This window comes from Ornithorhynchus anatinus, chromosome 7 (genome assembly GCF_004115215.2).
Source record: "Ornithorhynchus anatinus isolate Pmale09 chromosome 7, mOrnAna1.pri.v4, whole genome shotgun sequence".
In the NCBI taxonomy this organism is placed as follows: domain Eukaryota; kingdom Metazoa; phylum Chordata; class Mammalia; order Monotremata; family Ornithorhynchidae; genus Ornithorhynchus; species Ornithorhynchus anatinus.
The window spans coordinates 62,112,901-62,184,044 of record NC_041734.1 but is presented as its reverse complement, the minus strand read 5'-3'; the positions used below and the strand labels follow the sequence as shown (position 1 = coordinate 62,184,044).

General features: G+C 50.0%; 1 protein-coding gene across 1 annotated transcript; it reads left to right on the top strand.

Moving 5' to 3' along the window:
• The first annotated feature begins 35,186 nt into the window (after positions 1-35,186).
• SLC26A9 (solute carrier family 26 member 9) lies at positions 35,187-66,667 on the top strand. Its single transcript, XM_029069514.2, has 20 exons — positions 35,187-35,313; positions 40,094-40,233; positions 40,696-40,806; positions 41,481-41,656; positions 42,465-42,629; positions 44,054-44,206; positions 45,016-45,098; positions 45,520-45,667; positions 46,817-46,930; positions 47,132-47,209; positions 48,028-48,123; positions 49,471-49,577; positions 51,686-51,755; positions 53,340-53,432; positions 53,608-53,721; positions 55,645-55,926; positions 56,906-56,960; positions 62,468-62,613; positions 64,163-64,237; positions 66,018-66,667. The coding sequence occupies exons 1-20, from the start codon at positions 35,189-35,191 to the stop codon at positions 66,063-66,065; spliced, it is 2,379 nt and encodes a 792-aa protein (XP_028925347.1). The 5' UTR covers positions 35,187-35,188; the 3' UTR covers positions 66,066-66,667.
• Positions 66,668-71,144: the final 4,477 nt, after the last annotated feature.

Below are 71,144 nucleotides of genomic sequence, written 5' to 3'. Positions count from 1 at the left end.
CATCTGTAAAATGGGGATGAAGACTGTGAGCCCCACGTGGGACAACCTGATTCCCCTGTGTCTACCCCAGCGCTTAGAACAGTGCTCTGCACATAGTAAGCGCTTAACAAATACCAACATTATTATTATTATTGTGGACTGTCTAATCTTCAAAGTGAGATCATTGACTTCCTACCCTTGGCCCAGTCCTGACCCAATCTCTCTAGCCCTCTTGGTTTCCTGGTGACACAGACCTAGGGACCAGAGAACTGTATAAATGAGGAGCATTACTCGAAGTTTGTTTGGCCAAGGGAAGTGGCCAAGTCAGAGATTACTTGAATTGCTTATTAATGGGACTATTACTTAATTGGTTAGCTCTGGATCATATTAATCGTCCATTGGCATCACTATAGATACATTTCTGCTGGGTTCTCAGTGCAGTGGTGACACCAACACAGCTGTTTGTCTTCGGCTATAAATCTGTCCCTTTATCTGAGGCTGGAGTAGAAAAATCTCTGGCAATGGGGCGAAAACACCCTGTTCCCTCTGGAAATCCGAGCTCCAGCTGTGTTAGTCCCGACTTTGCCTCGGAATCTTTTCTCAGACCATGTTAAAAAAAAATATGGTTGCCAGCTCTGTTCTGGTGACTGGAAATTTTTCTTGAGTGACTAGCAGTGACTGGCTAGCAGATTACTATATTGGTCTCCAGTCTTTTTTTCCTGCCTCCTGTGCCTCTCCACTCTGGTCCATACTTCCCTCTGCTGCCTGCCTCGTTTTTCAAAATATCAATCTGTATCCATACCTCCACTCCTATCAACCTCCGCACGAAACAAAAACTTCTCACTCTAGGCTTCTAGGCTCTCCATCACCTTGCCCCCTCCTACCTCTTCTCCTGTCTCTCTTTCTACCGCCCACCCCGCACGCTCCGCTCCTCTGCCGCTCACCTCCTCACCGTTCCCCGTTCACGCCTATCCCGCCGTCGACCCCTGGCCCACGTCCTCCAGCGGTCCTGGAACGCCCTCCCTCCTCACCTCCGCCAAACTCACTCTCTTCCCTTCTTCAAGGCCCTGCTGAGAGCTCACCTCCTCCAAGAGGCCTTCCCAGACTGAGCTTCCCCTTTTCCCTCTGCTCCCTCTGCTGCCTCTCTGCCCCCCGTGCACCTCCCCTCAGCTAAGCTCCCTTTCTCCCCTTTCCCTCTGCTCCTCCTCCTCTCCCTTCCCCTCCCCTCAGCACTGTGCTCATTTGTATATATTTTTCATACCCTATTTATTTTGTTAATGAGGTGTACATCCCCTTGATTCTATTTATTGTAATTAAGTTGTCTTGTTTTTGTCCGTCTGTCTCCCCCGATTAGGCTGTAAGCCCGTCAGTGGGCAGGGATTGTCTCTATCTGTTGCCGAATTGTACATTCCAAGTGCTTAGTACAGTGATCTGCACAGGGTAAGTACTCAATAAATACTATTGAATGAATGAATGAATGAATGAATGAATGAAAAACCTTTCACGGTTGTCCGTACTGCTCCACATTGAGTAGAAGCTCCTGCTTATTGGCTTCAAGTCACTCCATCAGATCTAATAGTAATAGTATTTTTTAAGTGCTTGCTGTGTATACAGCAATGTATTAAGTGCTGGGAAAGAATATATGAGGGAATTAGATACAGACCCTCTCCTTCGGGGAGTTATCTCTCTCTCCCTCCCTCTCTCTCTCTCTCTCCCCCCCCCCCACAGATACACACACACACATCAACTTTCTTCTCCTACTAGACCCTAGCTCACGCTTTTCATTCCTCACAAATGAAGATTCTCCCTCTGCCTCATTTTTGAATCCGGTCCCTAGCTAATGCTTTTTCTCCTGCCTAGAATTCCCTCTTCCTTCAAATCCACCAAAGCACAGCTTTCTCTAACTTCAAGTCCTTCCAAAGTCCCACCTCCTTCGGGAAGCGTTCTCTGATACTTTATCTTCTACTCCTACTACTAAAAATTGTGACATTTATTAAGCCCTTCCAACATGCCAAGCAGTGTGTTAAGTGCTCAAGTAGATGCAAGATAATTAAATCAGGCACAGTCCCTATTCTACATGGGGCTCAGAGCCTGAGGGTAAGAAAGAACATGTCTTTCATCCCCATTTAACAGTTGGGGATTCTGAGGCACAGAAAAGCTGTGATGTCACTTAAAACACTCAATCACCTTGTCCCTTCCGACCTCACCTTGCTACTCTCCTACTACAACCCAGCCTGCACACTTCATTTCTCTAATGCTAACCTTCTCACTGTACCTCCATCTCGTCTATCATTCAATAGTATTTACTGAGCGCTTACTATGAGCAGAGCACTGTACTAAGCGCTTGGACTGTACAATTTGGCAACAGATAGAGACAATCCCTGCCCATAGACAGGTTTACAGTCTAATCTGGGGAGAGAGAGACGGACAAAAACAAGACAACATAATCGCGATAAATAGAATCAAGGGGATGTACACCTCATTAACAAAATAATAGGGTAATAAAAATATATACAAATGAGCATAGTGCAGAGGGGAGGGGGACCATCAAGGAGAGTAACCCTCCCCTGACAGTTGCCTGTGAACCTTGTCTTCCTGAGGTTGCCGACCTCTGGCCCACATCCTGCCTCTGGCTTAAAATGCCCTCTTTCCTCATATCAGACAGATAATTGCTCTCCCCAACTTCAAAGCCTTATCGGAGGCACATCTCTTCCAAGAAGCATCCCCTCACTAAACCCTCATTTCCTCTTCTCCCACTCCCTTCTGTGTCACCCTGACTTGCTCCCTTCATTCCACCCCCACTTCCAGTCCCACAGCACGCACACACACACACACATATATATATATATATTTTATCTATGTTATTGTCTCTCTCCACCTCTAGACTGTGAGCTCACTGTGCACAGGGGATGTGTCTCTTGTTGTATGGTTCTCTTCCAAGCCCTTAAGTACAACTCTTAGCCCACAGAAAGCGCTCAATAAATATGATTGAATGAATGAATGAATGAATGTGCTCAAGGTGACATAATAGGCTGGGGGCAGAGCTTCTCAGATGCCACCTCAGCACTTTTACATCTCCTCAGCACTTAGGCATTCAAAATCTTCTGAAGAACTTTTTTTTAACATATTGATTCGTACGTTCTAGTATTTGGACATTTACCTATACACAGAACCATCTTTTCCATCTCTTCTTCCTTCTGTCTGTGAATTATTCTGGAGCGGTCTCCTCCATTAGATTGTAACCTCCTTCAGGGCAGGGATGGTGTCTTGTAACTGTTGTACCCTTCCAGATGTTCTATACACAGTCACTGCTCTGCAAACACTACTGATAGACTCATTGTAAACGCATAGTGAGCAGGGAATGTGGCTACCACTCTGCACTTAGGACAGTAAGCACTCAATAAATACCACTGAAATAGACTGTAAGCCCGTCAATGGGCAGGGACTGTCTCTATCTGTTGCCGATTTGCACATTCCAAGTGCTTAGTACAATGCTCTGCACATAGTAAGTACTCAATAAATACTATCGAATGAGGGAGGAGCCGGGTCCCATCGTCAGTAATGATGATGGCATTTGTTAAGCCCTTACTATTTGCCAACCCCTGTTAGGGCTGGGGTAGATACAAGGTAATCAGGTTGTCCCACGTGGGGCTCACAGTCTTAATCCCCGTTTTACAGATGAGGTAACTGAGGCACAGAGAAGTGAAGTGATTTGCCCAAAGCCACACAGCTGACAAGTGGCGAAGCGGGGATTAGAACCCATGACCTCTGACTTCCAAACCTGTGCTCTTCCACAAAGCCATGCTGCTTCTCTGTAGCATTTACTGGGCACTTAGAGAACATATTACATATAAAAGATGGGAACCCTGACCTCATCTATCTTTCAATCTAATGGGTTATAAAGGATCAGATGAATCTTTCATACACAAGCAGTTGGAAGCAGCGTGACCTAGTGGAAAAAACACAGGCCTGGGAGTCAGAGGACCTGGGTTCTAATCCTAGCTCCACCACTATCTGCTGTGTGACCTTGGGCAAGTCGCTTAACTCTCTGGGCCTCAGTTATCTCATCTGTAAAATGGGGATTAAGACTGGGTGTCCTATGCAGGACAGGGACCGTGTCCAACTCAGTTATCTCGTATCTATTCCAGCGCTTAGTACAGTGCCTGGAATTTAGTAGGCACTTAGATACCATTCTTTTAAAAAAGGAAAAAAAATAGTTCTCAGGAACTTCAGCAGTGTGTCCTGTTTACTAAACCTTCCCTCTAACCCAGCCCAGGCTGATAGGGCAGGGGCAGGAGGAAATCGGAAGGAAGAAGAAAGGAGGGTCCATGCTTTGAACTAAAGAAATCCCGGTGGTATTAGCATTTTAATATTCACTCCAAACTCATATCCACAGCATTTATATGCATATCCATAAATTATTGATTTATATTAATGTTTGTCTCCCCTTCTAGACTGTAAGATCATTATTCATAATGATATTAATAATAATGGTATTTGTTAAGTATTTACTATGTGCCAAGCACTGTACTAAGCACTGGGGTAGGAACAAGATAATCAGTCCCCACTTGGGGCTCACAGCTGAAGTATGAAGGAGAACAGGTATTGAATCCCTATTTTGCAGATGAGGGAACAGAGGCCCAGAGAAGTTGAGTGACTTGCCCAAGGTCACACAGCAGTCACCTGGCAGAACCGGCATTAGAACTCAGCTCTTCTGACTCCCGGGTCTGTGCTCCTTCTACTAGGCCACGCTGCCTCCACGCTGCTTCACTGTGGGCAGGGAACATTTCCACCAGCTCTGTTTTTACTGTACTCTAGCAAGAGTTTAGTACAGACCACTGTACAAAGTAAGCGTTCAATAAATGTCATTGATCGATTGATCAGTGAGTCAAGTCAAGAGTCCACAACCTCCCTCCCTGTACTATTCTGGTGTCTAACTTGAAACCCTCCTGCTGCACTTACCAGGGCCAGTCCTCTCCTCGAACCCATTTAAGTCTCGATCAACCAGGATATCAAGGTGGACAAGGAGAGAGAAGCAAAACCTTTTGCTGTGGGTTTTCATCTTCTTTCCCTTCTTCTCAGCTCGCTGAGCCATCACCCACATAGGCTCAAAGGAGAAGAAGGTTTTGGAGAGAAGCCACCATTTCAGAGACACACATCACTCACACAGAAGTTCTCTGTGGTCCTGTCGGCTAATTCCCCAGTAGCTCTTTAGTTTCCCTTATCAACTTCATGAACACATCCATTTAGCCACCTGGTCAGTCCTTGAGCTTCTTCTGCATTCAGTAGTTTCTCCTTGGGGGAACAAGGATGTGCAGACACAACACACTAGGATAGATGCAAGGAACCCGGAGGAAAAACAGCCCTGGGAAAATGGGGGAGGAAAATCACCCCCTGAGGGGCCATTCTCCCTCCACTACTTGGACTCTCTGAGGTTTGAGCCCCCAGAGGGACAGGGGCCAATGTCTACTTAAAAATCACCTCCTCCAAGAGGCGTTCCCAGACTGAGCTCCTCTTCCCCCTCTACTCCCTCTGCCATCCCCCCTTTACCTCTCCGCAGCTAAAGCCTCATTTTCCCCTTTTCCCTCTGCTCCTCCACCTCTCCCTTCCCATCCCCACAGCACCGTACTCGTCCGCTCAACTGTATATATTTTCGTTACCCTATTTATTTTGTTAATGAATTGTACATCGCCTCGATTCTATTTAGTTGCCATTGTTTTTACGAGATGTTCTTCCCCTCGACGCTGTTTATTGCCATCGTTCTCGTCTGTCCGTCTCCCCCGATTAGACTGTAAACCCGTCAAACGGCAGGGACTGTCTCTATCTGTTGCCGACTTGTTCATCCCAAGCGCTTAGTACAGTGCTCTGCACATAGTAAGCGCTCAATAAATACTATTGAATGAATGAATGAATGAATGAATAATTCCCACCTGTTCTCTCCCAGAACTTAGTACAACACTCTACACACAGTAAGTACTTAATAAATATTATTACTTGTACTACTACGTGGGACAGAGCATGGCCTAGTGGAAAGAGCATCGTTCTGGTTGTCGGAGGATCTACATTCTAATCCCAACCCTGCCACTTACCTGCTAGGTGACCTTGAACAAGTCCCTTAACTGTTCTGTGCCTCAGTTCCTCATCTGCAAAATGAAGATTCAATGTCTGTTCTCCCTCCTACTTAGACAGTGAGTCCGATGTGGGACCTGATTATCTTGTATCTATCCCAGCATAGTACTGGTACTTAGCACATAAGCGTGGCGCAGTGGAAAGAGCACGGGCTTTGGAGTCAGGGCTCGTGAGTTCGAATCCCAGCTCTGCCACTTGTCAGCTGTGTGACTGTGGGCAAGTCACTTCACTTCTCTGTGCCTCAGTTCCCTCATCTGTAAAATGGGGATTAAGACTGTGAGCCCCACGTGGGACAACCTGCTTCCCCTGTGTCTACCCCAGCGCTTAGAACAGTGCTCGGCACATAGTAAGCGCTTAACAAATACCAACATTATTACATAATAAGTGCTCAGTAAATACGACTGATTGATTGTTATGGTGCTTGGCACACAGTAAGCACTTAACAAACACCACAGTTAATACTATTCTCGGGCCCATGAACCAGGCCCCTGTGCCAGGACTGAAAGCACCACTCAGAGAGTGGCCAAGAAACACTGGCGCAAGGAGAGGATGGTGCCCACCCAAGCCATTGGCTGGACCAAGCACCCTGACATGAGTTTCTCTATTTCCTTATTGGGGATCAGAAGGATGATCTTCCCTCATGGGGCTTTGCTACTAGGGTTTCCAGAGAGAAATTATTTAAATGGTGGCAGAACGATTTTGTGACTGTGTATGTCTTTCAAACATTCAGCGTGAATATGTCTTTCGAACCTTCAGCGTGAACCTCCAGCATGAACAGCATCGCACATAGCGTAGTGCGGCTTACCTCTTCTGTAAAATGGGGATTGTTAAGTGACTTTACTTGGAAAACAGGGACTGCTTTCAGCCCCCTGCGTGGAAGAGGGGCTGGACCCAGTGACCTGTTGAGATTACGGTGCTTTAGACTGTAAGTCTCTTATGGTCAGTGAATTTGTCTACCAACTCTGTTATGTGGTACTTTCCCAAGTGTTTAGTACATTCGTTCATTAATCGTATTTATTGAGCTCTTACTGCGTGCAAAGCAGTGTACTAAGTACTTGGGAAAGTACAATATAACAACTGACACGTTCCTGCCCACAACAAGCTCACAGTGCTCTTCACACAGTAAGCATTCAATAAATACCACTGACGGATCTGATTACCATCCAGCTGTACGATTCTCTCAAGTGGAGCCGCAACACGTCTGAATGGAAAGAGCATGGGCTTGGGAGTCAGAGGTCGTGGGTTCTAATCCAGACTCTGCCACTTGTCAGCTGTGTGAATTGGGGCAAGTCACTTAACTTCTCTGTGCTTCAGTCACCTCATATGTAAAATGGGGATTAAGACTGTCAGCCCCACAAGGGACAACCTGATTACCTTGAATCTACCCCAGCGCTTAGAACAGTGTATGGCAAATAGTAAGCACTTAACAAATACCATCATCATCATCATTATTATTATTTTTATTATTATCACCTCCTACTCAGATGATTAGTTCCACGGGTTCAGCTCTTCAGCGCCTCAGGACCCAGTTGAGAAGCAGAGAACAGAGCCTACTCTCCTGTCCCCTCTGGGATTCTGCATGGGCATTCCCCGGGCATGGCCTTCCGCCCTCCAGGGCCCAGAGGACTTGCAAACAGTCAGCAAATGCCAAAAGCCTGAGGAGATCTAGACACAGAGATGAGTTGCTTATTTTAGATTTTCCCTTGCTGTGTCCCAGCAGGAAAAGGATGGGCACCTGAGAGGTCAAGAGGTTGAGTTTTGTTCTGTTTTGGGTCAAATCAAGGAAAACCACCCTACTTACTTCCCTTGCTCTAACCATGAGGTCATCCTGATCCCTGTCTCCTTTATGTCGCTGACTGAGGTCTGGGAGCGTGGCTCAGTGGAAAGGGCACGGGTTTGGGTGTCAGAAATCATGGGTTCGATTTCCGGCTCTGCCGTCCGTCAGCTGTGTGACTGTGGCAAGTCAGTTCACTTCTCTGGGCCTCAGTTCCCTCATCTGTAAAATGGGGATTAAGACTGTGAGCCCCACGTGGGACAACCTGATTACCCTGTATCTACCCCAGCGCTTAGAACAGTGCTCGGCACATAGTAAGCGCTTAACAAATACCTACATTATTATTACTCTACCCCCTGGATCTCTCTACGGTCTCTCGGGATCTTCCCACTCAAGGATTAGTTTTAATAGTATTATAGAGTTCTACAGCTGACCTGGAGAGTTCATCTTGTCCATTCCTCTGCCTCCAGCCATAAAGTCTCCTCTTATCATTACAGAAAGAGCTATGGGCTTCAAGATATCCCTCATTTCATGTCTCTCAAGCCTCCTTGTTGGGAATTCCTTCCTTAAATCTAACCTGAATCCCTCCTGTAGCATTTTGGCCGGGGCCTAGAGCTGCATAAGATTCCCTACGGCCTCTGCAACAGTCCCCGTTGCCAAGCACGAGGAGAATGTTGCCCCAGGTACAAGGTGCTGTGTTTGTGTTGCTGGTGGGGCCCCGGAGATCAGGTGAAATCAAGGGGTGTGGGGTCAGGCCAGCTTTTCTTCCCTGCCGACACAGTTGTCCTGTGCTCCACCCAGGCTCCTGATGTTGACGTGATTGTTGAGGGGCAGCCTGAGTGAAGGAATTTGTTCCATTTCACCCACAGCCCTTATTTACTCAGAATCCACTCTCTGTTTGCTCTGCCCTAAGTCTCACCTTCTACTCCAGTACTCGGGTCAACCCAAGTGATCCCAGCTCCCTGGGCCCAGTGGACTTTAATGCCGCATGTTGAGGGTCCGGAGTTTGTCCCATGCTTCCTTCAAGGAGAAAGAGCGTGGCCTAGTGGAAAGAGCACAGACCTGGGAGTCAAAGGCTCTGGGTTCAAATCCCACTCCGCCAAATGCTTGCTGTGTGAACTTGGACAAGTCACTTAATAATAATAATAGTAATAATAATAGTTATGGTACTTGTTAAATGCTTACCATGTGCCAAGAACTGTTTTCAGTATTGCAGTAGATACAAGTTGATCAGGTTGGACACATTGCTTCCCCTTTTCCCTCTGCTCCCTCTGCTGCCTTGCTGCCCCCCCCCACCTCCCCTCAGCTAAGCCCTCTTTCCCCCCTTTTCCCTCTGTTTCTCCTTCTCTCCCTTCCCCTCCCCCCAGCACTGTGCTCATTTGCTCATATGTAAATATTTTTATTACCCTATTTATTTTGTTAATGAGGTGTACATTCCCTTGATTGTATTTATTGCTATTGTTTTTGTCTGTCTGTCTGTCTCCCCCGATTAGACTGTAAGCCTGTTGATGGGCAGGGATTGTCTCTATCTGTTTCTATTTCTGTTTCTATATCTCTATTCCAAGCGCTTAGTACAGTGCTCTGCACATAGTAAGTGCTAAATAAATGCTATTGAATGAATTTTCCAGATGACGTAACTAAGGCACAGAGAAGTTTAGTGACTTATCCAAGGTCACACAGCAGACATGTGGCAGAGCTGGGATTAGAACCCATGTCCTTCTGACTTCCAGCCTTGCGCTCTACCTACTAAGCCTTGCTGCTTAACTTGCCTATAACTCAGTTCTCCTTTTCTCCCTCCTACTTAGATTGTGAGTCCCTTGTGGGACAGGGACTGTGTCCAACTTAGTTCACTCCTATCTACCCCAGCACTTAGAATAGTGTTTGACACATAGTAAGAGCTTAACAGATACCATCAAAAAAAAAAAAAAAGGCCCCCAGAGCGCGTCACCAACTCAGCTTCGGCTGGGACACGTGATCCTCCTGGAGAGATGCTTCTGGACAGTGAGTCCCCGGGCTCACAGACTATGAGGAAGGCAGAGCAGATATTTTATCCCCATTTTACAGATGAGAAGCAATTTGATTTAGTGGATAGAGCAGGGGCCAGGTAGTCAGAAAGATCTGCGTCCTAATCCTGGCACCACCATTTTTCTGCTGTTTGACTTTAGACAAGTCATTTAACTTCTCTATGCCTCACTTTCCTTGTCTGCAAAGTGGGAATAAGACTGTGGGCCCCATGTGCATCAGGGACTGTGTTGGGAGAAGCAGCGTGACTTAGTGGATAGAGCACAGGCCTGAGGTTCAGAAGGACCTGGGTTCTAATCCTGGCACTGCCACATGTCTGCTGTGTGACCTTGGGCGAGTCACTTAACTTCTCTGTGCCTCGGTTACCTCATCTGTAAAAAATGGGGATTACCAGTATGAGCCCAATGTGGAACAGGGACTGTGTCCATCCTGATTAACTTCTATCTACCCCAGCATTGAGAACAGTGCTTGGCACCTACAAAGTAAGCAAATATTAGAATGATTATAATTATTACCTGATTCGGTTGCATAAACCCCAGTGCTGAGTACAGTGCCTGATACATAATAAGTCCTTTAATACCATGAAAAAAATCAGATGAGGAAACTGAGGCCCAGAGAATTTCAGTGACTTGCCTAAGGTGCCACACACCTGACTCCCAGTCCCATCCTCTTTCCATTAAGCCACTTTTCCTCCAAAACATCATGGATTATTGGACCTTTTATAGATGGGGGCACAGAGGCTCAGAGAAGGTAAGTGATTTACCCTATGTCACACAGCAACTTAGTGACAGACACAGAATTAAAAGTCGTGTTTTCTGTCTTCTAGCCTGGTCCTTGGTCTAAATTATTCTCATTTAATAACCTTGCCTTTGTCTAGGAGGACACAGACCCCATATTCCATGGAAAAATATTTCCACCAACCAGAGGTATTTATTGAGCATCTTAGCAAGTACAAAGCCCACGAATGCTTGGGAAAGTACAACGGAAGCAAAAGTGCATTCCCTGTCTTCAAGGAGCTTATAGTCTAGTGGCGGAGCTTATAATTTCATAATAATAATAATAATAATTGTGGTATTTGTTAAGTGCTTACTACATGCAAGTCACTGTACTAAGCACTGGGGTAGATACAACATAGTAGGATTGGACACAGTCCCTATCCCACGTAGGGCTCACAGTCTCAATCCGTATTTTACAGATGAGGGAACTGAGGCCCAGAGAAGTGAAGTGACTTCTCTGAGGTCACACGATAGACAAGCAACAGAGCCGGGGTTAGAACCCTTGACCTTCTGACTTCCGGGCCCATGCTGTATCCACTACACCATGCTCTTGGAGTTTAGAGACCATTTCAGCGCCTTAAAGATGAATTCTAAGTCCCATCCCACACAAAAGAAGCCCATGGGGAACAAAGGCTTTGGAGTTTAGGCAGGAGGGTGTACCTGTCTTTGCACTCTGCCTGTAATTTATTTTTACGTCCATCTCCCCTTCTGGACTGTAAGCTCCTTGAGGGCAGGGATCATGTCTATCAATTCTATTGCACTGTATTCTCCCAAGTGCTTGGTATGGTGGTCTGCAAACAGTAGGCCCTAAGTCAATACCTCTGGTTGACTGATTGTAGCATTGGGCCTGGAGCCAGGCTTGGGCTGTTTTATTGTCTTGCAGTCTGCCAGCGCAGGGCCACCGTGGAGAGCTGAAGGAGGAGGGGCTGAGAATCTGCCACACAGTAGCTCCCTCCCTTCCCAGAAACTAATCCGGGGCCCCTCGCTTTGAGTCTACCACTTTATTAGCCAATCGCTTGCTGATAACGGCACCTTTGCAGGCTCTGAGATTTCAGGGGCCCAGCCCTCTGCCTATTGACGGGCTCCCGCTTGCTCTGAAGAGCGATTTTGCCCCGGTTATCGGTTTAATAAAGAGGAAAGGGTAAGAGCCGGTGAGGGAAGTTAGGTCCCCATGACCCCAAAGTGCAAAAGCCCTCTCCCCTGCTTTCTACACCCTGAGCTGCAGAGAAGGAGGAGTGGATGAGGCTCCAGGCTGACCAAATCGCCATATAGTTATTATTATTAGCATTATTATATTTGTTAAGCACTTATTATGAGCGTTATTATGTGTGTCAAGCACTGTTCTACCTGCTGAGGAAGATACAAGTTAATCATGTGAAACAGTCCCTGTCCCTCATGGAGGTCACAGTCCAAGTCGGAGGGATAACGTGCCCCATTTTAGAGAGGAGGAAACTGAGGCCCAGAGAAATGAAGTGACTTGGCCAAAGTCACCCAGAAAGTAACTGGCCGAAACAGGATTAGAACTCAGATCCAATAACTCCCAGGCCCTTGCTCTTTCCATTAAGCCACACCGCTCTTCCATTCTGCTTCCATTAGATGATGATGATGTTGATTGTTTTACTGGTTGTTTGACTACTTAATTTTTGTTAGCCCAAACACACTGCTAAGGATGAAGTCTGCAAAAGGGGGTGATAAAATGTGATTTTATGGGTTACATTTTATTTTCTAAAGCAATGACAATTGTCTCACTGACCCTCCTCGCAGCCCTAAGAAGAGATGAAGAGTTGTAGCTCCTTGTGGGCAGGGAATGTGTCTAACAACTCTGTTACACTGTACTCTTTCAAGTGCTTAGTAAAGCATTCCGCGCACAGTAAATACTCAAAAAATATCATTAATTGATTGGTTGATTGATTTTAGGGATCTCTCTGATGGACAGATGGAGCGACTGAGCACTGGAGAAATTAAGGGAAACTGCTTGGCCTAGTGGAAAGACCACAGACCTAGGAGACAGAGGACCTGGGTTCTAATGCCAGCTCACCTGCTGCGTGACCTTGGGCAAATCACTTAACTTCCCTGTGCCTCAGTTCCCTCATCTGCAAAATGGGGATTCAGAACTTGTGTTCCTTCTTACTTGGGCTATGAGCCCATGTGGGACCTAATTACTTTATATCTTCCCCAGCTTGGCACATGATAAGCGCTTAACCAATACCACAATTAAGAGGATTGATGCCCCCCCAAAGTCTACTCAGTGTCAGTCATTTGTATTTTCTGAGCACTTCCTATGTGCCGAACAGTATACAAAGCCCTTGGGAGAGTACAGTATAACAGACACATCCCCTGCCCACAATGAGCTTACATTGTCGAGGAACTCCCAGAAGAGCTATCAGAGGCTATGGAAACCAGCTTGGGGAAGTGTATGCCATACAGTCTGGGAGGAAGAATGCAAAAACCACAGCACTTCTGTTACTTTAGTCTACTGGACTTTTCCAAACGCCTAGTACAGTGTCCTGCACAAAGTGCTCAGTAAATACCACTGATTGATTAAGGGACCAGGGAGTTCTGCCAGCGAGAGTGTCTGTTAAGGGAGACCTTCCTAAAGCAGCCGCCACTCTCTCAGCAGCCCTACCCGCTCTCTGTGGAAGCTGCAACGCTTCCTCCCTTTTGCTCCAACTCTGGTCTGCTCCAGATGAGGCTAGAATTCAGACCCCTCTAGACTGCAAGTTTGTCGTGGGCAGGGAATGTGCCTGCCAACTCTGCTGCACTGTACTCTCCCAAGTGCTCAGAATAGTACGTTGTACACAGTAAGTGATCAATAAACGTCACTGATGACGATGATGATCCTTCCCTGTCAGGCAGGGGTGCCAGGTTCATGCAGGTAGAGCCCAGTGAATAATTTTTAAAGATTAGGTTAGTCTATTTAGAGCCAGCAAGCTGATTTAGGAGCTTATGTTTATATTTTGCCATTTCTCAAATCTCTATTCTATTTTAATGTCCGTCTTCCGCTGTAAACTCCTTGTGGGCGGGGATCATATCTACCAATTCTGTTGTATTGTAGTCTCCCAAGTGCTTCATTCAGTACAGTGCTTTGCTCCCAGGAAGTGTTCAGTGCATGAGAAGTGGTAACAGCAAGGGTCTAGGAGTTAGAGGACCTGGGTTCTAATCCCGGCCCCATCATGTGTCTGTGTGACTTTGGCAAATCACTTAACACTTCTGGGTCTCAGTCTCCTCATCTGTAAAATGGAGTTGAAATACCTGTTCTTCTTTAGACTGTAAGCCCCATGCGGGCCCACCCTGATAATCATGTATCTACCCCAGAACTTATTAAGTTCTTAGTTCAAAGGGAGCACTTTACAAATATTACTACTAATAATACTAATAATAATGCTACTAATAATAGCTATCATTAGTAAGCACTCAATAAATATCATTGATTGATCGATACATTAACAGTGCATGAGAAACTAGGAGAAAGGAGGGCCTTGTGTGGAAGAGAGGGAAGAGGAAGAAAACAGAAACTCCTTACCATTGGCTTCAAAGCATTCAATCATCTTGCCCCCTCCTACCTCATCTCGCTACTCTCCCACTACAACCCAGCCCTCACACTTCACTCCTCTAATGCTGACGACGATGGCATTTGTTAAGCGCTTACTACGTGCAATGCACTGTTCTAAGTGCCGGGGAGGATACAAGGTGATCAGGTTATCCCACGTGGGGCTCACAGTCTTAATGCCCTTTTTACAGATGAGGTAACTGAGGCACAGAGAAGTGAAGTGACTTGCCCAATGTCACACAGCTGACAAGCGGCAGAGTTGGGATGCCAACCTTCTCACAGTACCTTGACTTCCCGCTCATGTTCTGCCTCTGGCCTGGAATGCCCTCCCTCTTCATGTCCGACAGAATAATTTTTCTTACTGAAGGCACGTCTCCTCCAAGAAACCTTCCCAGAATAAGCCCTCCTTTCCTCTTCTCCCACTCTCTCCTGCGTCGCCTTGATTTGCTTCTCTCATTCATTCCCCTCTCCTAGCCCCACAGCACTTCTGTATGTATCTGTAATTTTATTTATTTCAACTAATGTCTGTCTCCCCCTCTAGACTGTAAGTATTATTAGTATTATTAGAAGCAGAGTGGCTTAGTAGCAAGGGCCCGGGCTTGGAATCAGAGGTCATGGGGTTCTAAATCCCAGCTCTGCCACTTATCAGCTGTGTGACTTTGGACAAGTCACTTACTTCTCTGTGCCTCAGTTACCTCATCTGTAAAATGGGGATGAAGACTGTGAGCCCCCACCTTGGGACAACCTGATTACCTGGTAACATTGCTTGGCACATAGTAAGCAAGTAACAAATACCATTACTGTTATTATTATTATTACTACGTTGATTGTAGGCAGGGAATGTGCCTGTTCTACTGTACTCTCCCAAGCACTCAGTACAGGGCTCTGCACACAGTTAGCGCTCAATAAATATGATTGACTGACTGACTGAGAAGGGACCTGGGAGACGGAGAAGATAAAGGAAGAAATGTTAAGACCTCGGTGAAGAAAGGAGCAGGGATGGAGGATCTTCCTGTGCATTTTTACATCAAGTGAAGGGCACGAGAAACAAACTCTAAATAAACTCCTCATATTTTTGAGTTGAGCGCGTAGGCACTTCTGGGTCTCGGCCTGCAGCCCCTGGCAACGTGCCTTCTCTCTGAAGATGTTCACGGCCGAAAATACAGCCAATGTCTTAGGGCAGACGAGATGAACTACAAGGTCCAACAGCCTCTCGGAACAATGGACTCTCTGTGAGGGTGCTGACTGGAGCCAAAATCTTGGAGATCAGACAGGAATCCTCCCTGCCTCTTCCCGTACGACTCCCAGAAACCCACGCCTCCCGTTCTCCCCCCGGGTCTCTCTGCCTTGTCCCATCCCTGTCCTTCCACAGAGCTCACCCTACCAAGACGGTGTCCCAGCAACTCGACCAAGAGACCAGTAAACCCTAGCTAAGGTGGTACTCACGGGCAGTTTCTGGGTTGCCTCTGAGAAGTACCATCGAGGTCACCTTGCCGATCCTCTCCAGGGTCCCCATCCTAGAATCTCCCATTTGGATCACCAACCTGGGGATCTCCAAGCACTGGAGGGCTTTTTCCCTAAATTCTCCCTCGTTCCTAGAGTATATTGATCCTCTCCAGGTGGGAAAACGGAGTCACAGGGGGAGCCAGGTCCCATCTCCAGCTCTTCCGCCCAGGAGTCACTGCCAGATCAATCGGACAACTGAGAAGCAGTGTGGCCTACTGTGGAGAACGCGAACCTGGGAGTCAGAAAGACCTGGGTTCTAACCCCAGCTCTGCTTTGTGTCTGCTGTATCACGTTGGGCAAGTCACTTCACTTCTCTGCCTCAGCTACCTCATCTATAAAATGGGGATTAAGACCATGAGCCCTGTGTGGAACAGAGACTGTGTCCAACCTGATTAACTCGTATATTCCCCAGTGTTAACACAGTTCCTGGCACAAAGTACTTAACAAATACCATAAAAAACTCAATCAATTATATTTATTGAGTGCTTACTGTGCGCAGAGCCCTGTATGAAGTGCTTGGAAGAGTACAGTGCAACAGAATTGGTAGACACGTTCTCTGCCCACAAGAAGCTTAAAATCTAGAGGGGGAGATAGACGTTCATGTAAAGAAATAATTTATAATATATAATACAGGATGGGCCCTGGATTATCAGCCTTTATTGTTCCCCCAGAAGGGAGGGGGAGGAAGGGAAGAATTACAGACCAGTGTTCCACAGGCCAATGTTCCCTGTGTGCTGAAGTACTGTAACTTGGTTGAGAGGAGGCTGGGGATGGAAGGGATGAGTGGAATGAGCCCCAGGCACCTGGAATCCCAGAGACTCCACCAGGCAGAACACCACGGGAGGAAATCATGGTCCCGGGGCATCAATGAATACCCAGCCCTGCCCTCTGGGGGCTTCCATCTGGGAAAAGCCCAGGCCAGACACCCCACAGGAAGGCACGGGGTTCCGGTTTCAGATCACTGGGCAGACAGGCCCGTCCAGTCGGACACCCCGTGCCCGTCCTCTCGCCACCCTGGGCCGCTTCCTCGCCGTGCGGTGTGGGTCACAGCCTGGGAGGTCAGTCTGTTACTGCTGGATTTTCCCTGGGGCTCCAAGGCCCCATCGATCTTCCCGTGACAGGGCGGACAAAGCGGGGAGTTTCCAGTTCACCCTGGTCATCCTGGCCAGATTCAAAAACACATGGCCGTCACGGTATCTGTCAGCAAACGCCGACTGCCAGCAAGACAGACAGATAGACAGGGAGAGCATGCTATTTTTCTCCCCCCCCCCTCCCAGTCTCCCACTCCTCACTCCTGGGGAAAGAAAGCCTTCATTCTTCTCTAGCCCCCTCCCAGCCACTCTGATCCTCCCAAGAACATATCAAACTGTTGGGCCCTGAGTCTGTGCCAAAGCTTATTGGCCTTGGACCCAACCCCAGGATGGCTGGAGTTAGGGAGGGATGCTAGCCCGGAGAGCCGAGGGCCAATGCACCACTCTAGGGGAATGTTCTGATCAAGCCAGTCTGTTCTGGATGAGACCAGTCGATCGATCGATCGGTCGTATTTATTGAGCACTTATCTGTGTGCACAGCACTGTACTGAGCATTTGGGACAGTACCATGTAACAGAGTTGGTAGATATATTTCCTGCCCAAGATGAGCTTACGATCAACAGGGGGAGGCAGACATTAATATAAATAAATAAATGACAGATGTACATAGGTGCGGTGGGGCTGAGGGAGGGTGAGTAAAGGGAGCAAATCCAAGTGCAAAGATGACGTAAAGGAAGCAGAAGAAGAGGAAATGAGGGTTTAGATGGTGAAGGCCTCTTGGAGGAGATGTGTTTTTAATAAGGCTTTGAAGGTGGGGAGAGTGATCTTGACGGATAGAGTGATGGAGACCAGGAGAAACGGCTTCGGGAAGCATCTCCCTCATCCAGCCTGCCGACAGGAGGGGGCTGTCGGCGGAGGCCGGCCGACCCAAGACCCTACCCCTCCTCAACCCGAAACCCACCGGACCTGCCTTTCCCTGCCCCCGGAATGGGCTCAGAACGGGAAGCTGGGCAGGGCTGAACTCTGAGGGGCAGAGTCCTAAGTGCTTAGTATAGGGCCCTGAACCCAGTAAGCACTCAGTAAATACCACTGATTGATTGAGGTGCGGGAGATCTGCCCCAATTGGGGCAGCCCCCTCTACTACCGTGTCAGCTCGTTCCCGCTCGCTCTCACGGTTCACTCTTGACTACACTTCGAGGACATTTGAGAGGGAAAGTGACTTCCTAAAAACGGTGGACGAGTCAGCGGCCAGGCCGGGATTAGAATCCGGCTCCGCCGACGCTAACCTCGGGCCGGGGAGCCAAAATGGAGTCGGGCCTGCGAACTGCACCTACCCTCCCGCCTCGGGACCGCTGGGACCGGCCCAACCCTCCCACCCCGGGAGGGGTTCCCCTCGAGTCTCACACCCGGGCCTGCGTCGACTTTCACATGGCTTGGAGCGCTCGATCATAATCCCGGGAGGAGACCAGCCCGCTCATCGTGTTAATGACCTGTCACAGACCTGCCATGTCCCCATTCTTGGCATTCTTGGGGCCGCCTGAGCCGCCACATGGCATCCACACCCATGTTCCACCAGCTGCCGGTTCCGAGCAGCTTGGCATTTCCTCTTTCTGGTGTCTGCAGCTCCCGGGCACCCCGAGCCCATCCCAGCAGCCCAGCCCGCCTCACACTGCAGTAGCCCCTCATTCTGATTCCCTCCCTCCCCCAGTCTCCAGATACGGCTACATCTAGCGTGAGGCTCTGGTGGATAACAACGATCGACGATACTAACCACCCCAAGAATCAGTGACGGTAGCTTTTCTGCCTCAGGGGTGACTGGAATGAGAAGGCATGGGCCAAAATAGCGCCACAAGAAGTTGGTGTTTTGTCACGGTGCCAGGGTGGAGGTGAGCTGTCCCCTAAGTCCCTTAATAGTGTGGCTCGGTGGAAAGAGCACGGGTTTGGGAGTCAGAGATCACGGGTTCTAATCCTGGCTCCGCCGCTAGTCAGCTGTGTGACCTTGGGCAAGTCACTTAACTTCTCTGTGCCTCAGTTACCTCATCTGTCAAATGGGGATTAAAACTGTGAGCCCCACGTGGGACAAACTGATCACCTCGTATCCCCCGGCGCTTAGAACAGTGCTTTGCACATAGTAAGGGCTTAACAAATACCACAATTTAATAGCCTTAGCCAGGTCTCTTCTGTTTTCAGATCTTGCACTCATCCACCCACCAAGTCTCCATGCCCGCTCGGGTAAGTGTCCTTCAGGGCCCACCTTGCCCACTGCTGTCCTAACTCGGCATCCATTCCCAGTGCCCAGTCTCTCTATCGCCTATCTCCCTGACAGAGGCCAGAGCCCAGAGTTTGAAATAATAATAATAATAATGTTGGTATTTGTTAAGCGCTTACTATATGCAGAGCACTGTTCTAAGCACTGGGGGAGATACAGGGTAATCAGGTTGTCCCACGTGAGGCTCACGTTTAATCCCCATTTTACAGATGAGGTAACTGAGGCCCAGAGAAGTGAAGTGACTTGCCCACAGTCACACAACTGGCAAGTGGCAGAGCCGGGATTCGAACCCATGACCTCTGACTCCCAAGCCCGGCCTCTTTCCACTGAGCCACGCTGCTTCTCTGAAAGGCTCTATGGCCTAGAGGAAAAGCCCAGGCCTGGGAGTCATAGGAACCTGGGTTCTAATCCCAGCTCCTCTACTTGCCTGCGGTGACCTTGGGGAAGTAATAATAATCATAGTAATTGTGGTATTTGTTTAATGCTTTCTATGTGCCAGGCACTCTTCTAAGAGCTGGGGTCAATACAAGGCAATCGGGTTGGACAATGTTCCTGTCCCATATAGGGCTCACAGTCGTAATCCCCAATTTCCAGAGGAGAGAACTGAGACAGAAAATGAAGTAACTTGCCTAAAGTCACACGACAGACAAGTGGCAGAGTCGGAATTGGAACCCAGGTCATTCTGACTCCCGGGCCTCTGTTCTATCCGCCAGGCCACGCCGCTTCTCACGTCTCTCGCCCTTAGTTTCCCCATCTGTAAAATGGGTTGAAATACCTGTTCTCCCTCCCACTTGGGCTGTGAGTCCCATATGGGACGGGGACCGTGTCCGACCCGATTCTCTTGTGTGGTCCCCAGCGCTTAGGACGTCGGGACTTAACGAATACCAAAATTATCATTATTAGAAAATGCCCAGTGAGATATACGGACACCGGGGCCTCCTGTCCGCTTCCCACTCAGACCCTCAGGCTCTCCCCTGGCTGACCCAGGAAACCCACAGCCCGAGGCCCCACCCCAACCTTCCCAGGAGGAAGGTGCTTCTCTATGGCTTCCGCAGAGCCACTCCCCATCCGGGCTCTGGGCCGCTAGGCCGGTCTCCCATCCCATTTCTGAAGTTGACTCCATTGTGCCAGGTTGGGTTCCGGGAACCTGTGACTGCATGACAGAGAAGCCCCAGGGATGGTACGTGAGAAAAGGTCGTGGGGACTGCTCAGGCCCAGAGGAAGAAAGGAAGAGGGGCTCATTATCCTACCTAGAAACCTCAGTTTCTCCTGATCTGTTCCTCCCCTTACCCAGCTAAGAATTGGAATTGTGGCAGGGGCCGGGGGGAAGCAGCCCACGTAAGGACCGAGAACCTGATCTCCAGCCCCCAAATCTGGCAAGCTCCTACAGTGGAAGACCCAGTGGAGGGGGGGGGGGGTGGGAGGCGGGGGGAGAAAGTGTTACACAATTCGGAGAAGCGGTGTGGCTCAGTGGAAAGAGCACGGGCTTTGGAGTCAGGGCTCATGAGTTGGAATCCCAGCTCTGCCACTTGTCGGCTGTGTGACTGTGGGCGAGTCACTTCACTTCTCTGTGCCTCAGTTCCCTCATCTGTAAAATGGGGATTAAGACTGTGAGCCCCATGTGGGACAACCTGATTCCCCTATGTCTACCCCAGCGCTTAGAACAGTGCTCGGCACATAGTAAGCGCTTAACAAATACCAACATTATTATTATTATTATTATTAATTCCCAGCTCACCATCTCTAAACCTGCCAAGAGCTCCTGTGGGCTCCTCAGGCCTAGGCGCGGTGCTGGATTTGGGCAGAAGGAGATGGGTTGCTTCTACTGAGGGTCTGAAACCATCCTGCTGACTTTGAGCAGACTCGACTGAAGGACAAATAAATCATCCCCACTTCCTGATTTCTCCAATCAAAAGGACGCACAAACCAATCCAGCAACCTGCTTCCTTATTTTTTCCTTCACTTTAGGAATGGAGCAGGAGACTGGGGCTGGAGAACGCATTAGGGATTGAGGGGGAGAGGGAAAAAGGAGGGAGTGAAGGGAGGATTTGTGGTGGAAAAAGCAGGGGCTGAAGGAGGTGGAGATAGGGCTTGTGGGAAGGGGGAATTGATGCCTAGGAATTGCCATCAAAACCAGAAGGATCTGTAGAAGGAGACGGGGAGTGTGGCCTATTGGATAGAGCCTGGGCCTGGGAGTCAGAAGGATCTGGGTGCTAATTCTAGCTCTTCCATCTGTCTTCTGTGTGACCTTGGGCATGTCACTTCACTACTCTGGGCTTCAGTGACCTCATTTGTAAAATGGGGATTGAGACTGTGAGCCCTATGTAGGACAGGGACTGGGTCCAACCTGATTAGCTTGTTTCTACCCCAGCTCTTAGTACAGTACCTGGCACATAGTAAACACTTAACAAAAACCATTTTTAAAAAAGTGGGGTGGTCCATATTTCCAGTCGAGGGGTTCCTGTGTCAGAGGATTCTGTGTATGTTCTCAGCCTGCCCAGACAAGGGAGGGAGGGACAGGGAATGGGGAATGGGCAGGGAATGGGGCAGGTCCTTCTGGCTCCGAGGCCCATGCTCTATCCACTGGGACCCGCCTGACCTGATATTGTATGGCCAGTGGATAGAGCATGGGCCTCGGAGCCAGAAGGACCTGGGTTCTAGTCCCACCTCCGCCACTTGTCCCTTATGCGACATTGTACAAGTCACTTCGCTTCTCTGTGCCTCAGTTTCCTCCTCTGTAAAATGAGGAATAAGACTGTGAGCCCCATGTATGACATGGACTGTGTCCAACCAGACTACTATATATATACCCCATCACTTACTGCCTGGCACATAGTAAGCACATAACAAATACCATTGAAAACCTCCGACTCTTTTCCCTCCGTGTGGGGTTGTTCTTAGTACCTGGGGAACTAAGGGTGAAAAGTAATGATGATGGCATTTGTTAAGCACTTACTATGTGCCAAGCACTGTTCTAAGTACTGGGGGAGATTATCAGGTTATCAGGTTGTCTCACGTAGGGCTCGCAGTCTTAATCCCCATTTTACAGATGAGATTACTGAGGTACATAGAAGTTAAATGATTTGCCTGAAGTCACCCAACTGACAAGTGGTGGAGGTGGGATTAGAACTCACAACCTCTGACTCCCAGGCCCGGGCTATTGCCACTTAACCAGGCTGTTTCAGCGTGGTAATGGACATCTGAACTGTTTTTCCTATTTAGTTTCTGCTGCTTCCAGCCTGGGAATCAGTTCTTTCCTGTCTATCTCTTGCTCTCTCATTCCACTGTCTCTTCCTCTGTCTCCCCATCTTTCTGTACCTGCCTCTCTGTCTCTATCTCTCTCTTCCCACCTCTCTGTCACTCCTTGTCTCTCCCCAACTCTCTTTCTCTCCTTGTCTCTCTCTATATTCCTGTCTCTCTTTTTCTCTTTCTCTCCCCTCCTCTCTCCCTTGCCATCTCTATTATTACAGTGTTTGCTAAATGCTTACTATGCATCAACTCTAGTTGTAAGTGCTGGGGTGTTTACAGGTTACTCAGGTGGGTCACAGTCCCTGTCTCACATAGGGCTCACAGTCTAAGCTGGGGAGAACAGGCATCAAATACCCATTTTGCAGATGAGGAAACTGAAGCACAGAGAAGTTAAGTGATTTTCCCAAAGTCACACAGCAGGCAATTGGAAAAGTACCCATGTCTTCTGACTCCTAGGCCCATGCTCTTCCTATTAGGTCACTCTGCTCCTCTCTCGGTATCTTCCTCCTCTCCCCTTCTCTTATTTCTCTGCCTCTTTCTATCTCTGCCTCTCTGCCTCTCCCTGTCTCTCTGTTCCTCTCCTCCTCATCCCTCTGCCTTGAGCTTCTCTCTCCATTTCTCTCATAGTTTCCCAGGATTTTGGTGTACAACCAAGATGTCTGTAGGGAGCTCTCATTACCGGGTGTTTGCTGGGCCTTTAGGGGCAACTTCTGCTTTCCGAATGAACACCACAGATCTCTCTGATGATAAACCCCTTCCCGGCTGCCCTAAAACTAAGAGAAGATCCTATGTGCCAAGGCTGCCTTTCCCCCACCCCAGTGTAACCACCACCCCGCCATAGACGGTGGGCAGAGAATTCGTCCCATGGGCACAGTTGTCCCGGGCATCCAGCAATGGATCGCTAGAGACCTCGCCTGGCTCCCCTCCAGGACGTGTCTCTGGCCGGGGGCCCAGGGAGCTCTCTGTGTGGTTGTCTGTTTTTTAACCTCCTCATTGTTTGGGGCAATTGGCATTTCAGAGGGTCCTGCCAGAGCCAGCCTACTGACAGGCAGGAGGAGTCAGGGCAGGTAAGGTCAGCAGGGGTCAGAGGGACTCTCTCTCGCAGAAAGAAGCAGAGAACAGACTCTGTGTCCACCCACCCCAGTTCATATCCTCTTCGATTCCTTCCTCATTCCCCCCATCACTTGCTTGGATTTTTGCTTACACAGGGTACTGATAAAGTTGAATGTGTTAGGGGGCGAGATCCCTGCCCTAAGGGGGACCAGAAGGGCCAAGCAGAAATAACTTTCTGTCCCTCTTGGGTAGTGTATCCCAGGATCATGAGTCTCTAGGATTTCCCAGATAATAGAAAAGAGGTCCTATGTATGGGCCAAAATGTTCCCCTTAATGGATCTAATTTTTTAAATGATATTTGTTAAGCACATCCTACGTGACAGGCACTTAACTAAGCCCTGGGCTGGATACAAGATAATATGGTAGGTCACAGTCCAGATCCCAGATGGGGCTCATGATCTTGATGCCCATTTTACAGATGAGGTAATTGAGGCACAGGGAAGTTAAGCGACCTGTCCAAGGTCACACAGCAGACCAGTGGAAGAGCCGATATTAAAACCCAGGTCCTCTGACTAATAGGCCTGTGCTCTTTCTATAAGACCGTGTTGCTTCTCATCTTTGTCTTTGTCTTCTCAACATCCTTGGGAGATGGGAAACGGCAGAGATCATTCTCCCTAGTTTCCAGATGAGTTGCTTGAGATCCAGAGACTTTCTTGAGGTCACACCAATATTGAGGAGCAGAGATTTGGACCGAGTTCTTCCCACTGGCTGTGTCGCTTGCGAGGGTCTCTCCTGAAGCCTCCTTCTCTGCTCCCTGAAAACCCAGAGAGAATGCCCTTCCTCTCCAGCACGCCCATCTTCAAAGCAGAGGTGCCCCAGACTCCCCTCCCCACCTTCTAGGGCGGCCTCAATGGGCCTCATTGTCCAGGGGTCCCTCCGGGCTGGACGGACCCCCCCCGGCCCCAGGTCACAGGGGGAGCGGGCCCGAGGGAGCAATCCCTGCGGGGGGACCAGCCCGGACTGCCTCTCCTTGGGCCAGCGCCTTGGGGGAGCCTCCGGGGGCGGGGACCCCGGTGAATGTGACCTATTGTCTCCAGTGGATTTGGGAAATGTCAGGATCGGATCAAACAGCCCTGCTCCAGAGGTGGAACAAATACAGGGCTGTTACTCAGGACCGTCTCCCCTTATCTCCCTTTCCTATCTCCTGGGCTTAGCCGAGGTGTACTGTTCATAACCACTTCCCCCAGGAGCCAATCAGGAGTGCTGCCTGGCCCTCCGGCCAGGGGTGAGGTTATTTATAAACGACTCGCAGGATTATTTGAGCAGAGCCCGTCGGAGCACCTCTTGTTCTGCGGACACACCTGCAGTCTCAGCCCAGGTCTTCCGGCCAGCCAGTAAGTCCTTCCCGAATCCTGAGGTCTCCCTGTCCTGGACCCAGCCCCCTGGGTTGGGGGAAGATCCTGCCCGGGGATGGGTAGGGGATCTGGGGAGGACAGACATCGCGGTCTGGCTTCAGGAGCTGGACAGGCCCGGGGAGGGGCTGGGAGTTGGCCAGTTTGAGCAAGGGCATGAAGGGGAGCGGGAGTAGAAGTAATTCAGCACTTAATACAGTGCTCTGCATACAGTAAGTGCTCAATAATCGACGCCACTGATTGGTTAGGCACGGCATTCATTGAGCGCCCCCTTAGTACTAGGCGTCTGGCAAGTAGAGGGCTTGACTTGAATCCCCCAACCCGTCCCCCATGTCCCTTTCTACAACCGCCCTGCTAGTTGCCCCTCGAGGAAAACCCCTCCATCCCCCTCACCAGCGCTTGGTATATGTTCTTTTGGAGACTTCTCCTGGAGAGAAAAAGGGGAAATCCATTTTGCACGGCTTGCTGGGAGCGGGGGGCTGTGGGGTGTGCTAGGGAGAGGATGCTGGTTCTGGGGGCCGGCAGTCCCCATGGGAGAGAAGAGACAGCTCGCTGTTCGACGAGGACGGTAGAGAGGAAACCAAGGTGTTACATGGCTTCCACTTCTAGACCGTAAGCTGTTGTGGGCAGGGATCGTGCCTGCCGATTCTGTTGTATTGTACTCTCCCTAGCACTTAGTACATTGCTGCGCATAGTAAGCTCTCAGTAAATACCACTGATTGATTGATGACTGTGGGGCTAGCATTTTCCTGTCCTTCCTCCTTTCTCTCTCCCTGAACACCACAAAGAGCCGTAAATGCTGAGCCTCTCAGCCTCCGGCCAAACTCGTTGCTTTCCAAATTCTTGCCTCTCCTTCTCTCTTTGTGCCCTGACTTCTCCCTAATTAGTTCTTTTTTTTTTAACTGAACTCAGGCCACCAAAACTGGGCACTTTTCGGGAATGAAATCTTCAGGGTCTTCACTAGCGCTGGAGAGCAAGAAAGAGGAAATTGGAAGCCCGATGTGGTTAAGTGATGGGCCTGTAATCATCCTGCGAATTGGTCGAGGGGAGAATGGAAACAGAGTTTGGGGATCCTGTTCCCCTGTCTGTGGCTTTCTTTCCTGCCTGGGAGTCAAATAGCATGGCCTGGTGGATAGAGCATGGGCATGGGAATCAGAAGGACCTGGATGCTAATCCCAGATCCACCACTTGTCCGTTGTGTGACCCTGGGTAGGTCACTTTATGTCTTCGTTCCTCAGTTACCTCATCTGTAGGATGGGGATTAAGACTGTGAGCCCCATGTGGAACAGGGACTGTATCCGACCTGATTATCTTGTGACTACCCCAGCACTTGATTCAATGCTTGGCACCTAGGAAGCGCTTATCAATTGCCATGAAAAAAGAAATCAGCATTCCCAGAGAAGCAGCATGGCCTAATAGAGAGAGCACAAGCCTGGGAGTCAGAAGACCTGGGTTCTAACCCCAGCTCTGTCATTGCTTACTGTGTAACCTTGGGCAAGTCATTTAAATTCTCTGTACTTTGGTTTCCTCATCTGTAAAATGGAGAATAAATGTCTGTACTCCTTCCCTCTTCTTTGATACCGAGATGGGACAGAGACTGTCTCTGATCTGATTAGCTTGTATCTTTCCCAGTGTTTAGTAAACTGTGAGGCACATAGTAAGCACTTAGCAGAGAGCATCATTACTATTATCCCCTGATGATGAGATATGGGATGTGTGAGGAGGGTGACTGAAGCACTGGAGCTCCTCAGGCTCCCTGCCAAAACCACTTTGCACCCCCTTTTCCCGGAAGTTGCCTTGGGAATCCCCCAAAACTGGGGTCCTGTGAGTTTCAATTCCTTGACTGCCCGGGAAATGGGTTTTATCCATTGCCAAAGTTAATATCCTTTGGGAGATGGCACGGTATACAGGCCAAAAGACCCCCAAATCAGGTTGGAGGGGGAGCAGGGAGCTTGGAGAAAGAGCAGAAGAGGGGGCTAAAGGGTCAGCAAGCTTTTCCAGACCTTGTGTCACTCTGGTGAATGTCCTAACAGAATATTCAGCTTTGCCCTTGAGCACAGACCTTCCTGGGTGACCAGGACAGGTATCGGGCTAAGGAGGCTAAGGGGTGAGTCTCTCCTGTATTATAAAAATAATAATAATAATATTTGTGACTGTGGGCAAGTCACTTAACTTCTCTGTGCCTCAGTTCCCTCATCTGTAAAATGGGGATTAAGACTGTGAGCCCCACGTGGGACAACCTGATTCCCCTATGTCTACCCCAGCGCTTAGAACAGTGCTTGGCACATAGTAAGCGCTTAACAAATACCAACATTATTATTATTATTTGTAAAGTGCTTACTATGTGCCAGGCATTTTACTAAGTTCTGAAGTGGATACAAGCAAATCAGGTTGGACACAGTCCTTGTCTCACATGGGCCTCACAGTCTTAATTCCCATTTTACAGATGAGGTAACTGAGGTACAGAGAAGTGAAGTGACTTACCCAAGGGTGACTTACCCAAGGTCACACAGCAGAAAAATGGCAGAAACAGGTTTAGAACCCAGATCCTTCTGACTCCCAGGCCTGTGCTTTATCCACTAGGCCACACTGCTTCTCTGTTCACTCTTTGGAGAAAAGAAGGGTCCCAGGGAGCTTGAAAAGTGGGCACAGAGCCCAAGGGCAACACCCATAGCGGGTTGTGTAGCAGAAGGATACTAACCGGAGACAACTGAAGCCAACCCAATATGCTCAAACCAAGGAGCAGCAGGCAAACTACTTACCCCTTTTGAGGGGAGCAGAGAGACTACCCCTTTCCTAGATGACTGCAAATTTCTATCCCCCCACTTCCTCCTCTCTCAGAGTTGGGGAGTTTTCCCTTAAATTTCCTGACAGATCTTGCCCAGTGCTCAGTTATGCCATGCCAGTGCTCACCCCAGAATACTCTCTGGAGGATCAACATCCATATTCCAAAATGGATTAGAGGGAGAAATGATAGCTTTAGAAAGAGCAAAATGATTTGCGGTGACATGAATAAGAGCACGGGCTAAAGCAACACTTATGCATAGAGGACTATAGCAGCAAACTGAGAGTTCTTGGGCACACCAGACCCTTCCCACTCTCTCTCCCCTTACATCCATCCTGTACCCAGTATAAAAACAGTAATAATAGGAATAACTGTGTTACTGTTAAGTGCTTACTATATGGCAAGCCCTGGGGTGAATACAAGCCAATCAGTTTGGACACAGCCCCTGTCCCACACGGGGCTCACAGTCGAAGTAGCAAAAGAACAGATATTGAATCCCCATTTTACAGACGAGAAAGCTGAGGCCCAGAGAATTAAAGTGATCAGTCCAAAAACCACACAGCAGGCAAGTGGCAGAGCTGGGTTTAGAACCCAGCCCCGTCCTCTTTCCACTAGGTCATGCTGTTTCTCAAGTATGAAGTACCACGTATGAAGATGAACCATTGGTATTTTGTGCAGTTGGGTTTGTGGGTGAATGTGGAAGGATCCCCAGCCCCTGGGGTACTTGCCCAGGACTCAAACTCAAGTTCTGAGGCTCTGAAGCTCTCCCCTTCTAGGCTGTAAGCTTGCTGTGAACAGAGAAATTGTCTACCAACTCTGTTAAATTGTGCTCTCTCAAGTGCCCCGCACACAGTAAGCTCTCAATAAATATGATCGATTGATTAACTGATTGATCTGAGTCCCCATCCTGGGTGCGTGGAGGAGTTGTCCTGGATCGGTTTCGAGGTCCTCGACTTTTAGCACCTTGGAAGAATGGTACGTTCAAGAAGCTGGTCAGTTACCCTCCTACCTAGCTCTCTGAGGGTATTCCCTTCTCCTTATGGGTCCTTTGTCTCAGAATCCCCTCAGAGTTCATCCCAGGCCTCGGAATCCCAGACCCAGATCCCAAGCTGTTGACACTTTCTCCTGGCTTTAAGGTCTCCCGGGAAAGGAGAGTCCCTAGCCTTTCTTGGTCAGCCCCTCCAGAATCTCCCAGCCTCCCTCTTGGGAGAGCACTCCTGATGTCTTCTTGGGAGAGCACTCCTGATGTCTCTCTCCAATTTTGCCCAACACTGTTTTCCTCTTTTTATGCCCTCAGCAGAGATGAGGTGCACCTGTTCCCCAAACTCCACATGCACCTGTTCCCCAGACTCCACACCCTCTTCCACATCCTCACATGACAGATTTGGGGACTGGGAGGAGAAGGAGTTGGCAGCATGGGGGCAGACTGAGGAGGAAGTACAAGGAGTGACCAAAAATGTTCTGTGGATGTCTGACTGGGACAGGGCAGATGAATGGGGCCATTGGGTCTGAGCAGGACAGGCTGTCTGACCTGAACTGGGGAGTTGGGGGGGTCTGACCAGACTGAGGTATCTGACCAGGGCCAGGGGGTGTCTGTCTAAGGTTTGCTTTGAGGGGAAGGGTGTGGTGTCTGACCAGGGCCTGGGGCCTGACCAGGTCAGGGGGGGTCTGACTCGGGCTGGGGGCAGGGTGGGCAGGGAGGGAGGCAGTCTGACCAAGGCCAGGGGTCTGACTAGGCCAGGAGGTTGGGAGGTCTGACCAGGGCTAGGAGATCTGGCCAAGACTGGGGATAATTGGGGGGAGGTCTGATGAGGATTCATTCATTCAATTGAATTTATTGAGCGCTTACTGTGTGCAGAGTACTGTACTAAACGCTTGGAAAGTACAATCCGGCAACAGATAGAGACAATCCCTACCCAACAATGGGCTCACAGACTAGAAGGGAGAGACAGACAATAAAACAAAACAAGTAGACAGGCATCAATAGCATCCAGTTGAGGAGTCTTCCTTGGGCCAGGGCGTCTGACCAGGGCCTGGGGTCTGTACAGAGGTGGGGAGGTAGTCAGACCAGGCTAGAGGGTCTGACTGGGTCAGGGGGATCTGACCAGGGCTGGGAGATCTGACCCGGGCTGAGTGGGTCTTCCCTGGGCCAGGGGGTCTGACCAGGGCCGCAGGGGGTGACCAAAGCAACGTGTTTGACCAGAGCCGAGGGGTCTAAGTGGTGCCAAGAGGTCTGACCAGGGCTGGGAGTTCTGACTGGGGCAAAGGTGCTGGTGGGAGCATCTTCCTGAGGGATGATTCCAGAGCGGACTGGTGTCTGACCAACAGGCCTGGAACAAGCTTGGCTTCCTTTCACCACCCTGCCCTCCAAAAGACCCTGCCCCTGGGGACCCCGGGAGCTGTGGACCCTCAGGTTTCCGCTCTGCACACAGTAAGTGCTCAATACATACGACTGAATGAATGAATGCTATAGACCAAGCTGGGGAAGAAGAGGTCGCCGGGTAGCGGGTGGAGTGGGGAGACTTGGTAACTTCAATCTGACTTTCCCCTTCTCAGACGACAATATCTCCCAGGGAGGAGTGAGTGAATAAAGAAGAGTTCGGCTTGCGGAGGCTGGGGCAGGGTAGCTTCAAACCCCATGTCTGACACACAAGCATTTAAATAAAACCAGCCTAGCAGGAAGGGGTCAGTTTAACCCAGAGATGGAAAAATAAGGGCTTTGACCGCCAGAGAGGCTCCACCAGGAGAGAGGCTGCTTTCCCGCTGGCAATGCTGAGAAGTTAGAAAAGGGAAAGGAGAGAAAGGGGAGAGTATTGCCCCATTGAGCAGATAGAAAAACTAAGTCCCAGACAGCTTAAACGATGGGTTCAAGGTCACACAGCACTCAGAGGGCAGGAGACCTGGCTCCCAGACTAAGAGGAATAATAATTTTGGTGTTTGCTAAGTGCTTATTATGTGCCAGGCACTCTACTATGCACTGGGGTGGACACGAGCAAATCAGGTTGGACACAGTCCCCGTCCCACTTGGGGCTCACAGTCTTAATCCCCATTTTCCAGATGAGGTAGCTGAGACCTAGAGAAGCGAGGTAACTTGCCCAGGGTCACACAGCAGACAAGTGGCGGAGGCAGAATTAGAACCACTGAGCTTCTGACTGCCAGCCCTGTGCTCTATCTCCGATGCCGTGCTGCGTGTGCTCCCCTAGATACCAGACCAAGCCAACCTGTCTTGACCCACAGAAAAAGATACCCCTCCGTGAGGAAAAGCTTGTTCGTAGGAACAAATTAAGGAGAAACAAGTGGAATTAATTGTTATACCAAACCAGCCTGAAAAGACTGGGCAATCTGCCCATCGGACTGTCCGAAACATGGTTATGACACCAGAGGATCAGCTTCCTGAAGCAGATTCCAGGGAACAGAGGACCGCAATGACCGTGGCACTTGTTAGACATTTACTATGTGTCAAACACTGTTCTAAGCATTGGGATAGATAAAAGTTAATCAGGTCAGACTCTAGTCCTGTCCCACACGGGGCTCACGGTCTAAGTAAGAAGGGATGACAGACCTTGAATTCCCATTTTAGAATGTAGGGAACTGAAGCGAAGAGAAGTTTAAGTGACTTGCCCAAAGTCACACAGCAGGCAAGTGGTGGAGCCTGAATTAGAACCCAAGTCCTCTGACTCCCAGGTCTGTACTCTTTCCACTGAGCCATGTTATTACCTCTCCCCACCTCTACAGAGCTTGTGTGGAACAGAGAATGAGAGATGGTGAAAGAGGGTGGTAGAGGGAAAGAGAGAGTGAGAAAGTGGGAGAGAGAGAGAGAGAGAGAAGCACAGCAGGCCAGATTAGTGCAAGGGTTAAAGCCCCAGTTAGACCCCCTGCCCTATTCAGACCCCAGGCCCTGTACTTTATTAATTTATATAAATATCTGTCTCCCCAAACTCTAGACTGTAAGCTTGTATCCAGGGAATATGTCCGTTTAGTGTTATATTGTAGTCTCCCAAGTGTTTAGTACAGTGCTCTCTTCACAGTGAGCATTCGATAAATACAACTGACCTACTGACAGACTAACTGTTCAGATCCACCAGCCTGGTCAGAACCCCCAGCCCACCCCCAGCCCTTCTTAGACCCTCTTAGCCCAGACTGGGAAAACGGAATCTTTCTGCAGCAGGGAGACTCTTCCGTGGGTCCCGGTACGACTCCTTGCCCCTTGGGCAATCCTGGCAGGTTAGGGGGCATGGTCAGAAAGGGACAGCAGCAGCCAGCCCTGCAATAGGTGTGGCTCTCTCAGCCACCCAGGACTCTCTGGGCCTCTTTTCTCAATGGCTCCTCCCGAGGTTGCTCAGGTCTGAATCGAAAGCCTCCCCTCCCCAAGCCCACCCCCAGGTTCTCCCAGGGTCCGCACTGGCCTCATTCCTCCTCCTCCTCCCCCTCTTCCCCCACCCTCCCCTCTCCCCGGCCAGTGTGGTGGGCTCCTCTTTTGTTCCCCTGGCGTCACATGGCACCTGCGCTTTATTCCCCCAAGGCTGACACTGTTTGATCTGAGTCCGGGCGCTGGATACACCAAGTGCCACACAGCACTTGACTCTTTTCAAACATCCTGACATCACTGGCGTGTTTGTTCAACTGGGGATTGAGTCGTGCAAAAAGCGTTCCCCATATCCCCCGCCACTCCACGCCCCCAGCATCCCCTTCTCCTCCCATTTCCCTTCCTTCTGTTGGCTCATGGGGCTCCTCCCCTGGTGTCGGGTCCGGGAGGAGGGGGGGAAGGGGAGAACCCTCCAAAAGAGACCGAAGGCCTTCTCCTCGCCTGCTCTCCCACCCCGGATAAATAATTCACCTGCAAAGCTCCACCCTGATCTCAAAACCTCTCCTCTGATTAGGAAATGCACTCGGGCTGCCTTCTGTGTTCTCGGGAACCAGAGGGGTTACCAGGCCCAGCTAGATGGGCGTCTCCTTGGCGGAAAGGGTCATGGGAAGTGCAGTCAGATCTGTGGGCCAAAGGGGGAGACTGAGGCCCAGAGAAGGGAGCCCCACTTTGGTACCAGGACAGAATTCGAATTTGGGCCTTCCACCTCTCTAACCACTCCTCTTTCTGCTGGCTCAGCTGGCCGGGTCAGGTCAACTTTTGACCTTCCGGGTCGGTACCAGCCCCAGGCCTGCCCGGTACAGAGAAGCAGCATGGTTTAGTGGATAGAGCACGGGCCTGGGAGTCAGAAGGACCTGGGTTCTAATTCCGGCTCCGCCATGGGTCTGCCTGTGTGACCTTGGACAGGTCACTTAACTTCTCCATGCCTCAGTTACCTTATCTGTAAAAAATAGGGATTAAGAGCGTGAGACCCTTGTAGAACAGGGACTGTGTCCAACCTGATTAACTCGTATCTAGAACGGTGCTTAGTAAGCGCTTCATAAGTACCACGATTATTATTATTACTGAGGTACAGAGTTGCTCACTGGCCTGCTATGGCAACTAGAAGGGGTCAGCAGTGGGTGATTCATAGAGAGCGAGGTGTCTCGCCATCCATCCAGGCCCCCACTTCCCACCACAGAACCTTGGAGTTCAGGGAATTGGGATCAGATTAAACTCCTGAAGAGCCTGGGGAAGGCCCGTTCTGGGCCCTTCAACTTGCAGCTAAAAGTTTTGACTGGCTGCAAGGAGGAGGAGGGGAAAGAGTAGCATTTATTGAGCATGTATTTGGTGCATTTTCCAATTGGAAAACATCGAATAATGAAGTGACACATTCCCTGACCACAAGGGAGCTTGCCCTCTAATGGTCTATTGGAGAAGCAAAACATCATAGTATGTAATATTAAGCGTCTATATGCATCTAGAGAGGTCCAAATAAATAAATTGAGCAGAAACATATATATATAGAGAGAGAGAGCGCTAAAGAGGGAGATAGCAATGAGACGTATATAAATATGACCGCTAAGTAGTGGATAAATAAGTAGATAGATGCTTGAGTATCCACTTTCTAATTGAAATTTAGGATTAAAAAATCAACACAAAATCACATAGTTGGCTACCTCTGCTGTCGATGCAGGAATCTCCCAGGAAAGCCAGGCTCTGAGGAATTTAAGTCAACTCAGCCCTTAGTTCAACTGATAGTCTTCCGACAGCCTCTCCTCAACGTGGTGCCTCACACCTTTCTTTTTGACTTATGGAAGCCACCCAGGAGCCAGAGTAGCCACCATGGCCAGTGGAACAGAGGTCAGAGGGTGGATGGCTGATTGGGGAGTGAGAAGCGGGGAACACGGGGCTAGGTGGGGAATACATACGATTGAATGAAGGAGAAGGGCTCCAAGGCCAGCGAAGAATGTGGGAGTGGGAGCACCCATTTATGACCCCAAACCTCACCTCTCCTTCTCTTCAAGGCACCGATGTCAAGGGTGGGTCGATCCTGGGAAGCAACATTGTCGGGTTGCTTGGATGTGGTCCGTCCACTGCCACCCCCTCAGTCTGGGTTGATTTGACACCCTCAGGTGACTAACAGTCAATTTACTTCGGCTACAAAAACCAACCCACTCCAGTGCCGATATTCCCCCTATGCTCATGGACCGCTCCCTTCGGCTGTGGAGGCGGTAGGATCCCACAAAGCAAGGTCAAACTGCGGAAGTGAGTTCCTGGATACCTAGACATGTATCTGTACGCCAAGGAGGGGAAAGGACCGCACAGAGGGGTAAGACAGGGAAGAATTTCCCGTTTGTCCCATTTGGATTTCGCCAAATGATCCCCGGGATAAACTGTTGGTAGAGTCAACTCACTGGGGAATCCCAGATTTCTTGCTCTGGAGGTTTGCGGGGGGGTGGATTCCCATTAATCATTTCTTCTATCCCGCTGCCTCCAGGAAAAATTGTCCTCACTCAATGTGATGGGGATCTCACTTCCAGGACAGGGCTGTCTATTGGTAGTTTCATCATTCCTTTAGTCTGTGAGTTCCTCGTGGTACCAGGACTGTGTGCAATCTCATTATCTTGTAACTCCCCCAATGTTTAGAGCAGTTTTGGCACGTAATATGCACTTAACAAATACCGCTTTTATCATTATCGTTCGCTTCACAGTGTCTTTTCCACGTGCCCTAAGGAGGGAAACTGAGTCACTGACAGAATCAGTTGTATTTATTGAGCACTTACTGTGTGCATAGCACAGTACTAAGCGCTTGGGAGAGTACAATGCACAATACAACAGACATATTCTCTGCCCACAACGAGCTTACAGTCTAGGATGTGACTTTCAGGTCCTCAACTGCCAGTAAAGGAGAGAGCCTGCGGGTTCTGACTCCTGGTATTGTGCCTAGACCACTGTCTTCCTCCCTCTCCTGTATGCCTGATCAATGCAGCTGATGATTTAACACATCTGGACTGTCAGCCACGTTCCAGGCCCTCTGCAATACCCACCTGTGAGTGTCTCTCCCATCAGTCATTAGGGAGGAAGTCCAGACAGAAGAAGTGAGTTTTGCAGAAGGGTTTAGAGGAAGGGAGGGAGGCACCCGGCCAGACAGGAGGTTGTCTCAGGCATCGAGGGCGGGGGAAGTACAAAAGGAACTTCAGCTAGACAGCCCTGAGGGAGGAGAAGGACCTAGCCACCTGTGGGGAAGAGATGCCCGCTCATCCTCATCACTTCTCTCTCACTTGGAGCTTGTAAATGTCGCAGGGATGAGCCAGGCCAGGCCCCGGTATGTGGTGGACCGCTCGACATACTCCCTCACCCTATTTGACGAAGAGTTCGAGAAGAAGAACAGAAGCTTCCCCGTCAGAGAGAAACTCTGCAACACTTTCAGGTAATCCACCAACCCATCCCAACTAATTATAATAAGAATAAGAATAATGAAACTGGTTAAAGGCTTATTACGTGCCAGGTCCTGTACTAAGAGCTGGAGGAGATACTGTCTCACATGGGCTCACATTCTAAGTAGGAGGGAGAACTGGTATTGAATCTGCATTTTACAGATGAGATAACTGAGGCACAGAGAAGTGAAGTGACTTGCCCCAGGCCATCCAGGTCAAGATGAGAACCCAGGTCTTCTGACGCCCAGGCCCGTGCTCTCTCTCCACTAAGCCACACTGCCACTCTAAGGAGGGAGGAGCGGACAGGGCTGCTCTAGCTGGGTCCTGGGGTCTCACATGGCAGATTGCAGGGCCCCAGATACCTGGGGTCTGCCCCTTGGTGTCGAGGAGGGAGTAATAATAATAATAATGATGGTACTTGTTAAGCAGTCAGGGGATTCTGCACCATCTTCACCCGGGGGGTCTCCTGGAGCCAAAAGCTGAGCCGATGGGAGGAATTCAGACTCCCCTTGAACTCCTCTAGCTCTAAATCTAATTCCCCCAGTTCTAAATCACAATTCTCCCACTCTCTTCTGTGTCACCCTTGCACGTGGATTTGCTCCCTTTATTCACCCCTCCCGCAGCCCCAGAGCACTTTTGTACATATCCATAATTTATTTATTTATATTAATGTGTGTTTCCTCCTCTACACTGTGAGCTTATTGCGGGCAGGGAACGTGTCTACCGACTCTGTCATATTATACTCTCCCAAGCTCTTAATACAGTGCTCTGCACCCAGTAAGTGCTCAATAAATATGATTGATTAATCATAGCAGTTCCCCCTCCGATGCCACAGGATGCCCCAGTGGTCCCGTGGAAGATGCTGGGCAGAATGGAGACATTCTGTTGCTTAGGGAAAAAGCTAGGGGTCTGGATTTTCTCCAAGAAGCTCCCCATTTCCTCTCCCGTTCCCGTACCTCTTTTTGTTTCTTTTCTCTCTCTTCAACTGGCGATAGAAATGAAATGGCCACTGGGAAAAGCGGACTGGCTTCCTGCCGGAAGGCAGAGGACTGGTTGAGATGCCCTCGAGAGGTGGATGGGTTGAGGCCCAGCTCAGCTGACCCAAAGACCCGGAGAGGCAGCCCCAGGCATGGCCACCCTCCCCCCACCAGGTTGTCATTCTCTGCCAGCCCGGGGTGGCGGGCAGCCCTCGGGGCGCAGTGGGGGTTGATTTCTTCCTCCAAGGATCAGCAGCCGCTGATTCAGTTACCTGGATCGAGGTCAGGGGCGATGGCTGAGGCAGGGATGCAGGTGGAACTGGTTCAGGCTGGGGAAAGCGCCCACTTGAATCTCCGCCTGACACCCAGGCCCAACCCTGCTCGTCCAGGAAGGCTCGGCGGCCGGCCCGGTGGTTACAGCTTCTCCTCTGGGCACCGGCTGCTGTTGTGAGCCGGCCCCCACCTTGACTTCCCCGGCCCGTCGTGGCCAGCGGATGGGAGCTGGACCCCGGGGATTCGGGGAAGACTGGGATGGGTCGGCTGCGGACCCGTCAGTTCCTGGTGTGGCCCCCCACCGGGATTGTCGCCCTTCTCCCACCAGCCTGGCATGAGTGACAGCTCAGGAGCATCGTTAGGTTCAAATGCCTTCTCCTCCCCAGCCTTCCATTGGCCCTGCCTTCAATCAACCTGCAGGCATTCTGCTTTCATCTGGGCTTCTCATTCAACCTCGAAATAGCCCTAAGCCTTTTGAAGCCACCTCGCAAACAGGTGGCCAGCCCACTGAGGCCATTTCCCCAGGCTTCACCTCACCCCTCGACGAGGCCCGGAGAAATAAATCTGTGAAATCAGTGTCTTGCCACTCACGAGGCTGTTGGAAAGGGGTGGTTTTGATTTCTTCCCCTCCACCCCCCACCTGCAAGCCTTCTTTACTATTCTTTTTTTCTTCCACCCCACCGGAGACATCTCTGCAGCATGAGAAGCAGATAAGCAGCATGGCGTAGTGGATAGAGCCCGCGTCCGGGAGTCGAAAGGTCATGGGTTCTAATCTTGACTCTGCCGCTTGTCTGCTGTGTGACCTTGAGCAAGTCACTTCGCTACTCTGTGCCTCAGTTATCTCATCTGTAAAATGGGGATTGTGAGCCCCCAGGTGGGACAGGAACTGTGCCCAACTCCATTTGCTTGTATCCACCCCGGCACTTAATACAGTGCCTGGCTCATAGTAAAGGCTTTAACAGAGACCATCATCATTATTATTATCATCATTATTATCTGCAGAGGTTAAAAGTCTTGCCCTGGTTCTGGGCACTTCTACATTCCCCACTCTGTCCAAGCAAGGAACACTGTTGGAAAGAAATTGAACACATTATCATGCTCTAAGACGTAGCGTGGCCTAAAGCAACGAGCAAGGGACTAATCAGGAAGCCCGGTACCAATCAGTGGTATTTATCAATGGACGTCAGGAGGTCTGGGTTCTAATTTCGGCTCTGCCATTTCAACGAATCAGTGGCATTTATCACACGCTGATTGGGTGCAGAGCACCGTACTAAGCGTTTGAGAGCATAGACTACGAAAGGGAAGGTAGGGATGATCTTTTTCCTGCTGTGTGACCTTGGGCCGGTCACTTAACTGCTCTCTGCCTCAATTTCCTCATCTGTAAAATGGGTATTAAACACCTTTCTTCCCTCCCCTTAGCCTGTGGAACAGGAGCTGCATCTGATCTGATTGTGTTATATCTACTCCAGCACTTAACACACTGTCTGGCACATTGCTTGACACACAGCACAGATATTATTTTGAATAACTGGTGAGAATCATGTCTCGGCAGTGGAGGATTTCTCTTTTTATTATTAATAATAGTTGTATTTTTAATTAATAATATATTAAGATTATTGTTAATAATAATACTAGTTAAATGATTACGTGTCGAGCACTTATTTCTCTAATGATTATCATTATTATTATTATTGACAATAATAATAATAATAATACTCTTTAAGTGCTTACTATACGCCAAGCACGATTCTAAGTATTGGGGTAGGTGCAAGTTAATCATGTTGAAAACAGTCTGCGTCCCAAAGGGGACTCACAATCTAAGTAGGAATAAGTAGGATTTAACCCCCATTTTACAGATGAGGTAACTGAGGCACAGAGAAGTTCAGGAACTTGCCCAAAGTCACACAGCAGACAAGTGGCATGACTGGGATTAGAACTCAGGTCGTCTGACTCCCAGACCAATGTTCTTTCCTCTAGACCATGTGACTTATCTCTAATAGTCTTTATGGAGTATAGAAATATAATCTTGTTTCTAGCCAGCACGAGTTACTTTCAGGAGTCAGAAGTGGAGGTCAAATCACTTGACCTGCACTTCCCACCCCCACCCTCAGGGTCCAGAGCAGCCCGGAGGCAACAATGGAAGCCATGTTTGGGCAAGTCACATAACTTCTCTGTGCCTCAGTTCCCTCATCTGTAAAATGAGGATTAAAGCTGCGAGCCCCACGTGGGCCAACCTGATCACCTTGTATCCCCCCGGCGTTTAGAACAGTGCTTTGCGCCTAGTAAGCGCTTAACAAATACCACCATTATTATGTCAAGATGCAGTGGGTCCAGAGCCCAGCCACCGAATGGCCATAAAGTAGGCAGGGGGGTCAAAGAAAACACTTCATCTCATTTCCTGGGACCAGGATCCCCATTCTCTGAGTGGCAACCCAGAGGTAGAAAGACACAAAGCATTTCCTGTGTTAGTTTTGGCTCTGAGTGACATCCAAGGGACCAGTGTGGGGGACTCGATTATTAAGCAACACCAAGGAGTAGATGACGGGAAGGAGAGGAAGCTTAATCAGAGCTCGGAGATTAGTCACCAAAACCGGTATAGATTCCAGCCTGAAGGGTCTGATTGCCTCGAGATCTGGGAAAGGTCAAGTAAGCTCCACTGTCCCACCAATCAATCTCCCTTCCTTCACTTCAGGTTCTAGGGCTGATCCCCTGACAGAGAGTGCTAGGCATTTCCTGAAGGGAAGAAATCGCTGAGATTTCTACCCTCTCGTTGGCAGAGAGAGAGGCTTCCTTCTGCCCGCAAAGAGAAGCAGCACAACACAGGACCTGGGTTCTAATCCCGGCTCTGACACTTGTCTTCTGTGCGACCTGGGGCAAGTCACTTAAACTTCTCTATGCCTCAGATACCTCGTCGGTAAATGGGGATGAAGACTGTGAGCCCCATGTGGACTGCATCCAACCTGATTATTCATTTATTCAATAGTATTTATTGAGCGCTGACTATGTGCAGAGCACTGTACCAAGCGCTTGGAATGGACAAATCGGTAACAGATAGAGACAGTCCCTGCCCTTTGACGGGCTTCCGGTCTAATCGGGGGAGACGGACGGACAAGAACAATGGCAACAAATGGAATCGAGGGGACGAACACCTCATTAAAACAATAGCAGATAAATAGAATCAAGGTGATGTACGTCTCATTAACAAAATAAATAGGGTAATACAGATTACCTTGTATCTACCCCAGTGCTGAGTTTAGTGCCGGGCACATAGTAAGCGCTTGACAAATACCAAAAGAAAAATAAAAGTGAGCCTGAGAATCAAACCCAGGCACCCCAGTTTTCACTGCTGGAGGGCTGGGGGACTGGGTTGAGGTTATGAGACGGTACAGATAGAGATGTGTTAGACTGTAGCTGGAGGACAGGAAGGAAATAATTCCTGGCCTCTGGCAACTGAAGGTCTGTCTCAGATCTCATCTTCAGCCCGGTTCCCTCTCTCTCACACTCTCTCTCTCTCTCTCTCCAGATGTTCCACTACCAAGGTCAAGACTGTGGTGTTCAGCTTACTCCCCATCCTCTCGTGGCTCCCCAAGTACAAGATCAAGGATTACCTCATTCCCGATTTGCTGGGGGGGCTCAGCGGGGGATCCATCCAGGTACCTCAAGGTGAGTTGCCTGCAGGATGGACTCAGGAAGCCGGGATCGGAGACAACACCAGCCAGGCTCGTCCTGACTCCCTTTCCTGCAGAGAAATCCAGTTTCTTCTCCCCTTAACCATTCCCTGTCTTCAAAACTCAACTAAAATTCACCTCCACCAGGAAACCTTCCCCAATTAAACTCACCTGATTTGATCACTCCAATCTCATCTCAGCATTTCTTTATGTCTGTGTAATTTACAGGCTTGTAAGTTATTTTTGACGTATCTTTCATAGGCTTGTTGTCTTTGGACGCTTGGTGTTTAGGTATGTGTGTCTGTGTTTGTCTCTTCGCCACCATTTAGTTATATTCTCCTTGAGGACATGGGCTAGGTCCTCTGCTTTTCCTGTCACTCCTTGCAGTCCCCAGACAAGGCTCTGCCCGCAGTGGACGCTGGGAACAGACTCGGAACTGATGACTTATCTCTTGCAGGGATGGCGTTTGCTCTCCTGGCCAATTTACCTGCTGTGAATGGCCTTTATTCTTCTTTCTTTCCACTCCTGACTTACTTCTTCCTGGGGGGAGTTCACCAACTGGTTCCAGGTAAGTTCTCCCAAACCCCCTTCCCCTTGGTCCCCGAGGAACGGCGGGAGGGCTTGGGAACCAGAGAGTTTGGTGGGATAGGGGTACTGGAAGGTGAAGATTTCTATCAGTTCAGGTTCCACCTGATTCCCCACTGAAAAACACTGTATCTCCGAACTGGACGAACTTAAACGGATCGAGAAGTCTTGCCTCAGCAGACTGCACAAGTCTTTATCTCCCAATCGCCCTTTTGGATGTGTCTTCAAAGTTTTCGTAAACTAAGGAGGATCATCTACGTCCGGGTGCCGGAAGGGAGATTTTGAAGAATGAATCTACCGGGGAATTGTTTCCAGTCCTTGCCTAGCATGGAAACACCCAGGAAGTATTTTCCTGATGAAATACAGAGGCAGTACCTGCTTACAGTCATTGGGGCAATAGCTAGGGATTGGGTTGAGTGTTGAGCATTGCAGTGTGCCCCTAGGACTGTGTCAGAACTGCTCATTTGTTTCTACCCCAGTGCTTAACACTGCAGTCAGCACATACCCCGATCAATTAACTGGCAGCCCTGAGGATTTCGGCTGTTCTGCTGCACCCCAGGAGAGCTGTCTGGCTAGGGCGACTGAGGGCTCTCGAAACTCTTCGGGGTCCTGGGCAGCCCCCTGAATCTAGTGTCCTTGGCTGGGTTGGGACCACAGGTACTTTTGCCGTCATCAGCATCCTGGTGGGTAACATCTGTCTCCAGCTGGCTCCAGAGTCCAAGTTCAGCGTCTTTAATGCCACGAACAACACGACCTCGGTGGACAGAGCGGCCATGGACGAGGCCAGGCTCCACGTCTCTGCCACGCTGGCCTGCCTAACGGCCGTCATCCAGGTGGAGGTTGCCTTCCCCTCTCCCTCCCCTCAGACCTCCCCACCACTGAGGGACTCGGCATCTGGGGGAGGGAGAGTCAGGGCCCTGGTGTAGGACACAGGCCCCTCAGGGTGCCCCCTACCCAACCTGAGGGATAGGGATCCTGTCTAATTCCTACTGTGCACTATTTCCCAGGGTTTAGTACAGTGCTCTGCACACAGAAGAACTTAATAAATACTACTTCTACTATCACTACTAGTCACAGGGGAAGAAACTTGGAGAGGTCAAATCCTCCATCCTCCTGCCTTAAGGCAGGCTAGCACCTGAGAGCCACCCTAGATTGATGAGAATCTCACCTGGGTTTTCATCTCACCAGAAAAGGGAACTCCACAACCTCCATTACAGTCTCTCCATTGCAGGGCCTAACACCCCTCCCTGTCATAAAATTTTTCCCGCTGTCAAATCTAAATTCCTCTTACTACATCTTAAGCCTGTTCACCCTCATTCCAAGCCTCCAGGGAGAAGGAGAAGAGCTGGCCCCTGGTTCTAGAATATGGCCCTTTATTTCTTTGGAGACAGTTATTGAATTAGCCTGATCTTCCCTTCTTGGGGCTAAATCATCTCTCCTGGACACTTCTGGAGACTGAGAGCAGGGTCAATCATCAGAGGTATTTATCGAGCGCTTACTGTGTGCAGAACACTGTACTAAGAACTTGGGAGCATACAGTCTGGATTGGGGGGGGGGTGGAGGGGTGGCTAGCTTCAGGGGAAGCAGTAAGGTCATCGATTCCTGGGAGGTCTCACTAATCCCAGCCCCTTTCCTCTCCAGATGTGCCTAGGCTTGGTGCAGTTTGGCTTTGTGGCCATCTACCTCTCCGAGTCCTTCATCCGGGGCTTCATGACAGCTGCCGGGCTGCAGATCTTCATCTCAGTGCTCAAATACATCTTCGGGCTGACTATCGCTTCCTATACTGGCCCCGGGGCCATTGTCTACGTGAGTCTGGCTGGAAGGGAGTCGGGGACGGGGTTTGGTGGGGCGGGGAGATTGACAAAAACCCAGGAGAAAGGGATCCTGCTCTCTTGGGTACCTACTCCAATACCACCACCTCTCTTGGATGGGGAAGTTATAATGACAATAATAATAAGGGAAGCAGCATGGCCTATTGGAAAGAGCAATGGGCCTGGGAGTCAGAAGACCTGGGCTCTAATCCCAGCTCTGCCACCTGCCTGCTGTGTGACCTAGGCCAAGTCACTTCGCTTCTCTGTGTCTCAATTTCCTCAACTGTAAATTGGGGATATAATCCTACTCTCTCCTACTTAGGCTGTGAGCACCATGTAGACAGGGATTGATCCAGCCTGGTTATCTTATAACTACCCTAGTGCTTAGTACAATACGTGGTACGTAATAAACCCTTAAAAATTTCCATATTTTTATTATTATTATTAGGTCAATTAATCAATCAATGATATTTTTTGAGCACTAACTGTGTGCAGAGCACTGCACTGAGATCCTGAGAGAGCACAATACAACAGAGTTGGTAGACATGTTCCCAGCCCACAAAGAGTTTACCTTCTAGGGGGGCAGACAGACATTAATATAAATAAATAAATTATAGATATGTACACAAGTGCTGTGGGGCTGAGGGTGGAGTGAGTTTCATGCGCTTAAAGGGTACAGATCCAAGGGCATAGCCGATGCAGAAGGGAGAGGGAGCCGGAGAAAAAGAGAGCTTAATTGGGGGAGGTCTCTAGGAAGAGATGGGATTTAATAAGGGTTTCAAGGTGAGAGAGTGGTGATCTGGCATATATGGAGGGGAAGAGAGCTTCAGTTCAGAGAGAGGTTGTGGGAAAGCGTTCAGCGGTGAGAAAGATGATAGAAATACAGTGAGCAAGCTGGCGCTAGAGGAGTGAAGTGTGGGGGACCGGCTCCAGTAGGAAATCAGTGAGGAGAGGTAAGGGGGGGTGAGCTGATTGCTTTAAAGATGACGGGGTTTCTGTTTAATGTAGCGGTGGTTGGGCAACCACTGGATGTACTTGAGGAATCATGGACTACTACTATGATCATTATAATTATCATCGTTATTGTTAATAGTGGTATTTTTTAAGTTCTCCTTTATATCTAACCTATCTCCCTCTTGCTGCCACTTAGACTCCTTTCCCCTTGCTGTATCCAGAAAGGAGCTCTGCCTAACCTGGAAAGGCACAAAATCTGTCTTCTGGAAGCTTGGCAGGGATGGGTCAGAGTGGGGTGAGCGGCCTGCTCAGGGCTTGCCCACCGCCTCGACTGTGACTCCGTAGAAAAACTAGGAAGCCCCTGATGGAGAGTTTGCCGGAGTCCTTGGGAGTGAGATTTCCCTCTCTCCCCCTGCTGGATCTTCCTTTACTTCCCTCTTCTCTCTGCTCCTCCCTCCCCTGCAGACATTCATCGATATTTGCAGAAACCTGCCCCACACCAACATCGCCTCGCTGATCTTCGCCCTGGTCAGTGGCGTCTTCCTGGTGCTGGTGAAGGAGCTGAACGTCCGCTACATGGACAAGATCCGTGTGCCCATCCCCACCGAGCTCATTGTGGTGAGGGGCCCAGCCGGAGGGGGTCCGGTCCACGGCCTGGGGGCCGGAAGGGGCTGTGGGGGGCGCCTAGCCGAAGCCAGCCCAGGTAGCCTAGACCCTCACAAGTTGGAGGGACAGAAGTCTGCCCTAGGTAATTGGGAGCTAATCCTAACAATGATAATAATAATAATAATAATACCTTGAGTAGCAGCATGGCTTAGTGGATAGAGCACGGGACTGGGAGTCAGAAGGACCCAGGTTCTAATCCCCGCTCTGCCGTCTGTCTTCTGTGTGTGACCTTAGGCAAGTCACTTCACTTCTCTGGGCCTCGTTTACCTCATCTGGAAAATGGGGATTAAGAGTGTGAGCCCCATGTGGCACAGGAACTGTGTCCAAGCTGATTAACTTGGATCTACCCCAGTGCTTACAGCAGTGCTTGGCACATAGTAAGCGTTTAACAAGTGCCATAATTATTACCTTGAGTTTGTTTAGCACCAATTTTTTCCTAGTTCTTTTACAACGGTGACCTCACTTCAACCTCACTGTGTCCCGGTGAGGTAGGGACAGATACGCGAGGTACAATCCGCCTCCGTGAGTGACTCTGATGGACTGACCGGGCTAAAATGAGTAGTTCCCGACCAGGAATGGATCACTTGCTTGTTTTGTCCTTCCCAAGTGCCTACTGCAGCCCCAGTGGGATGCTTAATAAATAGCTTTCCTACTATCACCTCCCCACCCCTTCCAGCCCTCTTTGCAGGGGAGGATAGCCTGTTGGAGCTGCCTACGTCCCTGCTCTGTTTGAGACTTGTGTCACCCCTCCCCTCTGTCAGGTAGTTGTGGCGACAGCTATTTCCGGCGGTCTGACGATGCCCCAAAAATACCACATGCAGATTGTGGGAGAGATCCGCCAAGGGTGAGTAAAGGCCAGAACTGAGACCTCTGTGGGGGCCCTGTGGTCGGTGCTAGAGTCTGATTTGGGAGAGGTCCCCTGGACTCGGTTTGACCTGCCCCTGACTTGACCTTGGGCTGAGGGAGCTGCAACTGTCCCTTCCCTCCTCCAAGAGGCCTTCCCTGACTAAGCCCTCATTTCCTTTTATCCAACTCCCTTCTGCTTCACCCTGACTTGCTCTCTTTCTTCACCGCCCCCTCCCAGCCCCACGGCACTTATGTATATATCTGTAACTTATTTGTTTATATTAACGTCTGCCTCCCCCTCTAGCCTGTTAGCTCTCTGTGGGCAGAGAATGTGTCTGCCATATTGTTATATGGTACTCTACCAGTAAGCGTTCAATAAAGATGACTGATTGACGACAGATTGACCGCTCCTCTTGCAGATTCCCCACCCCCGTCTCCCCAGTGGTGAGTCAGTGGCGGGACATGATCGGCACAGCGTTCTCCCTAGCCATCGTGGGATATGTCATCAACCTGGCCATCGGGAGGACTCTGGGGGGCAAACATGGCTACGACGTGGACTCTAACCAGGTGAGCCCCTCCCTCAACAGGAAGCCGGTGGGAGGGTGTCCTAGGGAGGGTGGGAGACCGGGTATCTGTCGGGGGATCATTTAATTAGTCACTCATCGTATTTATTGAATGCTTACTGTGGGCAGAGGCCTGTACTAAGCGCTTGGGAGAGTATAATATAACAATATAACAGATACATTCCCTGCCCACAGTGAGCTTACAGGGTCTTCAGCAACAATTCTCTCACTTATCTATCTCGCTGCCAACCCCTGGACCACGTCCTTCCTCTGATCTGGAACTTTCTTCCCCTTCCAAGCTGACAGACCATTAATTTCCCCACCTTCAAAGCACTTGTGTTCATATCCATAATTTATTTTGATGTCCGTCTCCCCGCCTAGACTATAAACTCCTGCGGGGATCAGGGAATGTATCTGCCAACTTTGCCGTATTGTATTTTCCCGAGCACTTAGTAGTACAGTGTTCTGCACACAGTAAGCGCTCAGTAAATACCACTGATAGCCCCTGGAAGGGGCATCTAGGGATTGAAATCAGATTGAGATTGAATCTGCAATTGTTTGGTTGTGACTTGACTATTGTAGAGTCCCTTCTGGGTGCTGATCCCTTGATGATCCTAATCATTATTGTCCAGTTGCTCTGGTGGACTAGACTCAGCGTCTGGTTCTTGGAACTCTGAATGAAAGCCAGAAGAACTCTGGCAAAGATGTGTCCACCTGGAGGGGGCTACTTTTCAGGAATCCCGGTTGGGCAGGTCCTGTCCCCTGTCTCTTTGGGTTCTGCCTTTGTCTCCACTGCTGAGCTGAACCCTATCGTGGGGACCCGAGGGGACTTGGCTTGGTTCCTTCAGCTAAGAATTGCCACTTCCCTCATGGACTAGTGGATAAAACACAGGCCTGGGGGTCAGGAAGACATGTGTTCTAATCCCGGCTCCACCACCTGTCTGCTGTGTGACCTTGGGCAAGTCACTTCCCTTCTCTGTGCCTTAGTTCCCTCATCTATAAAATGGGAATTAAGACCGTGAGCCCCATGTGGGACAGGAACTGTGTTCGACCTGCTTATCTTGTATCTACCCCAGTGCTTAGAACAGTGTCTGGCACATACTAAGTGCTTAACAAATACTACTACTATCATTATTATTATTATTATTCTTAGGAAATGATCGCTCTTGGCTGTAGCAACTTCTTTGGCTCCTTCTTCAAAATCCACGTCATCTGCTGTGCCCTGTCTGTCACCTTGGCAGTGGATGGGGCTGGGAGCAAATCTCAGGTGAGATTTCATGTCCCTGGGTCACAATCCAGGGAGGAAAAGGGGGGTGGGGAGACCTGAGGAGCAGACGGGCTGGTGGTCAGAACCTGCAGAGGGTGTGGGGGTCTTCGGAGACCCAGTCCTACTCCTGGAGAGAGAACCTGGGGTGAGAAGGAAGCCTAACCCACTCTTGGATCCAACGCCTGTCTTTTCTGTCCCCAGGTAGCCAGCCTGTGTGTGTCTCTAGTTGTTATGATCACCATGCTGGTGCTGGGGGTTTACCTGTACCCCCTCCCAAAGGTAAGAGCATGGGGGGACCACCCCCCCCACCCCTGCCTAGGCTTAAACCTCCAAGAAACAGGAAATGGGGAAGGGGGCGGTGTGGGAGGGAGGGAGAAACCAGCTCACAGCTTCCTATAACCTAATGCCTCCTGCCACCCCACCTCCAGATCCCGTTCCTCCACCTCCAGCATCAGGAACTGACTTGATTTGTGAAATCTGGGGAACAGCATGGCCTAGTGAAAAAAGCTAGAGCCTGAGAGTCAGAAGACTTGGGTTCTACTCCCGGCTCTGCCGCTTGCCAGCTGAGGGACCTTGAATGAGTCACTTAATGTCTCTGTACCTCAGTTTCCTCATCTGAAAAATGGAGATTAAATAGCTTCTCCCTCCCTTTTAGACGGTCTCTGACCTAATAATGATAATAATAATTTTATATATTATATTGATATATCCATATAAATAATTTATTAGTATGGTACTCGTTAAGTGCTTGCTATGTACCGAGGACTGTTCTAAACACGGAGGTGGGTACAAGTTAATCAGGTGGGACACCGTCCCTGTCCCACATGGGGCTCACACGTTTAATCCCCGTTTTACAGATGAGGTAAATGAGGGCCAGAGAAGTTAGATGACTTGCTCCAAGTCACCTGATTTTAAGGTATCTACCCCAGAGCTTGGCACAGAGTATGCACTTAACAAACATGAGAATTATTACTATACTTTATCCCCTCAGCCTCCATCCTTTCCCCCATCACCAGACCATTCCCTGGGCACCTCCCCACCAGAATCGGAGCTGATGGGGCCTCTGGCCTGATCTGTGTCTTCCTGCCTCCCGACAGTCTGTGCTCGGAGCCCTGATTGCTGTCAACCTCAAGAATTCTCTCAAGCAACTCACTGACCCCTATTACCTGTGGAAGAAAAGCAAGCTGGATTGTGTGAGCACCTGCTCTGGACCCAGACTTCCCTGGGGCAGGACCAGGACGCCAAAGCTCTCTTACGGCCATCTCTGTACATTTGACCCACTGTGGTCAGTCCATGCTCCGGGCTAGGCGCTACGTTGCCTAAAATGTCTCATTTGTCCCTCTCCCCAAGCCTCCCCACTTTAGAGCAAGGAGTCTTGAGATCTAGAGAGGTGAGAGGCAATGTGGCCTAATGGGAAAAGCACAGGTCTGGGAGTCGGGTACCTGTCTTCTAAACCCAGCCGCTCCATTTGTCTGCTGTGTGACCACGGGCAAGTCGCTTCACTTCCTCGTGCTTCTGTTTCCTCAACTGCAAAATGGGGGTTCAATACCTGCTGTCCATCCTACTTAGACTGGGAACCCCATGGGGAAGGGAACTGTGTCCAACATGATTATCCGCTTTCTATCCCAGCACTTAGTACAGTTTTCAGCACATAGTAAGCTCTTAACAAATGCTACAATTATTGCTATTATTGAGTGACAGCATATCAACAATAGGTGTGGGAATTGGAGCCAGTGCCTGATTGCCAGCTCTGTGTCCTCTCAATTGATCAGTTGTATTTCTTGAGTGCTTACTCTGTATAGAGCACGGTTCTAAGTGCTTGGGAAGAGCTAGGGGACAGCTATGGGCTCTGGACTGAAAAATCACGTGCTTACGCCCAAATCCTCTCTTCCAATCAGTCAATCGATCAATGGTATTTATTGAACACTTACTGTGTGCAGAGCACTGTACTAAGTGCTTAAAAGAGTACAGTAAAATAGAGTTGGTAGACCTTTTTGATCTTGCTTAATTTGGGCCTGGCACTACATTTTAAACCTTGGGGTTGATACAAGCTGATTGGACTAGACACAGTCCTCGACTCTCATGGGGCTCGCAGTCTTAAACCCCATTTTACAGATGAGAGTAACTGAAGCACACAGAGGTGATTTACCCTAGCTCACACAGCAGACAAGTGGCAGAGCCGGGATTAGAACCCAGGTCCTTTTGACTCCCAGGCCCGTGCTCTATCCACTAGGCCATGCTGCTTCTCAGCCCACCAGGAGTTGTAGTCCAGAGGGGGAGACAGGAATTAAAGTAAATTATGGATCTGTGCCTAAGTGGCTGCGGGTGGGGTAAAGATCAAGTGTATCGAGTGCTTAAGGGGAACAGGCCCAAGCACGTAGGTGACGCAGAAAGGAGAGCGAGTTGGGGAAATGGGTTGGGTTTCTCCAGGGAGGTCACGCTGGGCCAAGGTGGGGATCTCATTTCTAATCCCAGCTTCTTCCTTTAAGTGCCTGGGACCGCGGACAAGTCACTTAACTTCTCTGCACTCTTCCCCACAGTGCGTCTGGGTAGTGAGTTTCCTTTCCTCCTTCTTCCTGGGGCTTCCCTACGGCGTGGCTGTGGGTGTGTCGTTCTCCATCCTGGTTGTCATCTTCCAGACCCAGTTGTGAGTATCCCAGCTGGGGTAGACCCCTACCCTCCCTATCCATCTCTCACCAGTGGGGGAGGCAAATCAGAGCTACCACCGGAAATAGTAATGCAATCAAATAATCGATGAATTGTATTTATCGAGCGCTTACTGAGTGCAGAGCACTGTACTGAGAGCTTCAGAGACTAAACAGACTGAATTCGTAGATACGTTCCTCGCCCGTAAGGAAGCAATGTGGCCCAGTGGATAGAGCACGGGCCTGGGAGTCAGAAGACCTGGATCCTACTCCCGGCACTTCCTGTCTACTGTGTGACCTTGGGCGAGTCACTTCACTTCTCTGTGCTTCGGTTACCTCAGCTGTAAAAAGGGGAATAGGATGGTGAGCTCCATTTGGGACATGGACTGGGTCCAACCTAATTAGCCTGTATCTACCCCAGTGCTTAGTACAATGCCTGGCGTATAGTATTGTACCATTAAAAAAAGGAGTTTAGCGTCTAATGCAGTTGGCGGCTATTTCACCGGTGCCAGAGGCAGGGCCCAGTCTATCCCAAGGAACCACCCCCAAATCCTCCCCTCCTCTCAAGTCCACCCTTAAAAAAAAAGCACAGCCAGAGGAAACAGCAAAGGCCTGGGAATTTAAAAAAAAATGTTGGTATTTGTTAAGCGCTTACTATGTGCAGAGCACTGTTCTAAGCACTGGGGTAGATACAGGGTAATCAGGTTGTCCCAGGTGAGGCTCACAGTCTTCACCCCGATTTTACAGATGAGGTCACTGAGGCACAGAGAAGTTAAGTGATTTGCCCACAGTCACACAGCTGACAAGTGGTGGATCCGGGATTCAGACCCATGACCTCTGACTCCCAAGCCCGGGCTCTTTCCACCGAGCCATGCTGCTTCTCTAATAATGTTGGTATTTGTTAAGCGCTTACTATGTGCAGAGCACCGTTCTAAGCACTGGGGGAGATGCAGGGTAATCAGGTTGTCCCACAAGGGGCTCACAGTCTTCATCCCCATTTTCCAGAGGAGGTCACTGAGGCACAGAGAAATGAAGTGACTTGCCCGCAGTCACATAGCTGACAAGTGGCGGAGCCGGGATTCGAACCCATGACCTCGGACTCCCCAGCCCGGGCTCTTTCGTCTGAACCACGACTGCTTCTCCGAATAAGAGGAACTGGGTTCTAATCCCAGTTCTGCCACATACCTGGGCTGTGCGACCATGAGCGGATCATTTAAATCCTCTATGCTTCAGTTGCTTCATCGGCAAAATGGGGATTCAGTACCTGTGCTCCCTCTTATTTAGAAAGTGAGTCCATGTGGGACTCGATTACTTTTTATCTTCCCCAGTCCTCAGTACGGTGCTTGGCACATAGTATGCTCTTTACGAATACCACAGTTATCGGTATTATCCTGCAGCTTATTCTGAGCAGATGCCTCCTTAGCCCCAGGATGACTGGAATCAGTCTATTTACTGAGCGCTTACTGGGTGCAGAGCACTCCACTAAGCGCTTGGGAGAGTCCAATGTAACAGAATTGGTAGACAAGTTCCTTGCCCATGTGAGCCTACAGTCTAGATGGGGAGAGAGACGTGAATATGAAGAAACATTAACAGAAAGCCTGGAGAGCTTGTCCACATTTTTGACAGACCAAAGAGAGAGAAGAGGGGAGATGGAGAGGACAAATGAATTTAACTTTGTCCCTAAGAGGGGAAAACCATTACTATTTTCCATCTCCATTAACCCCCCTTGAAACCCGGGGGAGAGATGGGGAGGAGGGCAAAGGGCAGGGCAAAGGGCAAGGAGGAAAGGGGGAGGTCAAGAGTCCTGGGGGTGAAGAACTAAGGTCACCACTGTAGGTCGTTGTGGGCTGGGAAAGCGTCCGTATTACTGTTACTGTGTACTCTCCCAAGCACTTACTCTAGAGCTCTGAACACAGTAAGCGCTCCATAAATACGACTGATGACTGACTAGATGCCACAAAGACCAAGTTCCCTGGGTCATCCTCTCCTCCCATTCTGAGAGCCTCCCGAGCCCCACCCTGCCTTTTGTATCTCTCGTTGACTCACTACATCCTCCATTGTCACGATCATTAATATCACTAAATCAACCCTGTTTTGCTTCCTCCTCCAGTCGGAATGGTTATGCCCTGGCCCAGGGCATTGACACTGATATTTACGTGAACCCCAAGGCCTACAGAAAGGTGAGTAGCACATCCAAATTAGGAGCCACCGCTCTACCCCTCCCCATCCCCTACAAGACTGAATCTAGACCCAGCGGCAGGCAGTTTCCCTCTCTGCCTGCCAGAAGACCCCCAAAAGAAGATGATAAGAATACTAATAATGATGATATTTGTTAAGCGCTAGACTGTAAGCCCGTCGTAGGGCAGGGACCGTCTCTATCTGTTACCGATCTGTTCATTCCAAGCGCTTAGTACAGTGCTCTGCACATAGTAAGCGCTCAATAGATACTATCGAATGAATAAATAAAATGCTATTGAATGTGCCAAGAACTATTCTAAGCGCTGGCGATTATTGTGGCATTTGTTAAGCACTTACTATGTGCCAGGCACTGTACTAAGCACTGGGGTGAATACAAGCGAATTGGATCGGACACAATCCCTGTCCCATATGAAGATCACAGTCTTGCAGGTGAAGGAACTGAGGGTCCTAGAACTGAAGTGACTTGCCAAGGTCACACAGCAGACAAGTGGCAGAGCCAAGATTAGAACTCAGGTCTTTCTGATTCCCAGGCCTGTGCCCTAGCCACTAGACCATGCTTCTCAAGCCATCCCCACCTCTTTCCTGCTCCCCCATTTCTTCCATCTTGCCCAGCATGTTGGCCGGGACCTGGGTAAGGATAAGATCAATTTCCCATTTGGCTACACATTTTGGGCTGATTTCTTCCGGGCCAAAACATAGTGGATCTGTGCTAAAACCCAGAGCTAGCTTGGAGGGTGATGGGCAGGAGGGAGGTCTGGGTTCTATTCTGTGCTCTTCCCCGAAATGCTGAGAGAGCCTTGTCCAGTCACTTAATAATGATGGTATTTATTAAGAGCTCACTACTGTGTCAAGCACTGTTCTAAGAGCTGAGGTAGATATGAGCTAATTGGGTTGAACCCATTCTCTGTCCCACAGAGTGCTCACAGTCTTAATCCTCATTTTACAGATAAAGTAACTGAGGCACAAAGAAGTGAAATGACTCGCCCAAGGTCACACAGCAGACAAGTGGCAGAGCCGAGATCAGAACCCAGGTCCTTCTGACTCCTGTCCTCTATCCTTTAGGCCATGCTGCTTCCTACTACATCTTTCTGTGCCTCATTTTTCCCATCTGTTCAAAAAGGATAATCATCCTTGGTGGGAGCAAGGAGTGGATAGGGGGACACTATCCCTACTCTCCATGCACTGTGACCTAGTGGAAAGAGCACGGGCCTGGGACTCAGAGGACCCGGTTCCATCACTTGTCTGTTTTGTGTCCTTGGGCAGGTCACCCAACTTCTCGGTACCTCGGTAACCTCGTCCGTAAAATGGGGATTAAGACTGCGAGCCCCATGTGGGACAGGGACTGTATCCAACTTGATTAGCTGGTATCTGCCCCGGTGCTTAGAACAGTACCTGAAACATAGTAAGTGCTTAACAAATACTATTAAAAAAAACAACCTTATTCCTTCCCCGCTGCCTCCCAAGGGAGTGGCCGTGTGGCCGACTTCTCTGACCCCAGCTAAGCCCCGCTGGGCTCTGTCCCTGTAGTCCTGTTTCTGCGGTCTGAACCTGGCTCCCTATCACAGGTCCAGGAAGTGGAGGGGATTAAGATCGTCACCTACTGCTCCCCACTCTATTTCGCCAATTCTGAGATCTTCAGGCAGAAGGTCATTGCCAAGGTAAGCTTGAGAACTCTTCATTCCGCTGGGAGACTGCCATCCACCCACCCGGCCTGATCTGGCCCAGAGGAGCAGGGGCCGAGGGCTGGGGGAGGTCATCCCTGGTTGGGAAAGAAAGCAGCGGGAGCTGGTTCTGAACGAATGACGGGCCCCTTCTCCCTGTTTCTCTCTGCAGACGGGCGTGGACCCTCGGAAGGTGCTTCTGGCCAAGCAGAAATACCTGAAGAACCAGGAAATGGGGAGAAAGATGCCCACGCAGCAAAGAAAATCCCTATTCATGAAGGCCAAGGTGACCTGACTCCCGGGCGTCCCACTTGTTCTCTGCCCCTCAACTTCCCGTAGCACCCAAAGACCCTCCGTCTCCTCTAGTGACCCAATCGTCCTCCAACTCCCGTAGCATCCAGCGGTCAATCAGACGATTGCATTTATTGACAGTTTACTGTGTGCTGAGCACTGTACTAAACATTTGGGAGAGTACAATCCAACAATAGACACACTCCCTGCCCACAACGAGCTTGCAGCCTAGTGCTCCCCTAGCACCCAAGGGCCCTCCACTTCCCCTAGCACCCGATGATCCTCCACTTCTCCTCCACTTCCCCTAGTACCCCAGTACTCTTCCTCCTCCCCTAATACCCAGTGGTCCTCCAGTGCCTCTATGGAGGAGAGGGAGAGCTGAGTGAGTGAGAGGTTCTCAGGAGTTTCTGCTTGACCCAGAGTGGAATAGGCAAGCGACAGAGGTTTTTGAAGAGTGGGGAAACAGGGGCAGAATGATGTTTTAGAAAAATGATCTGGGCAGCAGAGTGAAGTGTGGACTGAAAAGGGGAGAGACTGGAAGTAAGCAGGTCTGCAAGGGGGCTGGCGTGCTAGTAAAATCAGGATATAACAAGGGCCTGCGTTTTGGTGGTTTGGAAAGACAAAGGGGAGTTGAGCATCAAGCCAGGGTTTCTGGCTTGCAAGTTGGGAAGGATGATGGAGAACAGTGATGGGAATATTAAAGGAAGGAATTTTTTTTGAATGGTACTCGCTAGGCATTTACTATGTGTCAAGCACTATTCTAAGCTCTGGGGTAGATACAAGCTAAGCAGGCCGAATAAAGTCCCTGTCGCACATGGGGCTCACAGTCTAAGAGGGAGGGAGAGTAGGTATCGAATCCCCATTTTGCAGTTGAGGAAACTGAGGCACAGAGAAATTAAATACTTGTCCAAGTTCCCACAGCAGGGAAGTGGAGGAGCAGGAATTACAACCCAGGACCTCTGGCTTCTGATTTGGAAGGAAAGAGGAGGATTTGAGTTTTGAACCTTTATGAAGCGATGTCCTGGAAGCGAGAGGAGATATGAGATTGCAGAGAGAGACCGAAGAGGCCAGAGAAGCAGGAGGAGAGCATTTGTATCTGTATCCTTTAAGCACTCGATATCCACCGGACCCTCAGCCCCAAAAAACATTTACATTTTTTATGGTATTCGTTAAGTGTTTGCTATGCGCCAGGCACTGAACTAAGCACTGGGTTAGAAACCACATAATTGGGTCAGACACAGTCCCTGTCCCACATAGAGCTTCAAAGTCTTAATCCCCCTTTTACAGACGAGGTTAACTGAGCCACAGAGAAGTGAAGTGATTTGCCCAAGATTACATAGCAACTTGTACTCTCCCAAGCGCTTAGTTCAGTGCTCTGCAGACAGTAAGGCCTCAAATACCAGAGGCAGGACTAGAACTCAGGTCCTCTGACTCAGAGGCCCGTGCTCTTTCCACTGGGCCATGCTGCTTCTCCCTACTTCCTTTTACCGTGCGGTTTTCCCTGTCATGTATTTTAACCTCTGACTCCTTTTTTAGACTGTAAGCTCTTTGTTGGCAGGGAACGCGCTACCAGCTCCGTTGCACTGTACTCTCCCTAGCACCTAATACGGTGCTCTGCACACGGTAAACGCTCAATAAATACCATCGACTGCTTGATCCAGGAAAGGACCGACTCACGAAAAATCAACGAAGGGAAGTATTTCCAGGAGACAGGATTGGTCTGCGGTGTCAAAGTAATAATAATTAAAGTACTTGTTAAGAGCTCACTATGTGCCAAGCACTGTTCTCAGCACTGGGCAGATCTTCGGAAAGTTACTTAACCTCGGCTCTGCGACCTCTCCATCTCTGCAAAGGGATGAATGGTTCCCGGAGCCCTCTGACCCTCCCCGAACCCCCCGTCTTCTCTCTCTTCCACCAGACCGTCTCCCTGCAGGAGCTGCAGCAGGACTTTGAAAGCGCTTCCCCCACTGACACAAACAACAATCAGACCGCCGCGAATGGGAGCGGCGTCTCCTACATCACCTTCAACCCCGAGACTCCCGCCGCCCCGAGGCGGGAGCCGCCGGCCTCCCCGCCGCAGCCTAAAGAGCCGGAGGACGCTCTGGCCAGCGTCCCCCCCTTCGTCACCTTCCACACGGTGATTCTGGACATGAGCGGCGTCAGCTTCGTGGACCTGATGGGCATCAAGGCGTTGGCCAAAGTAAGGTCCTCCACTCCTTTCTTTCAGCCGGCCCGGGATTCCACCGGGTGGACCCCAGCCACAGACTCCCTCCCCCAGGGTGGCGGCCCAAGGGGACGGTCAGGTGACTCCGGCCCCCGGCCAGTCTGGCAGTCCAGCAGAACTACTCCCCCGCCTCCCCCCACACCCTCACTCCAAACAGGTAGTACGGAGGAAGACTGCCGATGAGCTTATCCGCCTCTGATAGTTTTTCCGGCAGCTCCTGAAGGCGCGGGCCACGGAGCTGGACCGAGGGGAGCGGGGACAGACTCACTCCAAGAGCCCTCCGCTCCTTTTGCCCAGACAGGAGCCTGGAAAAATAGGCAGAGGTCGAAGTTGACTTCTCACCTCTCTCGCCTGGTGGATTGCCCGAACCTCTCTCCCCGACGTACCTCCAGTCCCCGTTTTAGAGGGACAGAACCCCAGGACACCTGTATTCCAGGACCAGCTGCTCCCCACCTCTCCCCCACCTCCCTCTCCCCCCCACCGCTCTGGATCACCTCGGGCTTCCAGGGTGGAAGACCCTACATAACCATAATCGATTAGCCGATCGTATTATTGAGCGTTCGCTGTGTGCGGAGCACTAGACTAAGTGCTTGGGCGAGTACAATATAACAACGTAACAGAGTTGGTAGGCACGTCCCCTGCCCACGAGGAGCTAAAACATGAAGGGCCGTGTCTATTTTAAGAACCCGGGGGTGGGGGATGAAGCCAAGTTCCTATCCCACTTCCTGGAGAAGGCTCTTACCCAGCACTCCACGGACAAGTGGAGGCCTTGCCGGGCCCTCTCTTGCTTCTATTTTTATGCCGGTAACAAACGGCTCTCAATGTTGCTTATTTGTTTGGCTTTTGCCCCTGAAGTACGTCTTGTAGGTGACCGATGGGGCACGTTCAGAACATTCCTCTCCCTTTGTTTCTCCCTCCCTGCTCCCTGCTCCCTCTGCCGCCCCCCACCCCCCAGCTCTCCTCTGGCTTCCGGAAGATTGGCGTGAACGTCTTCCTAGTGAATATCCACGGTAAGGTCGGGCGGAGGGGTCCCTCGGGACGAAGGGGGAAGGGTGGCAGAATGGGCAGCCTGGGAGGTGGGGGGACGGGGGTCCCCGGGCAGCTTCGGAACGCAATTTGCAAATCAGGTCGTCCAGTCTAGATCTAGGGAGGGGAGGGAAAGAGAGATTGGACTTCTGAGAACACAGACATTGATGGGAGTGATGCCGATGGCAGTCAGGAGGATAGGGGCTGGGCAGAGGACACACGCACACACTCATTCACATTTACAGAGGACATTCACCATTCCCTTAGAAAACATACACAGACACACATTCTCGCCCTCGCTCTCTTATAAAGTTACAGACCAGGTCACCTGGAATCAAGCCCCGTGGAAGCAGCAGGCAGTCTGGGGAGATGGCTGAGGGGCCGGGTTGAAAGGGATCTTGTGAGAGGCCCCGAGCCTTCTTGGGAAGCAGCGCGGCTCGGTGGCAAGAGCCCGGGTTTGGGAGTCCGAGGTCGTGGGTTCTAATCCCGGATCCGCCGCTCGTCAGCTGTGTGACTTGGGGCAAGTCACTTCACTTCTCTGGGCCTCGGTGACCTCATCTGGAAAATGGGGGTGAAGACTGTGAGCCCCACGTGAGACAACTTGATCACCTTGTATCCCCCCCCCAGAACTTAGAACAGTGCTTTGCACATAGGAAGTGCTTAATCAATGCCATCGTTATTATTTCCCGCCTCTCTGGGAGGAAGTCCTGGCTCCAGCCCTGCAGCAAATTCTGGGGGCATGGAGCACCGTCCGGGAGCACTTTCCTAGAGCTAACGGAAAGAAAACGGTGAACTTCTCAGCCTGCCTTCCCCTCCTCCCTCCCACAGCCCACGTACCCGTACTCTCTCCACAATCTCCCTTCTGATTTCCTTATGCGCTCTGAAGACCGTGTGAGCCCCACGTGGGGCAGGGATTGTGTCCAATCTTGAATCTACCCCGGCACTTAAGACGGTACTCGGCACACAGTAAGCACTTAACAAATACTACCGCTATTATTAGTATTATTACATGAATAAGGTATAAAAGAATCAGAAGAATCAATCAGTGGCATTTATCAATGATGACTGTGACATTTGTGAAATATTTATTAGGTGCCAAGCACTGAGCTAAACCTTGGGGTGGGTAAGAGATAATCAGATTGGGCATAGTTCTGGTCCTACCTGGGGCTCACAGTCTAAGATCACCTATTGAATGCAGAGCACTGTACTAAGTACACCTGTGCGGGGGCAACGGAAGTAAGATAAGTGATACTTATGTCGTCTTGTTTTTGTTCTTTTCTGTTTTGCTCTGCCGTCTGTCTCCCCAGTTTAGTCTGTGAGCCCGTCACTGGGCAGGGATGTTCTCTATCTGTTGCCGAATTGTGCATTCCAAGCGCTTAGTACAGTGCTCTGCACATAGTAAGCATTCAATAAATACTATTGAATGAATGAATGATACTTCCCCTCAAGGAGTTTCCAGTCCAGTGGATGAAGTGACAGACAGATATTGGGAACAGGAGGAAGGCAGTAACAATAATAATGATGGTATTTGTTAAGCGCTTACTATGTGCAGAGCACTGTTCTAAGCACTGGGGCAGATACAGGATAATGAGGTTGTTCCATGTGAGGCCCACAGTTAATCCCCATTTTACAGATGAGGTCACTGAGGCACAGAGAAGTGAAGTGACTCGCCCACAGTCACACAGCTGACAAGCAGCAGAGCCGGGATTCGAACCCATGACCTCTGACTCCCAAGCCCGGGCTCTTTCCACTGTATGTAAGGATAATATAGCTGAATAAATAGTGAATAGGACCCAAATTGAATATACAGATAATTGACTATACACATGAAAATGCACTTGTTTTTAAGCGCTGAGGAGAGGAAGAAAATGCCCAAGTGCTACAAAGACTACTGAGTTGACTTTTTTTGCTTTTTTAATAGTATTTGTTAAGCACTTACTATGTGCCAGGCACTGTACTAAGCACTAGGGTAGATTCAAGATAATCAGGTTGGACACGGTCCTTGTCCCCTATGGGGCTCACAGTCTTAATCCTCATTTTACAGATGAGGTAACCGAGGCCCAGAGAAGTTAAGTGAATGGCAACGTCACACAGCAGTCAAGTGGTGGAGCCAGGATTAGAACCCAGTTTCTCCGACTCTCAGGCCTGTGCTCTTTCCACTAGGCCATGCTGGGACTGGCTCTCTTTGAACAGAAACTTTGGATAGAAAAGAGAGGCAAGGAGGCAAAAGAGAAAGAGCACCAGGCTCTGCCAACGCTAAACGCAGCAACACAACAAGCGGTAGCCTTTTCGTGTGCCCTATGTGGCCTAGTCTTAACTGGTGGTGGTTTCTGCATTGAGCCACACGCTCAGTAAGTGAACTTCACCGCCAGTGGTTTCTCATTCATATATAAAAGACATTTTTGTATATGAATCGACTGAAGGCATCCTGGAGGAGCTGGGCATTCATGACGAGGAGCGCTGAGGTCTGGCAGTCAAGTCAATCATATTTATTGAGCGCTTAACTGTGTGCAGAGCACTGAACTAGGCACTTGCGATAATACCATATAGCAATATAGTAGACACATTCCCTGCCTACAGTGAGCTTTCAGTCTAGACGGGCAGACGGACATCATGGCAGATTGGGACAAATAAAAAGGAACGGGGGAAAAAATGAGAAGGGACTTGCAGATGTCTTTCTCCCTCTGTCCCTTTCTCCCTCGCTAAATGCTATACGTGGTTTCCTTTAAGAAGTTATTTCAGCTTTTGCTTTTTATGGTATTAGTTAAGCACTTACTACGTGCCAGACACTGCACTAAATGCTGAGGTAGATATAAGCTAATCAGGTTATATCAGGTAGATACAATCTAATCAGAAGCAGCGTCGCATAGTGAGAAGCAGCATGGCATAGTAGTTAGGGATGGGCTTGGGAGCCAGAAGGTCATGGGTTCTAATTCTGACTTTACCGCTCGTCTGCTGTGTGACCTAGGGCAAGTCATTTCACTTCTCTGTGCCTCAGTTACCTCATCTGTAAAATGGGGATTGAGACTGCCAGCCCCACTTGGGACGGGGACTGTGTCCATCCTGATTTACTTGTATCCGCTCCAGTGCCTGGCACATAGTAAGTGCTTAACAAACACCATAATTATTATTATTATTATCATGTTGGAAACAGTCCCTACCCCACGTGGGGCTCACAGTCTTAATCCCCATTTTACAGATGACGTAACTGAGGCACAGAGAAGTGAAGTGACTCGTCCCAGATCAGTCACTCAGCAGACATGTGGTGGAGCCCGAATTAGAACCCAGGTCCTTCTGACTCCCAGGCCCGCTCTAGTCAGTCAGTTGTATTTATTGAGGGTTCACTTTGTGCAGAGCACTGTAATAATAATGTGGGTATTTGTTAAGCGCTTACTGTGTGCAGAGCACTGTTCTAAGCGCTGGGGGAGATACAGGGTCATCGGGTCGTCCCACGTGAGGCTCACAGTTAATCCCCATTTTACAGATGAGGTGACTGAGGCACAGAGAAGTTAAGTGACTCGCCCACAGTCACACAGCTGACAAGTGGCAGAGCCGCGATTCGAACCCATGACCTCTGACTCCCAAGCCCGGCCTCTTTCCACTGAGCCACGCTGCTTCTCATTCTCACTGTGCTAAGTGTTGGGGAGAGCACAACAGAACAAGAAGTGGACACATTCCCTGTCCGCAACGAGCTTACAGTCTAGAGGGCATTTAAGCTATACGGCGTCTCACTTTTTTGCTAAGTTTGTTCTATCTGCTGCTTCCCTTATTATGTAAAATGTACATCTGAGCCCCCTGCCGGATCTACGGGCTTCGGTGAATGGGGTCTTTAAAGCTGAAGTGTAAATCTACCACAAATCTTTCACCACTCTGAAGCGGGGACTCTCTGGAGTTGATCCTCTCCCTCTTTTCCGGCCTTCTGACTAAAGTTTTCCCCAGGCCTCCCACTGCCCTCTGCTGCCCGATCCCAGTACCATAATGGCCAACTCTTGGGTGGGTAAACCCAATCTCGGGGATGGGTCTCTTCTTCCTATCCCCTCCCTCCCCAGAGCTCAGTGCTCTACCACACGGTAAGTGCTCAATAAATACGATTGAATGAATGAATTAATCAATTGATTTGGTAGGCATGTTCCCTGCCCCAGATGAGGTTACAGTCTGGAGGGAAAGACAGGTATTAATTCATTTATTCGTTCAATAGTATTGATTGAGCGCTTACTGTGTGCAGAGCTCTGTACTAAGCGCTTGGAATGGACAAATCGGTAACAGATAGAGACGGTCCCTGCCCTTGGACGGGCTGACGGTCTAATCGGGGCAGACAGACAAAAACAATAGCGATAAATAGAATCGAGGGGAAGAACATCTCATTAAAACAATAGCAGATAAATAGAATCAAGGTGACGTACATCTCATGAACAAAATGAATAGGGTAATGAAGATATATACAGTTGAGCGGACGAGTACGGTGCTGAGGGGAGGGGAGCGGGAGGAGCAGAGGGAAAGTGGGGAGAAGAGGGTTTAGCTGTGGAGAGGTGAAGTGGGGGTAGAGGGGGAGCAGAGGGAAAAGGGGAGCTCAGTCTGGGAAGGCCTCTTGGAGGAGGTGAGCTTTAAGTAGGGTTTTGAAGAGGGGAAGAGAATCAGTTTGGCGGAGGTGAGGAGGGAGGATATTCCAGGACCGCGGGAGGACGTGGCCCGGGGGTCGACGGCGGGATAGGCGAGAATGAGAGCAGCGTGGCTCAGTGGAAAGAGCGCGGGCTTTGGAGTCAGGGTTCATGAGTTCCAATCCCAGCTCTGCCACTTGTCAGCTGTGTGACTGTGGGCAAGTCACTTAACTTCTCTGTGCCTCAGTTCCCTCATCTGTAAAACGGGGATTAAGACTGTGAGCCCCACGTGGGACAACCTGATTCCCCTATGTCTACCCCAGCGCTTAGAACAGTGCTCGGCACATAGTAAGCGCGTAACAAATACCAACATTATTATTAATGGGGAACGGTGAGGAGGCGGGCGGCGGAGGAGCGGAGCGTGCGGGGTGGGCGGTGGAAAGAGAGAAGGGAGGAGAGGTAGGAGGGGCAAGGGGATGGAGAGCCTCGAAGCCCAGAGTGAGAAGTTTTTGTTTTGTGCGGAGGTTGATAGGCAACCACTGGAGGATTTTAAGAAGGGCGGTGACATGCCCAGAGCGTTTCTGCGGGAAGATGAGCCGGGCAGCGGAGTGAAGAATAAAACCGGAGCGGGGAGAGAGAGGAGGAAGGGAGATCAGAGAACAGGTTGACACGGTAGTCCAGCCGGGATATGACGAGAGCCCGTAGCAGTAAGGTAGCCGTTTGGGTGGAGAGGGAAGGGCGGATCTTGGCGATATTATAAAGGTGAGACCGGCAGGTTTTGGTGACGGATCGGATCGGATGTGTGGGGTGAACGAGAGAGCCGGGTCAAAGATGACACCGAGGTGTCTAATTCCCCCGAGGTGTCTAGATCCACAGTGTTTCATCCATTGCAGCTCAGGTGTACGACGACATCAACAACGGGGGCGTCTTTGAAGACGGAGGCCTGGAGCAGACTCACCTGTTCCCCACCGTGCACGACGCCGTCCTCTGTGCCCAGGCCAATGCCAGAACAGCCGTCCCAGGGAGGAATTTCGGAGCGGTAAGATCCAAAGGCCATTCGGGGTTACTGCCGGCCATCACCAGCCCCACCTCCCGCTCCCAGCCCTTCTGCCTCCATTTTCCCGGAGGGAGGGCAGTCCTTTTGAGGGGAGAGGAGTCTATAGGAGGGTTTTGGAGAAGGTTTACACCGCAGCATATCCCAACCCGGCAGGGCCCATCCTAGGTCAGCAGGAACTGGGGGAACATTGGGAAGGAAAGGGAAGGGGATGGGGTCGGGAACCCGGGAAGAAACAAAATGGATGTTCGGTGTCTTTGTACCAGAATCGTTCAGTGGTATTTACTGGGTGCTTACTGTGTGGAGAGCACTGTACTGAAGTGCTTGAGAGAGTACAATTCGGTAGCATTTATTGAGCGCTTACTATGTGCAGAGCACTGTACTAAGCGCTTGGAATATACAATTGGGCACCAGATAGAGACCATCCCTGCCCAATGACGGGCTCACAGTCTAATCGGGGGAGACGGACGGACAGAAACAAGACAACGTAATCACGATAAATAGAATCAAGGGGATGGACACCTCATTAACAAAATAAATAGGAATACCACAAGAGCACATCAGGCCAACCAGGGGTGATTTTCTGCCAGGTCACACTGTGTCACTGACCCAAACCTTTCCGTCAGAAAGTTCCTGCTGGGTGTGGAAGTTCCCCGAGGAGTACCCTGCCCCCACCCCCACCCGAGGTCGCCGCCAGGCTTGGCCTTTCATAACGGGGTGGTAGAAAGGGGAAGAGGTGAACGGGAAATCCACGGCCATGATTCACTGTGGAGTCAGGGCATACTGATGCAGATCCTTTTTCACAAAAAAAATCGGAGTGACACCAGCCCATACCCAAATCCCAGGCCACCATGCCTGGCTGTAGCCGAGTGAGGACCGTTCCTTATCAAGGGTCAGGCCTCTCCCTCGGTTCTGGTCTTCGCCAGTCCACCCAGCCCTTGCTCTCTAGGCTGTATTTGTGCTTGAACCCTGCCTTCCCTCCTTGGGTGCTAAGAAAGAGCTTATCAGGCTTCAGAGCAACTATTTACCTTTTTGCTTCAAGAGATTAGTGAAGGTGAAGCCATCCGTGGTGGAACTGAAGAACTGCCCGGTAAAACAAACCGGACTTATGGCTTCCACCCTTCAGTCTGGGGGACGGGAGAGAAAGGTTTGGTCATCTTCAGTAGATCTCACCCATCTGTGGAATTTCCCTCACTTGACTTTCTGGGGCCCAAGTTTGTTTTAAGGTAAACTTTCCCGTTGTAAAAGCTTCCCCAGAATCCCAACCATCACACCTACGATCTGCCCCATGGTCGGGATAAACGGCTGTTGAATAGCCAGGAGGTCACTCTGTATATTAGGTGGGGTTACCAGCACAGAGACTGCTCTGGGGAAAGGTGCAAGATTTAGATGTGAAGTTCTAGCAATCTCTTCAGGCCAGCCAATGGGAATTACTGTGGGAGAAGGGGGTCTTCTAACCAAGAGGCAAACCCAAGGTTTGGGAACCCATCCCAGGACCTACTGACTCATCCCATCTTGGGTTCCTTCCTCCCAGGCCCCTGTGGATTCAGAGCTCTCAATGTTCGAGTCATCGGAGGACAGCGGTTCGGACTTCCGGGACTTAGAGCGGGTGAGAGTTGTGGGAATTTTTCTGGAACTGGGTTCCCATCAGACAAGACTGTTAGCAGCCTGGTATAGCTCCCGCAGACAGAGCACGTTCATCCAACCATGAAAATAAGCACAAGTCCACACACACACACACAAGGCCGAAGAGAAATCAGCCTTGAAGGCCTGATGAAGACTAGGCCAAGGACTCTAAAGAAATTTACTACCTTCTGCTGTCTCCTTCCTGTTCCCTTTTGTCTTCAGTTTCCTGGGGAGTCTAGGGCCTGGGAGACATACTCTCAGAGCTTTTCTCGGAAGAACGTTGATGTGCTCTCCGAGCCCAAAGGAGAACGGTAGGAGTTAGGGATGCTGTGGAGAGGGAAGTCCTGGGACATACAGCCAGGATCAATGCACATTTTATAATAATAATAACAATAATAGTATTCTTAAGTGCTTAAGCACTGGGGTAGATAAAAGTTAATCTGGTTGGACACAGTCCCTGTCTCACATGGAGCTCATACTCTTAATACCCATTTTACAGATGAGGTAACTGAGGCCCAGAGAAGTTAAGTGACTCACCCAAGGCCACACAGCAGACATGTGTCAGAGCCGGGATTAGAACCCAGGTCCTTCTGACTCCCAGGCCTGTGCTCTCTCCACTAAGCTTTTGCAGCCCATCAATCTTATTCCCCAAAGGACAGGAGAAATTGCGATTATTTTCCCCTTTTTAGAGAAGGGGAAAATGAGACCCAAGGAGAGAAAGCTTGAAGAAGCTCACCTGACTCGCAGGGCATGAGTCTACTCATGAAGCCACTGGGGTTTCTCCTTTTGGGCTTCCTTCTCTTTATAGTAATAATTAAAAAATCGTGAGTATTTGTTAAGCGCTTACTTTGTTCAAGGCCAGTGCTAAGCCCTGAGGTGGATACAAGTGAATTAAGTTGGACACAGTCCTCCCTGTCCCACATGGAGGGGTCACAGTCTTAATCCCCATTTTACAGATGAGGTCACTGAGGCACAGAGAAGCGGTGGAGTTGGGATTAGAACCCAGGTCCTTCTGACTCCCAGATCCATACTCACCATGACAACTCAACATCCCCCACCCCCATTTGGATGGTCAGTGGTCTCATCCTAACAATGGAAGGGTTCTGTGATCTGGTGGAAACAGAGTCGGCGGTGGGAGTCTGGAGATCTGAGAGTCGGATCCCGGCTCTCCCCGGTCCCCCACCTGCTGTATGAGCCTGGGGAAAATCCCCCAGCCTCTCTGAGTCTCTGTTTCCACGTGGGTAGAATAAGGAAAATCATCCCAGTCCACCTCCAATTCCCAGAACTGCTGCTGGGCTGAACATCTCAGGTCCACCACTTGTCTACTGTCACTAAACTTCACTGTGCTTCAATTACCTACTCATCTGTAAAATGGGGATTAAGTCTGAGAGCCCCACGTGGGATAGGGACTGTGTCCAACCTGATCAGCTTGTATTTACGCCGGCAATTAGTGCAGTTCCTGTCACACAGCAAGCCCTTAGCAAATCCCATAAGAAAATTTTAAAAACCTGAGATGACTGACGTGAAAGGTCTTTGGAAAGTAATCAATCAGTAGTATTTATTGAACACTTACTGTGTGCAGAACACTGCACCAAGCGCTTGGGAGAGTACAATACAGCAGAGTCGGTAGACATAATCCCCGCCCACATTGAGCCGACAGCCTAGAGGGAGAGACGGACATTAATATAAATGAAGGTTATATAAATATGTAAGCCATAGACTTTCCAGACGTCTAACCTTGCTGTCTCCTGCCTGCCCTCCAGGAGATGTTTGGAAGCATGTTTCGCTCAGAAACGCTGACGGCCCTGTAGGGAGTGAGAGGGAGCGGTCCCTGCCCCTCGCCACCCCCATCTCCTCCTGGATCCTTCCCGAGGCACTTCCAACACCCAAGCTGGACGGACAACTGCAGACCTCCAGATCCTGAGCAGGGCCCAAGCCGATGGAAGACAGTCCTCCAGCCTTCCGACATCCTGATGCTCCTTTTGCTCCTCCTCCCCGCTCCTCTTCCTCCTCCCTCCCACTCCCTCTACTCTGCCTAGGCCCAACAGGTTTTTGAAGGTTAGGGGTCCTGGCATTGAATCCCTTAGCCTTCAACCCAAGGCTTGGAGAAACCCCCTCCCACCGGTCCCCATCCCACTGGCTCTGTAGAAGCCCCTTGCTCCTTCAGGCCACCGGGAAGACCCCCGGCTTTCCAGAACTTTAGATCTGAGCCAGCGAAACACTGGCACAAAGCGATCCTCAACATGCCGGTCTTGATGGCTGGGTAGCGATCGTATTTATTCAGCACCTGCGGGGTGCAGAGCACTGGTTTAAGCACTTGAGGGGAGCATAATTGAAGTAGTGATCATGACTGTGGCTCTCAAGGAGCTGAACATCTATCTGGGAAGACGGACAGTAAAAGTAATTATAGATAGGAATGACACACGTGCCTTGCCGGGGACTGAAGCGTGATGATGGGGGCTTTTTCACCCGAGCACCGGATTGGGTTTAGGGCTTTGCCAATCCCCCTCCCAGCACTGAGAACAGAGCTGAGGACCTGGTGGTCCTTGGAGACTTGGTCCACGGGCCACTCCCCTATCTCAATTAGCACTTACTATGTGCCAAGCACCGCTCTAAGCTCTGGGGTGGATACACGTTAATCAGGTAGGACACCGTCCCCGTCCCTCACGGGGCTCACGCTCTTAATCCCCATTTTACAGATGAGGTTACTGAGGTCCAGAGAAGTTGTGCGACTTGCCCAAGGTCACAGAGCAGACAGGTGGCAGAGTCGGGATTAGATCCTGGGTCCTTCTGACTCTCAGGTCCAAGCTCTATCACTAAGCCATCCCGCTGACTGTCCCCTCCCTACCCTCAGACTGACCCCAGTCTCCCCCACGTCCCTTAATCAATCGATCGATCAGTCGTATTTATTGAGCATCTACCGGATGCAGAGCACTGTACTAGGGGCTCGGGGGCATAAAATGTCACAGAGTTGGTAGACGTGTTCCCTGCCCACAAGGAGCTTACAGTCGAGAGAAGCTTACAGTCCACGATCTAAAAAGCGTGTCCCGGTGATTGGTTTCATCTGGTGGCTGCCCCATCCCCCCGGGGGAGACTGCCCCAACTAGCCCTCCCTCTCCAGAAGACCAGTGGATTCCAGGCTCTGAGAGTTGATGCCAGGCTTCTAGGAGATCGCCAAACTCCCCGCAACCTCATAGACCGATAGATTGGAAGGTGTCGATGCCACTTCAGGCAAAACCGGCACGAGCCCGGACATCCACCGTCCACCAGGCTTCCTCCATCCCCTGGGGAGCTGCATGGGGTTTCCAGAGGTATTCTCTCCACGGGGAGGAATCGGCCTTTTCACGCTTCACTCACTCTGTTCCGCCAGTCTGATCAGACCTCATCCTACTTAGGCGTGATTGTGTAAGTGTGAGCGTGGGTGGGAGTGTTAATGCGTGCGTGTGTTTATGTGCGACTGCAGAGCTGCTGCCCTATTGCTAAAATGTGCCTGTGCAGTTGTCTCAGATAATTGCCGCCTCTCTGCGTTTTTGTTTGCAAACTTCTGCATGCTATTACTCAACTCCAAATACGCAGTACTCTCTAGCTCTCCCCAAATCTCCAGCCCCGGCGCCTCAACTCCAGGGGGCCCTCATCACTGTTTCAGACTAGGGGGGCTACCTTGAAGTAGGAGCTGTGCCCCATTAGCTCTGCATCGCTCTGCATGCGTGTGTGTCTGTCTGTCTGCCTCATTTGCTTGTTGCACGGAAGCCGCCAGAGAAAGGCCAACGACAAATTCAGGGGAACAAATTCCACTTGCAACGAAATGCCCTTTCCCCCTGCCTTTGGGCAGCCGACCAAGGCCTGTGGAGTTAGGGTTGGGCAATCCAATCCTCCAAAGCTGAGTGCCACGACCCCTTTCATTCAGTCGTATTTACTGAGCACTTACTGTGTGCAGCACACTCTACTAAAAGCTTATTTCTCCAGGGACTTGGCCGGTCGTTTCCTGGCCAGATTTGGGGTTGGGGCACAGACCAGAGAGAGACTGGGGAGGGCTCCCGCCTCAAGCCACCCTCGTCAACCTATCAATCAGTGGTCTTTATTGAACACTTACTGTGTGCAGAGCACTGTACTAAGCGCTGGGGAGAGTACAAGACAATGGAATGAGCCTACATGTTTCCTGCCCACAACGAGCCCTCATCTGGAGGACTTTCGGGAGGCAAATTTGGGGTCTACTCTCACAGAGACCCCAAGGTCTAAACTGGTCCGGGAACTCGAGGATCACCTCGGGAGTCCCCTGGAGCAAATCGAACCCCCAGATCAACCTGAGAATCAAATGCATTTCCCGGGGTGCTCCAGGGCCGATGGGGCTGTTCTTCTCTCCAGTGTTGAACCAAATCCATTCTGTACCTGTAATTGGGTGAGCACTAACTTAGCCTCCGGAGCTGGGTGTGGGGGAATGAAGGAGGGGCAGGACTGCACCCCCGTGGATATTTACCAACGGGGTCCCCGTGGGGGGCTCTCGGGGGCTCCACCCCAGCACCCGCGGAACCACTACTGCACCCATGAAGGCGCTCTGCAAATACTAGGGAACGGGGATGGAAATCAGCAGGGTCCGAGGGCAGGACAGAGACAGTGCCGGAGCCTCCGCTGAAACTGCAAGACGAGAATGTGATTTAATGCTGACTGAAAGCCCGAGGGAGACAGAAAAATAATCCAGAATTTCAATGCCCCGAATGTCCCTGTGCTCTGAGATGACACTCCAGATCATTGGCGGGGATAACTGTGGGTCTTGACATGTATGTGTAATTTATTTAATTTAATACCTTGTTCTTTTTTTTTTTTTTTTGCTAATAAATGGTTTTAAATGTGTTCCTGAGTTGGACTTGTTGCTTTGGAAGTCATGGAAGGTGAGAGCTCAGAAAGCAAACCCGACCTTTCTCAGTAAGAGCTGCCTTTCTTCTGGTGAAGCGCCAGTCCCAGCTTGGTGGAGTGTCGGTCGAAAGGTCTGGGAGATGCGTACAATCCAAGCCAAGGGATGGAGCTTGGCCTAGTGAAAAGAGCACAGGCCTGGGAGTCTGAAGACTGGGGTTTTAATCCCAGCACTGCTGATGGCTTACTGGGTGACCTCGGGCAAGTCACTAAACCTCTCTGTGCCTCAGTTTCCTCAACTGTAAAATGGAGAAACCTGTTCTCCCTCCAAGTTAGACCGTGAGCCCCATGCAGGCCAGGGACTTTCTCCGACCTAATTAACTTGCACCTACCCCAGCTCTTGGAACAGTTTTAACACGAAGTAAGGGCTTATCAAATATCATAAAAATACCATAATTATAATTATTATTCTTCAGATGAGGATACTGAGGTGCAGAGAAGTTGTGACTTGTCCAAGATCACACAGCGGGCAAGTGGCAGGACTAGAACCCAAGTATCCTGACTCCCAATCCAGGACTTTTTCCACTAAGAGGCAGTAGTCAAGACTTGATGGAGAGTAATTTTACATAGCATCTTCTTTGCTTTTCCTCGCTTAGGCGGAGCCCCAGTTCGTCATATACATTCATTCATTGATTCGGTTGTACTTACTGAGCGCTTACTGTGTGCAAGGCACTGTACTAAGCACTTGGGAGTGTACAATATAACAACAGACACATTTCCTGCCCACGGCAAGCTCCTACATCATCTACATCCTTCATCAGTGGAATAGCTAGTGGTATTTATTAAGCATTTACTTTGTGCAGAGCACTCTGCTAAGCACTTGAGCACCATATAAGCACTTGTCCTCTTCCCCCCCTTCCTGAGTTTCTTTCCAAAGAGTCCTACGCTCTTTCTGAGCTATTATCTCATTATCCTCATTACACCCCCCAAGGAACTTTCATTCATTCATTCAATAGTATTTATTGAGCGCTTACTATGTGCAGAGCACTGTACTAAGCGCTTGGAATGAACAAGTCGGCAACAGATAGAGACAGTCCCTGCCGTTTGACGGGCTTAAGGTCTAATCGGGGGAGACGGGCGGACGAGAACAATGGCAATAAATAGAGTCAAGGGGAAGAACATCTCGTAAAAACATCTCGTAAAACTTGTTTAATGCTGTCAAGTCGTCTCCAACCCATAGTTAAGCCATGGACACAGCTCTCCCAGAATGACCCACTTCTATCATTCTGGTTTCTGCGATCGTTCTGTAGTATATCCATACAATTTTCTCGGTAAAAATATGAAAGTGTTTTCCATTGCCTCCTTCCATGTTGCAAAGTTCAGTCTCTGCCCTCGACTCTCTCCCATACCGCTGCTCTCCAGCACAGGTGAGCAGCTCTTGGGAAAACGAAAGCCTAGAGAAGTGGAATTGGACTCAAAGCCACTCAGCTTCTGGCAGCAGTTTTCTGTTCCAGGAACCACAGATCGTTGAAATATACTCCATTTCCCAAAAGAGTTCAACCCAGAGTTCAAAAAAAGGCTGCCACCCAGCAAATTGGTCTTGCTCTCTTTTCACTTAAACCAAAAAGGAATCGGCAAAAAGTAAATTTTGATATAATAATCTGGTTTTGAGTAATACAGTGGGGCCAGCACATACAAACATGGGTTTCTGACCCGACAACTGCATTCTCCTAAGGAGCTTCCAAGCAGACCTGAAGGCCAGGGTCAGATTAGGGCATTTATGGGCTGGTAATGTCCAGCCTATTCCCATTCATACACACTTGTTATCCCCCAAAGCAAACCTGCATACACACTTTCCTCCCCAACAATACTAACCACTACTTTTAGTGCAGCAGTTGCTAGGTGGAGGTAATCAATCAATTCATCAATCAATCAATCAATTGTATTTACTGAGCGCTTACTGTGTGCAGAGCTCTATATAACACACTTGGGAAAGTACAATAGATTAAGTAGACATGATTGGTGATCTTAAAGAGCTT

Coding starts and splice junctions, on each gene's coding strand:
- SLC26A9 (XM_029069514.2), top strand. CDS start 35,189: ATGAGCCAGGCCAGGCCCCGGTATGTGGTGGACCGCTCGACATACTCC. Junction 46,931..47,131: donor GGGCTGGGAGCAAATCTCAG/GTGAGATTTCAT, acceptor TTCTGTCCCCAG/GTAGCCAGCCTGTGTGTGTC. Junction 49,578..51,685: donor GTCATCTTCCAGACCCAGTT/GTGAGTATCCCA, acceptor TTCCTCCTCCAG/TCGGAATGGTTATGCCCTGG.